A 72,089-nucleotide genomic window follows, 5' to 3' on the forward strand; every position below is an offset into this window, starting at 1 on the left:
ACGATCAAGTCAGTGTTCGTACGAGGTGATAGTCAAATTGAGTAAGATGATGCGTATCTTGGGGGAGAGAGCTGACTTTTTTCCCTTATATACTGTGCGGGCCCATTAAATGGCCTAGCCTACTGGCCAAGAAACTTTTGTGAGCTGTCCTGGTCCACGTGGAGGGAGCAGATCGCTCCGGACATCGGGTCGGGATTTCGGGTGCTGCCCAATGATACCGACCCGACCGGTTTGCTGGGCGTGGTGACTTGAGCCGTAGTGGCAAGTCGCGCCTGAGGGGCCGACCCGTCGAGTTTCCTTATCCTGGTGATTCGGGCATGGGTCGGAGGCGGTGTCCCCGACTCGCCGGGTGATCGGGCTAGACCTGTGTGGGTCCGTAACAGTATTCTTTTAAATATTTTATCTTTATTAACTTTTTAAATATTGTATAACTAATATATATATGGAGAAAAAAAAAACATTTTTTATGGAGTATTTAAGAATTTGTCCTACTTTGTAAAGAATCTTTGAACAAATATACATATTTAAAATTATAAAATACAGCACTAAATTACTCATAAAACATGTTTCTTTTAATTAAATTATTAAGGCCTCTCTCTCACATTTTTCCTTTCCATACACACACTTGTACCTTTTTACTTTGAGCATGGCAGCATTGAGAAAACAGTCTTTTACTTTGCCTTTAACCTCAAGGAACTCTATATAATTAAAGGTATGAAAGATTGGTGGTGGGTGGTGGAAACCTAACACATTGAGGACCACCAAGAACTAGGAAGTGAGGAACCACTCCAAATTTAATTATTCATAATAAAGCATACATTGTCATCACATGCAAATGCAGATATATCGAGCCATTTTGCCTTTCATTTCAATCTTATTCTCTTTCACCTTTCTCTTGAATTTGTGATATTTTTTTACTATAGTAAGTTGCATTAGGGGAAGGAAGGTGGATGAGTCAGTCAATTGGAAATTCTGCTGATGAATAAGGTCATAGTTACTTGCTGAATTCTCAATCTATCTATAATCTATGTACTTAGGTTGTTAGGTTTATGCTATGTTTGTCCAAAGGGATATTAAGCTGATGGTAGTTAGCCTTTTGTGAACTTTTTTTTTTTCTTTTGTCACTGGGGTTCCTTTTTTTCCCTTTTCTTTCTTTCCTTTTCACATCAATATTTGCACTATAAGAAGTTTGGCTTTAGATCAATATTTGCACTGAGTCTAATATAGTTATTATAGCTTTTATAAGAGTTTTGGTATTTTTTTTTTCTCGTCCCATCAGCTAATTTGTTAGTTGTGTTACATCAATTAAAGTCTAATATAAATCATAATTGTAATTTATCATGCATTTATTAGTTAGGTCACTTTCAAATTAAATGTTGTCAATTTTATGTTATGTTTAAGATATCCAATTATAAGCGTTAAAAGCTATTTTCATAACATCACATCATCTAAAAATATACCGTTAATTATTTTATAAGATTTTGGATTTTTATCAATATAATATTATTTGACTTTTATAATTGAGTTACACGAGTTTATTAATTCTAGTGATTCCAGCATGAAATTATGTCAGTGACAAAGCTAGATATATCCTCCAGTACTAATCATAAAATCCATCCCCTTGGATATATTGTGTGTGAAACTTGTAGTGTAGTTAACTTTATTTCTCTTTGTCCAACTCCAAGCAATGCTGCCTAACTTTCTTTTGACTAATAATAATATCAGGTAGGCTAACTCCAACAACTGGCTTTTAAGCTTTGGATGCCCCTTTTTTGTAATCTCTATCGTTAAAAGTGATCTCAATCCATATGCTATCTAGAATAATAAAGTAAAAGCAAAGTTGCACTGCACTGTGGGGATAAATAAACAAGACTTGAATTGAGATGGGACCAAAATCATTAACAACTGTCCTTGACCAACATGAAAAATTCTTGATAAAAAACTAACAAATTAAAATTAGTTTACGTTTCAACACATTTATTTTTAAAAAACTTAAATTTTGTATTTAAAACAACCTTAACAAATACTTTAAGAACACCTATTTGCAATACCCTTATTTTGTTTACGTTGTTGGTCAATAAAATTTAGAAAAAAAATGGCAAATTATTACATAGTATAACATATGATCAATTTTTTTTACATATTTGTGACCATTTTTATTTGTTGCTTGTATATATTGAGAAACGCTCTGGGACTGAATTAAATTGCTTTGGACAGTAACGGGCTATGATACTACACACTGGACTCGTTAGCAAATATAAATTTCAAGCCCATCCCAATTCCTATTTTGTTAAGCCCATCCCAATTCCTAAAACTAAAAAAAAAGCATGTTGACATTTCTTTTACAAAAAAAGCCATGTCGACATTATCCGACTTTATCAAAAGCGAGAACTTAATTCCCAAAAAAAAAAAGCAAGAACTTAATGATTGATGAAACATGTTACATAGGCATAAGGCACACTACATGATAAACTAGATCACCTAGCTTTGTTGACCCAAGAAAAAAGGGTCACCTTAATGGCTAATGCTTTTGGTTTGACATGCGAGACATGAAGCATATGAGGTTCGTAATAAGCTTAATGATTAGTAATTTGTTTGCTCTGCGTTAAGCTATGGAATAATGAAGCTAAAGCTAGTTAAGGATTCATAAAATCCGAACCTCTTGTGAGCTAAATAGAAGAAACAAGAAATGGTATATGTATATGGGAGTTTCCTTCCACATCTTAAAGCAAAAGTCTTGCCTGCAGAAATGGCATTCACATTCTTAAATATTAAAGCAGCACTTGAAAGAATAAATGAACTTGTAAACTATGGACTTTTGATATTTAAACCTTGGCAGTTGGCAGACATATTATGTAACTGAAAAAATAAGAGTAGAAAGAAAAATTTACTTTCAGTTGATGATTACAGCATAAGAGACCTTCTCTTGCGCCTCCTTGCTTTCTCCAAAATTCGCTGGGTTTCTTCTTGTTCTTCTTTGGTCAAATTAGCAAATAGGTCTGCTCCATTTCCAGGAAACACATCTTTAGTGCAGTTATTGTTTCTATTAAAATAACGATTCTATATTGTATTACTATTATTACTAAACTGAGGATTCAGAAAAGTATTGCCAGAATTTTGATAGAAATCATATTAACACTAGGAAAGAATTTCGTGAATGGAAAAATAATGTTTAATAACTTATATTGAAGTGAGTAAAACAGGTGAAGGAATGAAATTAACAAATTAACAGAGGAAATGTCCTCAAATAGTCTCAATACAATGTAATATTGCTCAATAAATAAATTGTATAAGTATGAGATAAATGAAATAGGCAAATGAGGCAAGTGTGGTGAAAATTCAACAATCATCCATAGCATCAAGGGCCTATTGGAAAGGTAACTGTCCTAGGACATAAATGCCAACATTGGGAGCCACAAACTTATATGGAAAAGGAGACAAAAAAACAAAATGTCCAATTTTCAGTTTACTAAAAAGTTGATAACAATTAGGACAAGGACAAAAAAACGCTTCTCTCTATTGGTTCAGTGTTTGTATTATTTCATTATTTGTTCTAAGAAACTTACCAAATACACTCCCAGTATCTCGGCAAGAAAAGAAAAGCTCAGGGAAAAAGAATTATTAGTCAGAGGGAAAATTTAAACAAGATAAACAGAGGGAAGATTGTACCAATTGGCCGAGGACGAGGGCCTAGCACATACTCCTCCAATTTTGTATTGGGCTTCCTCACTCGTGTGCTTCTCCTCACACCCTCATTCTCTTGGCTAACTGCTGCTTGACCCTCACTAGTAACTAACTTTCTGTTAGTGATTTCCCTTTTTGTTCCTTCTGTGTTGATGTCAGCTAAGACATTCTTTTTGCTCAATGCATTAGCTACAGTTATATACATTAGAAACCAAACAATATGGTAACCTACTCAACTAACTATTAATAGAATAACTAACTTTTAATGTCTGATACTAGGATATAAAAGATTTCATTATTATTTTTGCCAAGTACCTTCCTTTTCTTCAGCCAAGCAGGAGAAACCTTCCTCAAACTCTTCATCAGATTCAATGACAATTGGACTGTCTCTTCCACCCCTTACACACTGTCATTCAACCATGGAAAAAATTCATAAATCATATATAAGATTTCTCAAATTAATTAGGAGAAACATTTTGAATGAAAATGAAGTGAAAGCTGTCACAGTCAAGTGCAGGAAGCAAGACTACCAAAACTAATTTGAGTTAGAAAGTGCGCAGCTTTCTCTGATCAAGAAACCATGATTGGGATGATAGACAAATTTTGAAGATACCTCATTAATGGATGGTTCCTTTTGCTTGTAGTTCTTGGACATTCTGTCTGAAAAGGTGACTTTCACTTGTTTTACTGTCTTCAAACCTCCCATTTCTACCCCTGGAGCTACAGTATCTTCTAAGCTCATAATACCTTTACTGAAGTCATGAAAAATCTTCTGAGCGTTCACAACAAAAGCATTTTCAAAGTGCAGAATTACCAGCAGCAAATAAAAGCATTAATGATATGTGGAAAATCGAAAAGAAAAATAGTATAAAAGAATCATAACACCTGAATAAACACAGACATTTATCAGCTAATATGTAAAAGTGGATAAATAACAGTAATAACATTCATGATTCAAATCTCTTCACATTTGTTGTGAAAACTGAAAAGCATACATGTTCCTGTAAGCAAAGCTTAACAAAGGCTTTCATTAACTAATATAAATAAAGGTATGGAACTTCCTGATTGGGAAGACACATTGGTGTTATACTATTATAGTTATAGGCAAGAGTTGTGCTTACTTAGCAGGAGGCTGATGCATTTCTGGTCTGGCAAACTGACTGCAAATATTCTGCCAGCTAGAATATATCAGATTTTTTCCCCCTGAAACTATGCTGCTCACAGAGGGACCAGGAAAAAAAAAAAAAAAACAAGAGCAAGGTAATCCCTTCACAGTAGGATTTTTTTCCAGAAAAAGGTACAAAATAATCTTCTTTTTACCATAGGAACTATCAAGAAATTCTGTTGAGTTCATAAAGCACCTTTGAAGATTGATTAGACTGTATCAGATCCTTGTCGTTAAGATTTCTAATAGTACGAGAGATTTCCTGCTCATAAGTGAAAGTTTCAGAGTAGAGGTGAGAAAAATGAAAGAACATGCAAGCGAGATGAGGCCGTGACAGAAAACAAATGAAAGGAATTTTAGAGGTTAGCATGCAAAACCCAAAAACTCCCAAATGGGAAACAATATACAATTGACAGTCTGGTATAAGGAAAATTATATAACACTATAAGAAAGTTGAGTTGCGATACTTATAAAGTGATAATGACATGTAGAATTCAATATTATGGCAATTAAATGAAACAGAAATGTTACGGGACTGCAGGACACGTTTAACAACTGGAGAATAGGGATGGCATAGTCTATTATTCCACAAAGTATAACTATGTTTTCCAGTATCCATCATATCTACAGGACCAAATTATTTACAGAATCAGGACTAGGTCCAAAAACTAGTATGAATATTCATTTCACAGAACTCCAACCAGTACTAAAACTAGAAGAAAGCTGAATCTTTAGATGTGGCAGCGGAAAATTGTGAGAAGTTGCACAACCCGTGTGACCTAGTTGTGCCTTAATGAGCCATTGCAGATGGGCGATGGTCAAGGTCTCCCGTTCAATAATATTGAGGGTATGCATATGAAGAGGGATAGGCTGTAGGGTGAACTTCTGACAGAAATTGACGCTGTGAGAGTGGAAGAGGAGCCATGTAACCACCAGGGTGTTGGAGACCGAATTGCTGATATGTACGTGAAGGTTGAAAGATTAGATCATAACCACGATCGCATGCGGCAGCCTCATGACCATGCCTGCCACATACTTGACAGATAACAACTCTAGACCCACCAAATTGTCCGCCACTACAGTCTTGAGGTCCAGAATTTCCAATTCTGCCTCCATGAGCAGGAGCTACTGGTGCTTGATACCCACCAGAACAAGCAAAGCCAGCAGCATGCAAATCAGGTGGATTCATGGAAGGATTAAAAGAGCGTGGTTGCCGAAAAGACTGGTTAAGTGCAACATTACCTGAAAATGCATCATTGGCGTTATCCTTGTGACGCTCATCGAACCATGCTTCGAGGATAAGCAGAAGTGATTCGAGTTTAGGTATAGTCAATCCACTGAATTGGTTATCGGCAGTCGTTACTAAGAGGACAAAATTATTATACTCTCGAGGAAGCCCGTTCAAGATAATTTTGATGTGTTCTTCGGTCGTGATCGGTCTTTTGGCGAAGGCTAATGCGGCCACCAGGGATTTGATGTCGAGAAGGTACTCGCTCACTGTGCGAGAACCCTTTTTGATGTCCCGCAACTCTGAAAGATACTGATGAGCTCTTGCTCCAGCCCGGGAATAAAAAAAATGGTGGATTTCATCCCACAGCTGCTTTGATTGATTGCAGCTAAAAAAATGCACAAGCATTGGCTCAGATATTGACGATAGAAGCCATGTTAGCAGGAGCTGGTCCTTTTGTTGCCATACAAGAAATTCAGGATTCAGAATACCACGAACTTCGTCTTCTTGAGACATGAACTTCGGTGGAAGTTGGGAATCGCTAGCAATGTGTTGCTGCATATTATGGCCACGAATCGCAGGCAACACTTGCTGTTTCCAAAGAAGATAGTTCTCCTTGTTGAGTTTCAATGAAATCGGGTGAGAAGAAATGACAAGATTTGAGTACGCAGTGGACGGAGATGCAGCGGGGGAAGGATTGGCCATGGAAAGAAGCTCAAGATTCCGTGAAAGATTCTGAGCAGAGGAGAGGAGATGAAGGAAAATGCAGGGGAAAGAGAAAGTCAAAGAAAATAGACGAATGGAAAATACCCAGAAAGTTTCTACTGAAATGAGAGTTATAAAGCTCGGATGAGTGGAATCACAACAGCTTCGTAACGAACTAGTAAGTTAGTAACTACTCTACAGCTGTAAAAATCAATCCATAACTGTCTACCGGATTCACAACAAACTCAGAAGTCAGAACCTATAACAGGAACTGCAACAGACTAACCGTTTTCTCCAAATAAAAATCATTTGTAAAGGCAGCATTTGGTTGACAACCATCACGGGGACTTCATTTTATTATTAGAGTCAAAAAGCTTATGAACATGGGATGGCGCCATTGGCATTATATTTTTAAAAAAAAATGTCAAAAGGGTTTCCAACTGAGGGTTTAATTTAAGGACACATTACACTTTAGAAATAAATATCTGTAACTAACATTGACCAAAATGCTAAAAATTTAATAATATGCTTGCATGGATAGTCATTATTATTTGGTCATTGCCATATCATACATGCCTGCATTTCAGTGGCGGAGTTATGGAGATCAATTTGTAGACTTCGGAGAGAAGCTTCAATTAGCTGAGGCAAGGTTGAAACAACCGAATATACTTCCTGTAACTTCTCTTGGTCTGTAGTACCCTTGCTCATTCGTTCCAATAAAGATTTCAAGCTCTCTTCAATTCTTGCCTTAGTTTCTTCTTGTCCGTTGGTCTGATTTAAATCACAGTCAGTCTGCTAAACTTTGATATCCACTGATGTTTAAAATCAGGCAAGTCACGATCTAAATCAGATTCTTACTATTAATTGGAGTGAGTTATCCTGAGCAATCAACTTCTGCTTTATGCATCCCACTGAATTGAAAATGCATAGTTAAAATAATATGCTATGTCATAAAATAACAACCTTCCGTGAATACAATTCCCAAAAAGCTGTTACAAAATATTTTCAATGCATTTGAATATGAATCACTTACTCTCTAGGGTAACTTCCTTTGTTTCTTTGTTTATTTGCATTACGTCGCACTGAACAGAATCCAAGATCATTGCAAACCTCCTCAATGAAGTTTCCATCATGCCAATTCGGTGTTCAAGTCCATCGTTTAATTGACCTGCAGCACAAACAGTATATTTATCAGCTTAATTCACATGCACATGCACATGTAAAAGATAACATCAAACTACAACCTACTTATATATGTCAAATGTGAAAGCTAAAAGGTGTAACCGTAAAAGCTTTTGAAACAAATCTCACACTACTATGAACTAATACCCTTACTTCTATGCTCTGGAGGATTCTGTTTGACCTTCAGATTGGATGAAGATTTTGAGTTCAGTGTTTGACTCTCTTCTCGTGAATATGTAAGATGGGGGAAGCTAGAAATATTCCTCAAAGAGTTCTCCTGCTCTTGAGAACCAACTCTCTAGAAGGATGAAAAGTACATAATAGACGCAGAAACAGTATCAGGCATTGCATATATTTATGTCTATAGAGTAATTTTTACAGTCAAGTTTATTTGTTTTTGTGAGGGGAGGGGGGGGGGGGGTTACCAACTTTAGCTAACTTGTGTAACTGGAAAATGACATTCTTTATGAGAAATTGGAAATCCTGCATAATCTAAGGTTGCAATAGTCAACCTGATAATTCGTCACAGCCTCGTCAAGAGAGTTTTGGGAGAAGTGAGACAACATTCCAGGCTGAGATGAGAGTCCCTGAGAAAATGATAGCTGAGATTGCTGTGACGCTTGCACACCACTTGGCACAGTGTTTGGTCTCCTAGCCCTACAAATTTTTCATCTTTTTTTTATTGCACAACAAATAAGCAAAAGCCACAAGAAATTATCAACACTGTTGAACCGTATCACTACTGGTTCCACAAAATTATCAACACTGATGAACCTTCTTAGTACTGGTTCTTAGTACTTAGTCAGATTCAGACACAGCAAACTCAAAACGTCAGATAAGCATGAGAATTTTGGGTTCTTCTCAGTCCTAAAATCACTTATAGTAAAGCCTTCAAGTACAAGCCATTTTACTCTTAACTAGGAATTATACATCCACATTTGATCAGAGGATCCAAACAGAGCGATAAAGAAAATTGAATGTAGGAAATGCCACTGAGTCAGAAACTCAACAAAGAAAGGGGGAAAAAAGTCTTCAATCAATGAATCAAACAAAAATTGGAATAACATCAGTTCCACCAACAATTTAATATCAAATTTCCTCAACAAATAAAGGGCTAAATGTAGTATATAAGTCATTTTAACCAGGTTTATAGATCCTATAACTTTTCAGAGGAATTCAAACAGATCATTATAAATAATTAATAGAAAGTAACTCAGGCTTGAGTTCAGCGACACAAAAGAAAAAGAGGTCTAAATCTACAATTTTATGTGATTTTTTTTCAACAAATGAAAAGAAGAGATAATTGAAGTATAAGACATTTCAGCTAAGTTTCAAGATCTGATGGCTGTTCGGAGAATCCAAACAGAGATTTAGAGGTAATTGATAACAGGATCTGCAACGAAATCAAAATTTCAGCCAAAAAACAGAATCAAACGTACAACTGGCTGAATGACCTTCAAATCTACAATGCTATCTGAATTTTCTCAGCAGAACTGAAGCTAAGTAGTTAAACCATAAACGAAGTCATTGTATATATAAGCACTAACACGAATCGCAATTTAGGAAGCAATCAGAAAATCAACAAAATGATAAACACAGAAAAATCCTTAATGTAGCAGTTAATAAGAAAATTTTCTCAGCAACAAAATAATCGGATAAATAAATGAATGAACTAGTTGAACATGTGTGAGAGTAAACCAAATCGTAATCGTAAACAAAAAAAAGAGAGGAGAATGCTAAGTGCGTGAAATGACGAAAGGATTGAAGCTGAAGAAACCTTGAGTTGTGAAGGATTGGAGGAGGAGGAAAGACGGGAATGGAGGACAGATCGGAGACCTTGTTTATGCTTATCCTTCTTCTCATCCTCTCGATCTGGATCTGCAGAAGCGTTTGGATGTTGCGATTGCGAATCGGTAATCGTTGTAAGGCTTTTTGCGATTTGGAGAAGAGAGAGGAATGATGAGTTGCAGCTTGCAGTAGCAGTAGAAAGCAGCTCGCAAAATGAGAAGATTGGCGGGAAATGAGTATTTATATCATGCACGTTGGATTTCGGGGTTGTTAACATTTAAATATTTTATCTAAAATGACTTATTAATTATGAAGATAATAAACAACAATCCAAAAATATCTAATAATTTTTTGAACATTAATTAGTTAGAGTTGAGGTAAAACAATTTTAAATTCCAAAAAAGTAAGATGTTTCATATAAATTTCTTTTTTTTTTTGGTTTGCAAGAAGGTTTTTTTTTTTTTGGACAATCCCATGATGGGCTACAAGGAGACAACCCAGAAAATAATTCAGGAAAATAAGAAAATTATATTGTCATGGCCCAACACACATTTAGCCCAATGATACCATCCAAATAGAAACATGACTTAGGTCCAATTAGGCCTAGTAACAAATAGGATACAGTAAAATTTGAATTCTACACTAATTTTATTTTCGGATTTAAATTTTCTATAAAATTTAACTCTATAATCTCTCAACTTTCATTATAATCGCACCCTTAAACTCTACGCCCAACTCTATCTCCAACAAATTAATTTCTTTTTTTCAATTAAATACAATATTTAATCATTCTATATTTCATAAATATATTAATAAAATAGAAAATATAAAATTAATTTTATATTAAAATTAAAAAAAAACTAAATTATAATAAAATTTAAGTTAAAATTACAATATATATATATATATATATATATATATATATATATGAATTTGATATCTATCATCCTCGTTATACATATATAATAATTTTTAATTATATATTATAATATATCAAAAGAACATGTAAATCGGATAGAGTTAAACTTAAATTTATATCAATCTTAAGCATAACTCAACTCATTTTATTCTCAATTCGACCTAATTTAAATTAGATTATCAATTCCTATCTAAATGAGTTAGGTTGAATTGGATACCCATATCATTAGGTTATAATTCTATATATATATATATATATATATATATAACTAATTAGTGACATATTTTGTGTCATTGTATGTATGGTTGAATTTCTTCCTCCAACAGAAGAGAGGAAAGAATCTCTGAGAGGCCAGTTTGTGTTCTTTCTTCCCAAATCACAACATTTATTAGCTCCAAAGCTGAGGAGGAAAATTCAGAGAGGTGTTATGTGGCTGAAGATTCATATGATCATATTCCAAAGAATATTCTAATATGGATAAGGATCTAGTAGACTAATACCCTTTCTAAGAGAGGGTCATACTCATACTTCATTACTTCTATTTATATGGTCATGTACCTCTCTACCTGCAGTTTCCATGCATGTATAATAAAGGCCCACAAAACGTAGATTTTTGCAATCTTGTCTTCATCATTGCCAGCATATTTATCATAATTAAACGTGCATTATTATACAATAAAAATGTCTATATAGTCAAATTTCATTAATTATTAATAACTCTTTTTCAAATACAGATACCCATCTCTGTGATTCTAATTTTGATATATTTACGTATTAAAATATTTTACACAATTGTCTATTCATATTTATTTTGTTTAGTAATTATTTATGCTATTAATAGAAAAAATAGTTATTTTTATTGCAATGACGATGTTACGTGATTACAACTATAAATTAGCAAATCTCACAACATATGTAATTATGTATTAGGAACTAAGAAGCCATCTTTATAACTGATTAAATGTTTCAAAATACAATCATTGAAACTCCAAATCATCTCTATAACTAGGTAATATAACGTATGTCCCGCTGTATCGATAGATTTATATAGTTTTGGTCTCTCTCACCATAACAACTGATAATGAATCATAATACTATTTTTTCCTTATCATTGTATTTGAATAAGTCTTTGCTTTAACGTTGGAGTTTCCTATAAGACATCGTGTGAAAGGGTTCCTATGAAAATCCGAAAGATAGAAGCCAAAATAGAGTGAGCGACAACTTCGGAGCTTCTCTAATAATGTCAAAAAATTAAGGTGGAAACTCATGTATAGTTAACTTCATGTGAAGTTGATAACTGATAGCAGTTAGATAATTTGACTGATTAGCTACATTTTTTATTTAACGACTCTCAACTATCAACTTCATTTTAAATCGATTGCATCTGAGTTTTCACTAAAAATTAAACCAAAGTCACAAGAGTGATGACCACTCTCTGACTCTCACCGTAGAAATAATATTAAGTTGTCTCATTGTCCTCACTTTCTGTTCACTAACCTTAAATGTTGTAAGTATTTCTTCCTCAAAATATCTGATCTTAAATTTGAGTTCTGACAACTGTCATGAAAAAATCAAGGTTAAGAAAAGGATATTCAAAGAATACTTCCAGAGCTTTTGAACAAAAAACAAAAATACTTCAAACTTGCAAGACTTCTGTCACAAAATTTTGTACAATAAATTGACTTCTAGTTCAGTTTGATAATTTTGAAAATATATCTCACAAAAATTCTACTTGACCAATTGAGTTGGTAAACTTTCTAGTTTCTACATACATTTTTATTTTTAATATTGGATTAACAATGGTGCTTTTTTAATTGTAATCTACTGTGATATTTTCCTAAAATGCGGGATGATTTAATTTACGGAATACAAATCGGATCGTCCGATTTTTAAGAGATACAGAAATCGGACCGTCTCCCATTTGTGTACTCCAAATTTTTTTAATTTTTTAGTAACTCCCATAGTTTTAAAAAACACCAAAAATTACCATATTAAGATATAACACTCATCTTACTTCTATATCCAAATTTTTTAGCCAGTTTTTACATTGTATTTTTATTTAAGTTCCAAAGATAAATCTTGGGGTCCACACTCTTTCTGTGAAACTTCCTGTGTGCAGCTGTAACCTGTAAGAGAGGCAAAGGGTGCAACAACATAGAAGAGACAATGAAGTGAAGACAAAACTGGTCCACAAGTTACTTGAACTGTTCATGTCTTCATACAACTACCTAGTTTCCATTCCTTTCCTTTTTTCACATTTCTTTACTTATTTTTTTATATATAATAAGCATTGTCGTCTTTACTTTGTTGCATCCCTCAAAACAAGGATAATCTTTTTTAGCATAATACATACATTATTATATTACTATGATTGGTGTCTATGGTCCAACTTCCAATGAAGATTTCCCAACTTTTTATCATTATATGTCATTTTCATGTTGGTTCTTCTAGCTCTAGGAGAGGCTGAGAGAGAGTACCCTTTACCTTTTCCAATGACTTGCTGATGAAAAGGATTCACCTTTTCACGCACTTTTTGTTCCTATATATGAAGAATTTCATGAAACATGGGAGCAGGACAAACACAGAGTTTTGTGTCCCTATTATGTGCATGTTGTAGATATATAAAGATGCAGATTTTACAGTCTTATTGTTTTTAGTATCTCTTCTTGAGTGGGAATTCTATTCAAGCAGTGGAGTTTGGATTACTTTGTTTAGGAGAGAGTAAAGCAATTTTGATTTTTCTGTGTTCCAGAGAGATCATTTTTGGTGGGTTTGAGAGATTTTGATGACTAAGTTTCAGGGTTTATTGAGATGGAGGGTGTAATAGGGAGAGAATTCCAAATTTTTGGAACAGAAAGTTGAGTTTTTTTTTCCTTGGGAGAAAAGGCCTTTTAAGAGAGTCTACAAGCATGGCTGTGGTGAGTCCTATGAGTCCTGCTATGGCTACAACTCCACACCAGGTCTATCCCACCACGCCTCTTCGCGGAAGCGAGGTTCCATTGATCATGAGTGGCCTGAGAGAAGCTGCAGAGGCATCTAGTCCAAATGTGGTTGATGACATTATCCATGTTGCTGTGGCAAAAGATGTGAAAGATAGCAGGTTGAATCTGATTTGGGCAATACAGAATTCTGGAGGAAAGAGGATTTGCATCCTTTATGTTCATGTGCCAGCAGCTACAATCCCCATAAGTAAAAGTTTACAACATTTGTATCATCCAATTTCTTGATCCTTTTCTTTGATTTGTTTTCCTTAACCTCCTCATTTTGTTATATTGTTGTTGAGAAATGAAAATGGTGTTTAACTTAACAATATGTTTGTCTCTAGTGGGTGCTAATTTTCCAGAAAGTGCAGCCGGAGAGCATCGAGTTCAAGAACATCGAGAAAATGAAGAGCAAGGCATGCGTAATATTCTGAATGACTATCTTCTTATCTGCAGAAGAATGGGGGTAAGTATTTTCAAATTTCTCTCATTGCATAGGTAGTATGGTTTGTGAAACTCTTTGATCTTTGGCTAATTATGATACAGGTAGAGGCAGAGAAACTGCATATTGTTGATAAGGATTGCATTGAAAAAGGGATTGTAGAACTTATCTGCAAGCATAATATCAAGAAGCTTGTGATGGGAGCAGCTTCTGATAAGTACCATTCTAGGTAAGAAGAAGATTACTTGTAGTATTCTCCAATCTCAATAAGTTGATATTAATGTTTTGAACTTTTGATTAACCTCAACTTGCAGGAGAATGACAGAGCTCAGGTCTAGGAAAGCCATTTATGTGAGAGAAAATGCTCCTGCTTATTGTCATATACAGTTCATCTGCAAAGGATACCTCATATACACAAGGTATAAGGAATGCAGTTTTGATTTGAACACTATGCTTAATATTTACTCATCTCAAAAAGCTTGTTTATGGATTTGATTATCTTGGTACTGATGTAAGCAACTCATCAACTCAGGAATCTCAGTTTGGATGGAGGTAATGTAGAGGTCAGGTCTCCTTTGGCACCTCAAACGCCTAGCCGTTCGCCTTCACTTGGACAACAATTATATCGCCGAGTAAGATCTGTTAATGAAAGAAATGGAGGGAGAATGTCACTTGCTTCTCCAATCAGGTTTCTCATGCAACCAAACAGGTTTGGTAGAGAAGGAACTTCTAATGGCTCAGATGTACTGTCTAGGCCAGCAAGTCCTTTGGTTTCATCAAGAAGTTCTGTTAATTTCATTAGTGAGCCAAGTGAGAATGCATCAGCCTTGAATTCGAGTAGTCCTAATGCGATTCAAGCATCTCCTAGCAGGCTGGTATACAAATACTTTTATCTCTCACAGTTTTTGTGATTGCTGTTGGATATGTTCATGTTTCTCTTAAACTTCTTTTCAATTGATGAAGAATGTTTTTCGCTTTCCAGCTAATTCGCATCAACGAATAGATTCTGTAATGTATGATTGTTTGAGCTTTAGGCTGATGTTTTGAATTTTTTCTTTATGGTTTGCTAGCAGGATAGTGAAATGGATGAGACTCTCTATGATCAACTCCAACAGGCCATGGCTGAAGCTGAGAATGCAAGGCAGGATGCTTATCAAGAGAGTATTAGGCGTGGGAATGCTGAAAGGAATGCCATTGAAGCGATTCGCAGGGTAACTTCCCTCTTTTGAGTGCTTCTTATTCATTATGCAATCTGTAAAATGTGCAGCAATTAAATTATTATATCTAGTGTGCTAAAATTGCAGTTTGATTCTCTATCTAATCGCGATCGATGCTTGAAACACCTTTTGACAGGCTAAAGCAGCTGAAATGAAGTATGAAAAGGAGGTGAAATTGAGGAAAGAATTAGAGGAAGCAATAAAAAGAGAAAAGGAAGAAATAGATTGCATGAAAAGCCAAAGAGAGAAGCTTAATGAAGAACTCCAACATGCCTTGCACAAGAATTCATTGCTAGAAAGTAAAATTGCATCAACTCAACTTATGTTAGAGGAGTTAGATCAGAAGAACAAATCTGCTATGGACACATTAGAAAAGTACAAGCAAGAGCGCGAGGATTTGCAAACACAGCGCGATAATGCCTTGAAAGAAGCTGAGGAGTTGAGGAGAGAAAAACAAGGAGAGGCCTCAACCTCACATGTATTTCAACTCTTCTCAGAATTTTCTTTTGCTGAGATTAAAGAAGCTACCAATAACTTCAGTCCATCCCAAAAGATTGGAGAAGGTGGATATGGAAGTATATATAAAGGTATCCTTCGCCAAACCGAGGTAGCTGTGAAAATGTTAAGCCCTGACAGCAAGCAAGGACCTAAAGAGTTTCAACAGGAGGTAGGATAGCTCACTTTTTTTGTGATATTTTCAAAGTGAAAACTCACGTGCAGCTGTCTTCATGTAAAGCTGATAGTCATCTTCGTGCGAGTAGCCAACTAAATTGAAATGCTTAAATTGTTGTATGCCTAGCAACTAAACAAATTTAATAGTGAAACAAGAATATATTGACCATACTTCTGGGTTTGTTTCAGGTTGAGGTACTAAGCAAGTTAAGGCATCCCAATCTGATCACACTAATAGGAACCTGCCCAGAATCTTGGACTCTTGTCTATGAGTATTTATCCAATGGAAGCCTAGAAGATCGTCTCAGCTGCGAGGATAACACACCTCCATTATCATGGCAAACTAGAATTCGCATTGCTGCAGAAGTGTGCTCTACTCTAGTGTGTCTCCATTCTAATAAACCTCACAGCATAGTTCATGGTGATTTAAAACCAGCCAACATTCTCCTTGATGCTAACCTTGTTAGCAAGCTAAGTGACTTTGGAATCTCAAGATTACTATCGTGTCGCGAGGATTCTACTACACAGTTTTGGATAACTGATCCAAAGGGAACTTTTGCATATATGGACCCTGAATTCTTTGCTTCAGGGGAACTTACACCAAAGTCAGATGTTTATTCTTTTGGAATCATATTACTAAAACTGTTGACTGGTAAACCAGCTGTGGGAATAGCAAAGGTAGTTGAATCTGCTTTAGTTGCTGGAAAGTTGAATTCTCTCTTGGATCCCTTGGCCGGAGACTGGCCATTAGCACTGGCCGAAAAGCTTGCTCGCTTGGCTTTGAGGTGTTGCGAAATGGAGCGAAGGAACCGGCCGGATCTTCATCTGGAAGTATGGAGAATACTTGAACCTATGAAGGCTTCTTTGAGTGGAGAAAACACATTAGGACTTGGTTCTCAAGAGCTTTGCCAACCCCCTCCTTATTTCATTTGTCCAATTTTCAAGGTAACTTTTTCTTTCCATCATTTTTTAGTTGGTAGAACCTCACGTGCAGTTGTTTTCAGGTGAAGTTGATAGCTAAGAACTGTTAGATGATTTGACATGTTTGACTAAATTGACAACTACACGTGAGTTTTTACCTTTTTAGTTTATGCATCTTAAAATAAACACTTTAGAAATGATATTTTTGGATCTCTTTATTTGTTGTAATTAGTTTGATATATATGTGAATCATAGAGCTTTAGATAAAGAACATTTGTCTAAGAAATCTCTCCCTCATTAATCATTGTTTCTACTTCACAGGAAGTCATGCGAGATCCTCACATGGCAGCAGATGGTCATACTTATGAAGCCGAGGCCATACGAGGATGGCTGGACAGCGGCCGCGACACTTCGCCGGTGACAAATTCTAAGCTTGTAATGCACAATCTTGTTCCTAACCATGCTCTCCGCTATGCAATCCAAGACTGGCTTGAAAGCTGAAAGTACCTGAACAAGCTTTGTCAAGTTTACTCTGCTCATTTTTTGATTAAATTGTAAGGATCTATCTTGATCCTTATACCAAGTTTTTAGGGGAGGTTTTCTAAGGTAGAAACTCAAGTGCAGTTAATTTCATGTGAAGTTGATAGTGGAGAATCGTTAAATGATTTGACAGGTTTGACTAAATTGTCATTTAATAGCTCTGGACTATCAATTTTATTCGAAGTTAACTGCACCTGAATTTTTTACCTTTATCTAATTGCATGTTCTGTCAGCACTCTTTGGTGTTACATATAACTTTACTTTTGTATAGTTTTTATATCAATGTAATTTCATTATGGTAAACAAATATGTAGCATATATTGCTATACTTATATTAGCAGAACCATAATTTGTTAACTTTTTGTTAATATTGAAGCAAATAGCAACTATTTTGTCACACTTTTTTTTTTGTGTGGCGAGATTTTATTAGTACGAATTTGACTAATCCATCTCAATTTGTCAAGTGACTAAGAACGATATATATACTTGTACTATGCTTTTAACAATTTCAAAGCTGCATTCAAAAGCTCCAAACGCCAAGGGAAGAAGCACTAATATGAGTGAAAAAGAAACAAAAGTGAAAAAAAGGCAAATCAGGTTGCAAGCTTTTGAGTATTGACGCATAGATCCACTATTTTGGTATTATAATAATATAAAACCACCATGAACAGTGCACCATCATTTTTGGTCGGAAAGGCACTTTCTAAATAGATTCTTATATATTAAAAATTTGAATTAAATTCTTATACTTTCAAAAGAAAAAGAAATAATATAATTTAATAAAATTATAAATGATCCATTAGTTATAACTTGGTTTAAAAGAAATCTATAGGCTCAGAATTTAAATAAAGTCAAATAACCAACCTCAAATCATCGCAAGAATCTCTCTACAAATCTCTCTAAACAAATTCAAATTGGTTGCAAAAACGCAGTTACCTGATTAGTCAAAACTCCTTAAAACAGTTACAAAAATACTGATAAATTCCCTAAACACAATAACTTTATAAATTTAAGTGACTCATTGAATCAAATCAAAGGTACGTTATTCACTCTTAATATTACTCTTACTTCCTACATCTTTTTTAACTTGAGTGTTGAAGTACCTTTGTACGTGTTCACCATAACCATTTCTTTGAAGATTCGACGTATATCTCATCTTATTTGAAGAGAAATAAGTTCAAATATCGAAGAACGAGTTATACCTTTTTTTTTGGTCGGTGGATTAGACAACCCCTAATCCTAGGTACACAATACACCGACACACTCTTCACATATTTTATCATATTTTTTCTCAAATACATTCTCTAGAATTTAAACCCTAGACTTTAAGACAAAGAGGAGAGAAAAATGCCATTAAAACCAAGGCTCATTGGCAAGAACGAGTTATACCTTAACGCCGGTTACTCCACACAGGAACAATAGAGATTTTCTTTTTCTGCTGACACTGAGGTTAATGGGCTAAGGATCTCATTAGCATATTGGGCTAAAAATTCCTATTTGGGCCCCACCTATTATTCCGATTTCCAAGTGTGATCTCTGCCACGTGCCGGTTAATGCAATTTGTGATTAAAGTAATAAAACAGAGGTTATGATGCTGTCTTAACAGTACGGTACATACGGAACGCAATAACCGGTATCCGGTAAAATGTACGCAACCTTTTCCGACGCGCGATGTGTGAACTCGAAGAAAGTGGCAAGTGGAATGGACCACACAAATTGTAAAGAAAGCATAATTAATTATTTAATTACTGTATATTACTAATATTCTATTCTTCGTCCACTAAAAATGAATTAGATGTTACAATTATTGTTTGTCAACAACATATATGTTTGAAGATTGTGACAGTAGAAGTGAAAAGCTTCTATTCTTTATCTCAAATATTATCTATTCTTATAAAAAAATTTCTTTAATAATTAATTCGTGTAACGTAGTCTTTATCAAGTTGTTAAATGTTTTGTCACAAGTATTTGTTTATTAAAACTGGAAAACTTTAGAGAATAATATGATATATTATTAAAATGAAATTTTAATGTGTAAAAAAAGGAAATAATATTAAGTAAATTCAATAATCAGATATCATAACTAGATCTAGTGATCTATAGATATAATGTAACTAAGTTAGTTTAGATTTAATTATTTTGTTAGTTTCTATAATTTTATCAAATTTTTAATTAGGTTTTTATAATTTTTTTAATTAAATTTTTATATTATTTTTAATTTTATAATTATGTCTTTTTTATATTAAGAGTAAAGTATCGTTTTTGTCTCCAACGTTTGGAGTAAGTCTCAAAGTTATCCCTAACGTTTGAATCGTCCTATTTAAGTCCCTAACGTTTTAAATTTGACTCAATGTTATCCTGCTGTTAAAAATCTGTTAACGGAATTGACGGCAGGACAAAATTGAGACGCTTTTGAAACGTTAGAGACTTAAATAAGACGAAAACATTGGGGACAAAAATGATACATAGAAATAAATTTTAATTTTATCCTTTACTAATATCAATCTTTTACAGTACATAGTTATTCAATTATTTTTTAATCACATTTAAGTAAATTACACTTAATCAGATTACTTTGATTCTAAATAAATTTATTTTTTTATAATTTTACTCTTAAAGATTTTTACTCATCATGAAATGTTTGTAAAATGACTAAAATCATATTACTTTATCGTTTTTGTCCCCAACGTGTTCGTCATATTTAAGTCCCCAACGTTTCAAAATCGTCTTAATTTTGTCCCGACGTCAATTCTGTTAACAGACTCGTAACGGCAGGACAACATTGAGTCAATTTTAAAACATCAGGGACTTAAACTTACCCCAAACGTTAAGGATAAAAACGATACTTTACTCTTATATTAAAAATATTAAAATTAACATAATATTTTTACTAAAATATATGCTGCCAAAGGTTTAATTAAATTTTTTATTATAAATATTTTTAATTTATAAAAAAATTCAGTTAATTTTAATATTTTTTATACTAAAAAAATTAATTATAAAATTAAAATAATATAAAAATTTAATTAAAAATTCAAAAAATAACCGATATTAGAAGAATAATTAAACCTTTAGTTTACCTAAAGTAGATAGAGATAGAAGTGTTAGTAATAATGAATTAATGAGTTAGTTAGATTTGAGCCGTACAAGAAAAGCATAGCAGTTAATAACTAAGTCAATGTGTGAAGAAGTGAATATTAACCACGCGCAGTCAACATTACCACGCGCTCTATCTACTTCTTTGGACCTTGCTCACTCCTTTTCCCACAAACGACAAAAAAAAAAACTATATATGAAAGCAAACAAAAATTATTAGTAAATAAAATCATTAATTTATTACTTTACAAGATCCTTACGGATTTTTCTAATACACTAATAATAAAGATTAATATTAGAGCATCAACTGATTTTGTTATTTTAAACAAGCAATCAGTAATATATTGTTAAATTGTTAGAATAAAAAAAATTACTGAAAAAAATAATAATAAATTTAGTTAAAAAAAAAACTTAAACTAAAAATGTTTTATTGCTATAATTAATTAATAACTAATCTTCTATTTTCTTATAATATTGCTGTAATCATAATTTAATCATATGATTAAAAAAAATATAGATATAATAACAGCACCGCCACTTTCAGGTCTCGTTTGGCCATTTCCTTTTTGTACCTTCCTCCTCCATTTTCTCTCCATTCTCCACTTTTCTTTTATTATTATTATTTTGGTATCTTTCTAACACCCTCTTTGGTTTTTCTGCTTAAAAAAGCTTTCCAATCTAGAATCTCTCAATTCTCAGTTTGAGTTCTCATCAGCATGGTTCTTCCACATGGTGTGTTCCTTCTCTTCTTCATGCTCTCTTCTGCAACTTTGGCTTTGGCTGGAGACATAGTTCACCATGATGATGTTGCTCCAAGAAGACCTGGTTGTGAGAACAACTTTGTTCTGGTAACATTCAATCACTCTTTCATGCCATCAATAATCACAGTATAGTGCCTTTTGATCTTGGACTTTGATGATGCTTCTGCTTGTGCTTGGAAACTCTTGCAAAAAATGGAGCTGATTTGGAAAAAGGGGAAAATGAAGAATGAAAAAAAAGATTCTTTTTTCTTTTTTAAGTTAATTTTTCAAGTGATGAACTTTTTGGTATTTGATTTGAGGTTTGAGGTTGGGAAGATGAACTTTTTCTGCCTAATTGAAACTCTCTTGAGCTTAAGAAAAAAAAAAATTGAAATGATCAGAAAACACTAATAATATTAACTGAAATGATGATGATGAACTTGCTTGTTGCATATAATGTTTCTTTTTTTCTTATTACCTTGTTATCGTTGCATAGATGATGCTTTTGATTGTTCTAGCTTACTTTGGAAAGTGTGATTATTTCATTTTATTTTTTATAACAAAGATATGCATGATATCTTTGATTCCATTGTTATTTCCCTATCTTTCTCTTCCAATGAATTTCATCATGCCAAGTTACTAAAAGTTAGCATCTTTGGCACTTGTAGTTGTTTCAGGTGTACTTATTTTCTAGATACATCTCAAATACCATTTTTTAAAAAAATTAATTATATATATATATATATATATATATATATATATATATATATATATCATTCTCCCAGTGCTTTTAGCCTTTATTTGTTCCAAACCTCCTTTATATTTTTTATGATTTTTTTCATCTTCAAGAAAGGGAAGGTTATGAAACTGTTGAGTTAACAATCCTAACCTTTCTTTTCTTTTCTGCTCTTCTTTTTATTTTTATTTTTTTTAATTTATTTAAAAGAAGGAAAAAACAACTGTCAAGTTAATTTGAAAACTTGTGGTTTTGGTCTCCCAAATCTAGTTTACACAAGTTGAATTTTATGATTGAAGTTTATTTAAACTCCTCAAAGTCTAGGTGAAGTCTCAAGTGAGATTACCCTGGTGTACAGCTAGATATACTTGTTTATGGTTTTTTGCTTTAACAGCATTGACCAATTTCTTGTCTCTGTTAGGTCAAAGTCCCCACTTGGATTGATGGTGTTGAAAACAGTGAGTATGTAGGTGTTGGTGCAAGATTCGGCCCTACGTTGGAGTCAAAAGAGAAACGTGCCAACCACACTAGAGTTGTCATGGCTGACCCTCCTGATTGTTGTTCCAAGCCTAAGAATAAGGTATTTGTCCTAATTTTGAGCTATGGAAACTTGCCAAGTGAAATTTCACCTGCATGTGAAACACAATTGTCTGTAGAGAAAAATCTAATTTATTTTTGGAATGTAATCTTCATTTCTTTGCACTATTGTTAGCTCACTAGCGAGATCATTGTGGTGCAACGAGGAAAATGTAGTTTCACAACCAAGGCAAATATAGCTGAGGAAGCTGGTGCTTCAGCCATCCTCATTATAAATTATAGGACAGGTAATTCTGTGCATTTTTTAGTCTAAGTCGGTTTTGTTTCTCATTTCTCCAAAAGTTATTTTACTCCTACAAGTGATCTTGGAGATCATAGTTGAAGATAGTGCTAGATAATTTTTAGATAAACAAGATTTTGCAGTAAGCAGTTGCAATCAGTATTCCTTCACCTTTCTTTTTCTTTCTGTATAAATAAGAATTTAGTTTATGTTTGTTTTAACTTTTAAGCAACTATTGTGTGTCCATGCTGTACAGAACTTTTCAAGATGGTTTGTGAAGAGAATGAAACCGATGTTGATATTGGTATACCCGCTGTCATGCTTCCACAATATGCTGGATTAAACATAGAAAAACATATAAAAAACAACTCCACAGGTATGTTTTTCTTTTTACACTCCTCTTATTTGGTTGTTAGTTAGACAGTGTTTCTTTGGCATAGGAAAATATTATTTTCGAAATGAGTACTTTATATTTCGATCCCTGAATTGTTCTTATTGTCTTACTTGATATGCTTTGCCCTCCTGCATGTACCATTCCTGCTTTCAAGTGTCCGTGCAGTTATACTCTCCGCTGCGTCCATTGGTTGATGTTGCGGAAGTATTTCTATGGCTTATGGCCGTTGGAACCATTTTATGTGCTTCTTATTGGTCTGCTTGGACTGCTAGAGAAGCAGCTATTGAGCAAGAGAAGCTTTTAAAGGTTATTGCCTTTTTCATGCTTATAGAGTGAAGAAAGAAAGATTACACAGATGATGAGGACAACATATCCTCCTTGGCAACAATGACACTTAAAAGTTGCTGAAAAGGAGAACTCATCAAAACAATAAATCCCACGTTATATACTATCTATGATTAGTCTCTCTAAAGAAGTAGTTTTATTCTTTTTCAACATTGACCAATTTTCCATTTCTTTGTAAATGAATATTTCTCCTAATATTTGGAAATTCATTATCCTAGTTTCTAATATAAGGATTTACATGCAGGATGCTTCGGATGAATACCTTAGCACACAGAATGTTGGTTCAAGTGGTTATGTGGAAATCAGTACCGTGGCTGCAATTTTATTTGTTGTGATTGCTTCTTGTTTCTTGGTTATGCTTTACAAGTTAATGTCATTCTGGTTTGTTGAAGTTCTGGTGGTTCTATTCTGCATTGGGGGAGTAGAGGTGAGTTATTCTTCTTCCAGGCACGGTTCTTGTTGATTTGAGTTCATCTTGATCCATGTAGCCACCTCTAACTGAAAAAGACAAGGCTTGGTTCTTGTTGTTTTGAAATTCATTTTGATTCATGTAACCAACCCTACTTGAAGGGACAAGGCTTAGTTGTCGTTGTTTAACCATCTTTGCACCAATAGTTACTTAGAGCGAATTCACAATGTACAGTTGATTTCGTTGTTATATAGCTGCTTAATCTATATATATTTTATGTGCTTTCAGGGACTGCAAACTTGTTTGGTGGCTCTTTTATCATGGTTAGTTTTTTTTCTCCTTATTTCCTATATAGTTTTTTTAATGACCATTTGCCATCAAAGACATACTGAATGAAGGTGTTTAGCTGGGACCCTTTTTTGATGAATCATTTGCAAACATTTCTTTCGTTATAAATTTATGGTTGACCTGTTATGTTATAAGTCTTGTGCCTTTTATTATCAACATCTATAAAAAGAAGCATGAAGTCCTTTATATGAAAAGCTAAGGAACTTAATTTCAAAGAACCATATATTGAATTTAATGTAGCTACTGGTGAATATTGCTCAAACATGAATATTACATTATTTTCGTGCAAGGCCTTTTTTCTTTTTACTTTAATGCTATCTTGGATAAATTGATGTTATTAGAGAAGATATTACTTCAGCTCAAGGCTTCTAGCAGTGCAGAGTGCATGGTTTATTCTATTGGAACTTGGAATTGACAGTAAAATGTTTATAGTTTCAGATGGTTTCAACATGCTGCACAAACATTTGTGAAAATTCCCTTCTTTGGAGCCGTCTCATATCTGACATTTGCCGTTACCCCCTTTTGCATAGTGTTCGCTGTGATATGGGCAGTTTATCGTCGTGCTTCGTTTGCTTGGATCGGTCAAGACATTCTTGTAAGATTAACTTACTGCTTTCACCCCCTTTTTTACCATACCATGTCTTCTACTGTTTATTATTTGGCCTGAGCTACCTAGCATATCTTAGTAAAACTATAAAATGTTACTTCTCATCTGAATGTAATATGATACTCATTGCATTTATTTTGAGAATGTTCTTGGTCACTGAGATAGGATATAGCCACTACTAGTTTTTGTGTCCATGTTACTTGTAGTTTCAGGTTCATGTTGATGTTGTGTATTTTCTCTTATCATGTTTTATTTTTCATGATATTAGTTCTCTGTTAATGTTTGATTCAAATAGAAATTGATTTTCTGCTGTTAGGAGTTCTTATTAGTTTTGCACTTCCTTCTTTAAGCCTAAAGCTTCGAATTAAACTTTCAAGATAGAAATGAGTGAATTGATCAAATATTTACCTCTTCAGCCGCCTTCCTGTCATGCAGGGTATCACACTGATAATTACAGTTCTTCAGATTGTACGGATACCGAATCTCAAGGTAACAATTCGTTGTCAAATTCTTCATTATCTATGATATTATATTGTTGGCTGTTTTTTGGGATACTACTGAACTATTAACATACCACTTTTCTTCTTTTCCTCCTTGTCTCTGTATCAGGTTGGAACTGTTCTTCTCAGCTGCGCCTTCCTATACGACATCTTTTGGGTGTTCGTTTCTAAACGGTGGTTCCATGAGAGCGTCATGATAGTGGTGAGTGTTCTAAAGAAATGCTTTCCCTTTCTTTACAAAGCTTGAGTTCAGCCTCAAAAATTATTCTTATCTCAACTTTAAATTATTGCAACATATTTTATTCTATACAGGTAGCTCGAGGTGATAAGAGTGGAGAAGATGGTATCCCAATGCTGCTAAAGATACCACGTTTGTTCGATCCTTGGGGTGGTTACAGCATCATCGGTTTTGGGGACATTATCTTACCAGGGCTTCTAGTAGCATTTTCACTAAGGTTTAATCGGAATTCATTGATAGATAACATAATATGCCCTATAAGTTAACAGATTGAGACTTTAGAGAATATTTAGTATCATATGTTACAGTTAATGGATGATTATTCTGTTGATATCTTTACAGGTATGATTGGTTGGCAAAGAAGAGCCTTCGTGCTGGGTACTTCTTGTGGGCAATGACTGCCTATGGCTTGGGTATATGCTTGATCTGATGCTAGCTCATTGATAAGATCTTTCAACAGAGAAAATAATTTACCTTAAAAATCTTTGGACCTAGTTAAATCAGTAGTATTTGGATCCTTACATAGTAAGGAAACTTGTTTGAAGTTGAATATTATTTCTGTTGCAATGTATTAAGACATAATAAGTTGGTATGTGCTGTATTGTAATCTATAATTTATAAGTGAGGTATATTAATAATTATGCAATTTCTTAACACCTTGATTTAATTAGATCAAGAACTACATTTGTCTTCTTTATGTTCTTATCTTGGCATGCAGAGATGATTTTACATAATCCTTGACTTTCGGTTGATTTGGTCCGCAGGTCTCCTCATCACATACGTGGCTTTGAACTTGATGGATGGACATGTCCAACCAGCTTTGCTTTATATAGTCCCCTTCACACTTGGTAAGTAAAATTATTTGTTTCGGTCGGTTATTAACATTCAAGTACAAATGCTCATTATATCAAGCAGGGATATGATGGTTACTTTGCTCATTTGCTGTTGCAAAGTTTCATCTTTCAGTATCAGTTCTTGTTTGGATTTACAGTAAGAAAATAGTTAAATACTTGAATTCGTCGCAGTATGGACCGGTATTGCTGCTGTGCTAGTACCAAATTCATGTGGACAAATAAGTGAAATGCTTTTATAGTAGTACAGTTCTAGATAGACCACAATAATGTGGACTGGTCCATGTATCTGACATTTAGTTAGGTAATCAAATTGATTGCTATTGCTTTGTCAACTCGATCGACATAACAAACGGTTACAGCATAGCATGTGACAATCCGGGTCCGGTTTCTAAAACCTAACTTCTTGAATCATAAATGCAGGAACCTTTTTGTCATTGGGAAAGAAGAGAGGTGAACTCAAGATTTTATGGACAAGGGGAGAACCAGAGAGACCTTGCCCTCACATGCAAGAAGAGGATCAACAATCACTTAACCAGCATTGATCCCTCTCATCAGATTTGTATCTTAGGTCTATTAGTACATAGGAGAGTGATAACAACTGATAGGAGATTTATGTTACATTTTGTAACTTCTCTTTGTAACAAAAATTACAACCAAAATATATATTATTAGAGATGTCAACCAACTATTTTAATGGTGTATGCATGGAAATGTGGAACTGTATTATGTAAGATTATTATATATCTAGGTGGCATGCATGGACTTCTTCAATCAAAAGGAGGGAAGACATGGTAAAGGATGATAACACTAAGAGGCTCTACCATTTCTACTTTAGCAATAATTTTGTATATTATTATTACTATTATGCATAACAAGTTTGAACTCTTAAGTTAGCTAGCTGAATTTGATTTACATATAATGGTTTCTCATATAGATGATGTGTTTGATATGGGATGAAAATGTTTCATATGAAGCTATTCCATGAAATATTTTCCCTTAAATTTGTTTGTTTAGTTGCATATTTTAATGCACAATCTTCTCAATGAACATTACAATGAGCATGTAACAATTTAAAAATCATGGGGTGTAACTTTATTGTTATATTGATGTGAACAAGCTTGAAACTTACAACTAAAGGTCGTAACAACATTCAATTAAAATCAATCCCACACATAAATGGGGACACCTTGTTCTTGCCACAGAGAAGGAGAAAAAAATTTGTATTCCATACAACAAAAATGGTAGCATACAAACAAGGAAATTTTTTTCCATTATTTGTTACCTAAAAGTACAAGGGACTGGCCCCAGAGAATTAAATGGCACCAGGGTCAAGCACCAAAAATGAACTGTAAAGAATAGACTAAAACAAAAACAAGGTTGGGAAAAAAGAAAAAGAAAAACCACTGACATGCAACACTTTCTTTTTTGGTGCTTGTCAGAATCTCTCAAAATTGTTCTAGCCATATCAGCCATCTGAGGTGCACTTGAAAGGATTCATTTCCATTCTGAGTCCAGTCCTGAAAATAAGACATATTTCCTCAGTTATGAACAACAGCACTATCAATGGTTTGAAATAGTTCAAGTTTTTAGAGCATATGTTCAGAAAAATACAAGGAAGCAATCAGTTTCACTAGTCTTGGTTACCAAATTCTTTAACATATGTAAGTTCCTTTAATGTTTGTCTCACAAGTGAGAAAGCAAGCATCTATCTACCTGTCGCGAATATCTATCCTCAGATTAATAAAGGGCATTATAAACTAGAAAATCAAATTGTAGAAAAATATTAACATAATTTTAGAAAATAGCAGAACAAAAGAAAATAAATTTTGAATCCCATCATGAACACTAATACACCAAAATGCAGATGGTGCAGGAAGACACAAGTGAGAAAAGGCCAGCTTTTGAAAGGAGAAGTTGAATGGGAAATTGAACAGCCAAAATATATATCATGCAGCAAATTCCTAGTGGTGCTAAATAAATAATGAAAAAAAAATCAAATGTAAATTAAAAAAAGGGATTTTCGCACTCATAAGTAATATAAGTGCAACTAGAAAAGCACACTATAGGTAAGGGAAAATATTGAGACGCATTAGGAGAAAGCGTACACGCATGTCGCCTTAGATAACCATTCCCATTGGTAGCAGAAAACGTTGATGTCCTCTCTCTCCCAGATGTTAAAAAATCTTGCATCCTCTCTGTCCAGTCAGAATTTATTCTGCGAGCAAAATCTGCCACCTCCCTGCATCATCAAAGGTTACCATGCACATGAGCTGGGAGAAAACATGCATCTTTGGAAACATACTAGCATAATCACCACACAAATCTTTTACTCAAAATGAGCCAGGGGAAACATGGAAGGAAAATGGGGTGTTGAAAACATAGGCACTACTACTAAGGCTTAGCTCAAGTGGTGCTTAAGTCAAATGGGAAAAAAAAAAAGGAAGAAACATGAGGGTACAGTTCAATAATTCTGGTGTCTTTTCCTCTAAAAGAAAAGCAAGTCACCTGTAACTGAAACTATGCTAAAAGAGTAAAGGTAATGTAAGAACACAAATGTACCTGTCAATTTTTTCCCTAATTGCAGGCTCAATCCCATCATCATCCAAATCTCCATCATCAAAGTCAATCTTAGGAGAAAAGGAGCCATCCTCTTCGTACAGTAAATTTGATGTCTCGCCAATTATATTTCCATCAGAACTTTGGTCACCGGTATCATGCCCATTTAACTCCTATTACAAGGAAAAAGGCAATAACCACTTAGCATTTTGGTAACAAAACAAAAGATTTTTCAACTGAAATCAAAATAACACCAAATAAATGGACTAAACAGCATACAGACAGAAAATTTACAACCACCTTCTTATCCAGTGCAGTATCTTCCTTCAAAGAAGAGTTCTTCTGTTGGTCTTTTTTCTTCCGGTTCTTCTTTTTACTCTTTGAAGTTTTAACCGCCTTTGCATCTGTGACAAAATTATTCACCAGCAGTTTGGAACAAATATAATGGTAGATACAGAACCATGAAGTAAAAACACAGTGACAAGGAAAGCTCACTTACCTCTATCATTTCCATTAATGAAAGTTAAAAGGTCATCAACTGAACGTTCATCTACACGCTCTTCTTCAATTTCGACATTCTGAAACATGTATAGGGCCAACCTCTATTAAAGTCAAAACTAACATACTGTTTAAGATACACAAAACAACTCAACAAAATATCTGCACCAGTTCTAGCTCAGTGAAAAGTGAAAACTCTACCAGCACACAACTCTGTTCCATGTAACACACATGCACACATACACACACACACACACACACACAGAGACACAACTGCAACGGTTTCTGTACACCATTGGCAACAGCAATCTACACAGTTCTCATCAAGAAGCAGATCATCTTTTAGCAGAGATGGTTCTCGACAAGGTATATAGCCTCCAAAATGAAATGATCTAAAATCTGATCCTTGCCACTCTTTACCCTTCTAAATAAACTAAGTTAAATTTCAACACAAGGTAAGTGCAACCCTGCATTTTCCGTTCTTTAAGCCCGATGGGCTCTTCCGTAAGGGGGGTGTTAAGATTATAAAACCCTTCATTTACCTTTAGATAACAATTTAAAAACTTTTAAAAGGCATGGTTCTTAAAACAATAAACCGGAATTACCCATTCAAGGAATATGGACTACAATCAACAATGGGATATATAAAATCTGATGAAAACAAAGTAAGACAATTTGGTGGCACCTTTAACCTTTCACGCTCTTTTAGTTCTTTCCTCTTTTTTGCATATAAACGATTCAAAAGTCTGATCCTTGGGTCATCAGTTATGTTTTTCAAGGGCTCCAACTTCTCTTCCTGCACCAAGAGAATGTATAAGAAATGAAAATTGAAAATCAAAGAAGACATAATCGGCATATAGAGTTCTCACAAGCACCAGACACCTCTGTAAGATCATCAGGCAGATGAAATATTTCACGTATCTCCTCCGGTGTTCTTCCTTCAATTTTTCGAGCAAGTGCACGACTGATGAGATCAACCAATGGCCTTAACTGAAGGCTGTCTGCAGCAGATACCAACTCACAAAGCCTATTTGTGCCCATCCTAACGAACTTCTCGTCATGAGATTTCCGTTCCTATGTAACATGAATAATCCAAAAGTCAAATAACCTTGACATTCATTATTCATATTAGAATCAGTTTTCTAGATAAGTATATAATAACAAGGAAAGTGCATTAAAGAAAGCAGTAATACCTTGTTTGAGCGGCCAGGTACTTGATGAAAGCGACAATAATCAAGAATTAAGCTCAACGTAGAAGGGGTGACTTGTTGAGGAAGAGATATTGCAGAATTCTTTGACGAACCCATGCCTTTTGTTATTATTTCTTGACATATCAGTGGGCAAAACATTGCGATTTCTTGTTCGACTTGTTGGATTGAACCATCAGAAGTCTGAAGCCAAATATATGACTTCATCATCTGTGAATGCAAATAAACAGCAGAAGGCTCTGAGTTTCACTTTAAACAATCACGGAAAGCAATTTCTCAGGTTAAACTATACCGGTAATAGATATTGGAATATGAACATTCTACACTAACTTAATTCGGGGATCCTGGGAAGTAAAACATAGATCACAAGCTTGATCTTCATTAATTTCAAAATCTCTGTTTCTGACTTTTGAGACAAGGAGGGAATTCAATTTTGCAAGGGAACAACATTAAGCATATAAATGGCACGGAATGTGTCCTGGTCCACAAGAAAACTAGACCTATTTAACTTATTTAAATGAAGGAATAAAGTAAAATATGAAACGTTTTGTGAATACGGTCAAAGGATTAATTTAAGCAATACTGCCAAAAGCAAAAAAGGAAGTAAACAAGCAATACAACAAAAATGAAATTTCTATTTTAAAAATAAAAAGAAATCAATTATACACATAATTATCATACCTCAGGTTTAATAACGGCCATGTCAATTTCTGACATCTTGAAAGGATTTGAAAAGCAAAATACGAGGATTCTAGAAGTTTCTTGTCTTTGTGCACTGCAAAATTAATTTTCAAGCCCAAGCAACCACATGATGTCCAGCTTCAGAGAACAACTGCAATCAGGACTATTATTACTCCAGCAACATTGTTCAAATACACATGGTCTATGAGAGAATTTTCAGAGCTACACAACTCTCTATATGACAATACTTCAACCAGTATGCAAAATAGGTGTTAGCTTGCCAAAGAGCAGAATGAAGAATGAATTTGGACCTCTCAAATTCAAATTAAAAGCTGCAAAGGTAAAGAAAATAAGTCAATATGCAAAGCAAATGCAAGGGCGTTAAATTTGCAAATAAGCACAACAACAAAATTAATGATGGCCAAAATGCAAGCATATTGTACAACTACAACTATTTTGGCAACCAAGTGGGTGTTCCATTAAATTGTCTCCAACTTAATGTACTGCTAATTTATGCAAAAAGAAAATTGTCTCTGCATTCCCTATGTACAGACACATCAAACGCACACGGTTTCTTTATAAAAGAAAATTCAGACAAAACTAAAAGTTATTAGTTCATTAAATACTATATTATGCGTTATATATATATATATATATATATATATATATATATGCTCTCACCGGAAATATTATTGGAACTTCCATTCCTGTGGGAAAAAGTAAAAAATAAATATCAATTGAAACGCCTTGAACATCATTTGCTAATGTACTATCAAGGCACTTCCGAGGGCCCAAGGCTGAATAAGTTATGTTGCGCAATTCCACAAAATTTGCAAAAGCAACCTCCTAATTAAAGTTTCCACTTCCCCAAATCTCACTAGCAAACTAGCCCTAAATTTACTTTAACAATTGGCTATTACTTTCCTTAAGAATTCTAACAATAGTAGATTAAAAGCACATGTTTTTTTCTTTTCCACCTTCTCCTTAACCATATTTTACTCATACTCAAATAACAAACAAGATTCAATTCATACAAGGCATTATCTGATTAAAATCACACCCTAATGACAAAAACTAATAAAAAGAAAAAAAAAAATATGAAAACTACTAAAATCACTCATACACATATTGCCACAGTTTATTTCTGAAGCCAAAACCAGTTGAGAACTTTATCATTTCTATGGCCTCGTATCTACCACACAGATTTCCAACTAGCTAAACAACAAAACAAAAAACAATAGATAATAATAAAGCATGGTAGCACAAAAATTAATTAGCATACATGGAGAAATAAAAACGAGATTTTGAATAGAGCCTACAATTCATCAACTCAAACAAACACAAAACAAATGAACCATTCAAGTGTAACAATCAAATCGATGGGGGTTTATCCATTTAAACGAAACGCGTACCTGTTAAAACCCAAAGATGGAGATGTTTCAGAGTAGTAACAAAAAAACCGAAATTTGATGCAGATAAAAGAGGAAATGGAAGGTGGAAGATTTTTCTGTGACGGAAAAATTTTCACTTTCGAGTAGTTTTGTTTGTGCAGTTGGTGTTGTTTGTTTTCTGTGTGTCAAAGTGAAAATGGTGAATAGAGGATGATACAAAGCGAACGGTGTTCGCTAAAACGACGTCGTATATTACCGAAACCCGATTAGGTTTGGTTTTCATTGTTTTGGGCCTAAGGCCCAATAACTGAGCAAAGATTTTGGGCTTGACCAAAAATAGATAAATTCACCTTTATTTTAGGCCCAAAAAGGGATACATCTTGTTGATTGTTTCTATTTTATTTTTGTTTATATATAAGTTTTCAATATTTTTTTTTCATGATTTTTTAAAGAGAGAATTGATATATTTTGAAAACAAAAAAAATTCATGTTTTAACTATTTTTGTTTATTCTTCAAAAAATCCAAAATATATAAAATACTGAATATAAAAATAGAAATCAATTAGGTATGTTTGGTTTAAACTTTGATAAAACTTTCTAAAGAATTAATTTACAATTTTTTTTAAAAAGGTAGATGAATTCATTTGTATTTGGTTTCATTACTTTAAAAGATTTTTTTTCTTTTGGGTACATGTACGATGATAACATTATACATACTATTCAAATTCTTCGTCACTAAACCCACTACAAACAATACATAACATATCTTTATTTGATAAACTTACAATGTAAAATTTAACATCCTTAAAATTATAGAAATATTATTCTAGTTATTTTAATATTAATTATAGTCATTATTTAGGGATAAATACGATTTTGGTCCCTAACGTTAAGGGTCAGAATTGAACTCGTCCCTCTTGTAATTTTGGATTTAAAATCGTCCTTAACGTGTTTTTTTATATTAAAATTGTCCTTTTTTAAAAAAATTTTAATTTTATTCCAAAAATACCCCTTATTTTAATAATAAAAAAATTACAAAATAAAAAAAAAATAAAAGAACACGTTGGGGGGGAGAGGAAACGCGTTTTTGGGGAGTGGGGGGCTGAAAGGAAATGCGAAGGGGGGAGGGGAGGGAGAGGGGGAAGGGGAAGGGGGGGGGGAGAGGGGACGGCGCCGGCGAAGCTTGGAGCTGCCGTCGCCGTCGCCGGAAGAAAGAAGAAAGGAGAGGGGTTGCGACGGGGGAGAAGAGAAGAGGGGAAAGAGAGAGGGAGCGCCGGGAAGAGGGGGAGGAGGAGGGTGAAGGGAAAAGGGGGAGGGGGACGGTGAGCCACTGCCATTGGAGATCACGAGCCTCGCCGCCTCATGCCTCGCCGCCTCCGCCTCATGCCTCTGCCTCGCCGCCTCTGCCTCTGCCTCGCCGCCTCTGCCTCGCCGCCTCGCCGCCTCTGCTTTTGCTTCTGCTTTTTGTTTTCTGCTTTTGGTGTTGTTTGATTTTGTTAAATTTGTGTTTGAATTTTGTTAAATTTGTGCTTCTGGTGTTGTTGATTTTCTGTTTATGTTTCTCTGTGTGGAGGTGGAGATAGAGGTGAGGGGTGGGGGTGGTGGAAGGGAAGACGGGGAGGAGGAGGGGGAAGCAGGGAGGCAGTGAAGGGAAGGGGGAAGCAGGGGAGGCAGTGAGGGGGAGGGGACACGGGGTGGGGGGAAGGGGGAGGCAGTGAGGGTGAGGGGACACGGGGTGAGGGTGAGGGTGAGGGTGAGGGTGAGGGTGGGGGTGGGGGTGGGGTTGGGGGGAAGGGGAAGGCGGGGAGGGGGAGGGGGAGGGGGAGGCGGAGGGGGACGGCGGCAGCGTTGGTGGTGGTGTTGGTGGTGGTGATGGTGATGATGATGTTGATAATGGTGGTGGAGTGGCAGTTGGTGGTGGTGGTGGTGAAGGAGGTAATTATGTTGGTAGTGGTGAGGGTATTTTTGTCCAAAAAAAATTAAAAGGACGATTTTAATATAAAAAAACACGTTAAGGACGATTTTAAATCCAAAATTACAAGAGGGACGATTTCGATTCTGACCCTTAACGTCAGGGACCAAAATCGTAAACTATCAACTAACATGTAGTTTGTGGATAGAGACCGTCCTAATTTTTACTTTTTAAGGTACGGAAATGTAAAATTCATTAAAAAAAAACTTTGTTGTTTAAACTTTAAATAAACTTATTAAGGACTTGGTTTGTGCATGAGGGATTTTAAGGTGAAAAATCGGAAAAGTTCTGTATCTATGTAAAAATTATATGGATGTTATTCAAGTACCTTTCACTACACGTGTTTTCCTCCACCCACACACTTGTTTGTTTTATACGCGCCTCATATAACGTATATAACGTAATCCTTCTTTTGCGTGATCAACCTTTCTCAACGTAAACCTTTCCATATAACGTAATCCAAGTACCTTCTTCTTCTTCTTCAATCTAATTAAATTCGTTGTTCTCCTCTATTCGCGTTTTTCTTCTCTGCATTATAGATCTGGATTGACTTCAACGTAATTAGCTTCGTCGTTCTTCTTCTTCTTCGTTTTCTTCTTCGATCTGCACTTCTGAATTAAAACAATGAATGAATCATCTTCAAATTAGTTGAATGAGTGCGATTTGGATAATTCTTCTAAAACGCATCAATAATTTGATGAGGTTTGGATTATAGAATTTTGAATCGAATTCAATGGAATGCAATTGCTAATTTTATTTGAAGTGAATTGAATGGACTGATGTGATCTATATCTGAATTGAATTGAATTGAATTGATAATATGTAACTGTGAGTAAGTGTGAGTAACTGTTTGGTTCGGTAAGTAATATAGAGTTGTTTCACCATGTGCATGTGTTCGGTTCGGTATGCAGAAAGGAGTCTAAAAAAATAGACAAATATATTGTGTTTTGTTCTCTAAGCACTATATAATTGTTTCACCGTAATTAAGATTTTGGTTCACCATAATTAAGATTTCGGTTCACCGTATAGACCAGCTGTGTTGTGGATGAAAAATTTGTCCCAAATGTGGGAATGATTTTCAAGACACTAGAAGAAGCTGGAAAGTTCTACAAAAATTATTCCAAACTTGCCGGTTTTTCTACGAAAATAAGGAACACGACTCGGGATGGAGACAAGATTAAGAATCAACTAATTGTATGCATCAGAGAGGGGAGGTGGAAATCAAAGATATATCCAACTTTGAAGACAAACCCTTCAGCTGGGTTAAATTGTCCGACCAGAATTTACGTACACATAATGAAGGATGTTAGTCTTTGGACAATTTTCAAAGTTGTTTTGAATCACTCACATCCTTGTTGTCCAGACCAGGCTGAGATGCTCAAACAACACAAGGAGCTTAGCATGTTTGTGCGTCGCACCATCGAAACCTACGAGGAAGCCAGAATCAGATCGAGCAAAACTTACCAATCATTTGTGGCAGCAGCTGGCAGTCACCGTGAACTAGCAGGTTTTATTGAAAAAGACGTCAGGAATTACATCACAAGGGAAGTACGGAATATTTTCGAAGAAGATGATGCCAAAGAATTTGGGAAGTACCTAGTAAGAATGAAAGAGAAGAACTAAATTTTTCAACCTTGAAGGCGATCACTGCATTAAACATGCATTCTGGGCCGATGCAAGAAGCAGGGCTACATTTGAGTATTTCGGAGACGTGGTTTCATTTGACACCATGTATAACACAAACAGGTATTCGGTTCACTCAAATATATTTTGATGTTCAGTGCATGTATATATTTCGGTTCACCACGGTGTGCTTGTTATTTATGCAGGTATAATTTTGTTTTTAGGTTCTTTTGTGGGCGTGAATCACCACGGCCAGTCGACACTTCTAGGATGCGCGCTGATGAAAAATGAGAACATCCAATCATTCAAATGACTATTTGAGTGTTGGCTACATTGCATGGGAGGGAAGGCACCAAAAGGTATTCTTACCGATCAATGTGCATCAATTCAAAGGGCAATTGAGCTGTGCATGCCAACAACAATTCACTGCTGGTGCATCTGGCACATTATGAAAAAGATCCTAAGCAAACTAAACGGCTACAAGGTACACAATGAAATTGAACAAGAGATGAGCCATGTTGTTTGGAACTCGTACGGCCTCGGAGGCAACAAGTGGCTTCCAGGTAATTGATATTTCAATTCGAATTATTTTCATGCTCATATCTTTTTTCCCAAATCATGCACTGTTTTTGGTTCACCACACCTTATCAGTTTGGTTTGTTTTGCAAAGCTGTACGAGGATCAGTATATATGGATTTCAGTTTACTTGGATCACCACTTCTGAGCCGGGATGAGAAGCACACAAAGGAGGTAGAGCATGCATTCATTTTTCAACAAGTTCATCACACGGAATAGCTCCTTGAGACAATTCGTGAAGCAATACGACAATTGCCTAGCAAGCAGAGAGAGAATTCGATACTGCAGATTTTCACACCATGATACCGTGCACAACAAAATCAGCAATAGAGGCACAGTTTCAGCATCTATATACCTATGAGAAGTTAAGGGAAGTTCAAGCTCAATTCAGAGGTAAAGTAAACTGTATCACAAGATCAATGCATTCCATGTTAGGTTTCACAACATATGAAGTCATAGAGTAGGTTTCCAACTCCATATTCAACAAGTTTATCGTCACCTACGATGCAGTATCACGAGATGTAAAGTGCCATTGCTTGCTGTTTGAGTCTAGGGGCATATTGTGCCGCCATTCCCTAAGCGTCCTAAGCTTTGAGCGAGTGGATAACGTGGCACCGAAATACATATTGGAACGTTGGAGCAAGAACATAAAGAAGAGGCATACACACATTAAGAGCAGCCAAGATGAACTTCTACTGGAGCCGAGAAGTAAGAGATTTGACAAATTGGTGTTTCGGTCATACAATATATGCGATTTTGCATCTGAGTCTGAATAGTTGACTGAAATTTTGCACCGAGCATTTGACAAGGTCATGGCGAAGATGGAAGAATATCAAGAGAGAAGCAAAGGAAAAAGTTTGTTAACCTACGAAGAAGCGACATTAAGCAATGTGAATGACCTTCAAAGCCCACCACGTGTCAAAACAAGAGGTCGGCCCAAGAACAAACTTGGATCAAACCTGGAAAAAAATATCTCAAATGCCATGAAGAAAAAGAAAAAGACAGCTCCAAGTGAGGTAAAATTGACTTGCTTTTGATTAGTTGAAAATTCAATAGTTAATTTTGCTAATATACAATTAATTATGTCTTTTGTAGTTGAACCTTTTAGACTTCGGATCATCAATTCAGTCAAGCTCCACTCTTTATAATGCACCAGATATGAATTATCCAAGAGAGGATTGTACAAGTTTTAATTTTATTAATGTAAATTTTTGTTCACCCATGAGCAAATTTCGGTTCACCATGGTTATAGCAGGGTTAATTTTTTATTTTTGTTAGTCTTTAATGAATAGTCACTTTTTTTGTGAAATTCTATATTGATATATGCAGTTTTTTGATTCGTCTAGTGTATTAATTTCAGTGTTCAAGGTTCAGGGTTTAGAGTTTAGAGTTTAGGGTTTAGGGGTTTAGGGTTCAGGGTTTATGGAGAGTTTAGGATTTAGGGTTTAGTGTTTTGGATTTAGGGTTTTAAGATTTTTGGGGTTTAGGTTTTAAGGTTATAAGGTTTTAGGGGTTAGGGTTTAGGGTTTAGGGTTTAGGGTTAAGGGTTCAGGGTTCAGGGTTTAAGGTTTAGGGTTTAGAGTTTAGGGTTTAGGATTTGGGGTTTAGGGGTTAGGGATTCAGGGCTTAGGGTTTTGGGTTTTAAGTGTTTAGAGTTTATGGGTTTAGGGTTCAGGGTTCAGTGTTCATGGTTCAAGGTTCAGGATTTAGGGTTCAAAGTTTGGGTTTAGGGTTTAGGGTTTAGGGTTTAGTGTTTAGAACTTAGAGTTTAGGGTTTAGAGCTTAGGGTTCAGAGGTCCAGGGTTTATGGGTTCAGGGTTCATTGTTTAGGGTTTATGGTTCAAGGTTCAGGGTTTAGAGTTCAGGGTTTAGCTCTCCGAATTTCTGTACAGTGTGTTTGCGACTTTCGGTTCACCGTGTTCTTTTGGTGTTCGTAATGTGTTGGTAAATACACTGACTGCAATCACTGAGAACCTGGAATAAAACAGCAGCCAAACAGTTCCAACAAATATATAAATTAACATCTCAGATGAGTAATCCATCTTGAATCAAATATAAATATTAACATTTGATACATATATACATTGATATTAAGAATAGATATATACATTAACATTGACATATATACATTTGAAAGAAGCATTGTTTGCTTTTTTTAACAAGTTAAACAAAATATTGTTAATTACAACCAGTATGTGCTATTTGCTATCTAAATCCCCATATGTGAATTTACAATAAGGGCTGGAGAGGATAACAGATGGCTTGGAGAGTCTTATTGCTTCAGATTCCCAAATCACTTGGTCTCTGATTTTGTTCATTTCATGCAACAGAAGATTTGGACCATATTGGTATCTAAAGCCATCAATCTCATCCTATATTTCAATTGAAAAGAATTAGTTACATAAGAAATGAACCCAAATGAAATAAGAACAATATCATTCAAAACCCTAATTATACTGTAAAAATGCAATCACAATAACCCTAAACCCTGAACACATTAAATATTAAGTAAATCAAAATCACATTAAATAACAACAAATTTCATTCAAAGCCCTAGTTATACTGTAAAAATGCAATCACAGTAACCCTAAACCCTGAACAAATTAAAAGGAGGCCACCGAATCGAAAAACATTCACTTGGTGAATCAAAATTATAAAGGCCACCGAACTGAACATTGTTTATGTGGTGAATAAATGGTGATCAAATTTCAATCAATAAGAATAGTATTTCTGCATGGAAAAGAACTATTGAACAGAGTAACAACCAACTTCAAAGCCCTAGTTACAATATCAACTGAACTGAATGAAATAAGAAAAGAAAGAAGTTTATTAATTAGAAAGTACTTACTTGTGTCCAAGCTTTATATTTATATCTCTTCCCACTTTTGATTTTTCGTGGATCAATTGTTTCAAGCCATTTTATCACGTATATTCCACAATCATAGTTAAGCAAGAATTGAGTATAATACGATCAATAGTATACAAAATAAAACACATTAAAAATAGCACTATAGAAGAGAAAGATTCTTACTCTGTACGTTGACCATTCAATTGGATATACTCTACTTCCTCTCCCAGTCCATCCTCCATTAAGGGTTTCGCCCCAGCGTACACCCTCATCTGGGAAATTATTAAACCCTGAAAGAGACAAAAAAAATAAATAAAGAGAACCAACAACAGTGAACCAAACTCCTTTCATGTATAGAATAATTTGAATAATTTACAACAAAATAACTTACCACAAATTTGTTCAGTTTCACTCTTGATTCAGGTATATCTTTTTTTGGCTTATTGATAGGGTCAAGGACATAGAATTTCTTTTTGTTGATATCAGCAATCCACAACCACCAATGCGCTCCATTACAAATTGGGATAAATAGCTGAAGTTTCGGAAAATTATAGAATATTTCAGTCGAAACAATAGCAAACAAGAGAATTATCAAAGAATTTTTAAAAATTACAACTTACAAATGGATGCGATGCAAGTTTCCTTTTGTCAAGAAACTGGTGGTGGTGGGCATACTGCTCAATATCAAACCTGTAGGCCTTGTTTGTCTTCTTATCAGTGTACTCCACGCCATGTGTTCCCAACATAAAATTCTGCAAAATGAACATCAGCTAAATTACATTTCCACCAAACCGAACACAATTCATATGCCCACCAAGAAAAAGGTTTTCTTCATGCAAAAGAACTCAATAGAACACATAAGAATCAGGTGAACCAATATTAGCATTCTGACTGAATCGAACAGGAATCAGTAGTGAATAAGAAATTTAGCTTACACAATATCCAGCGGCACAATGTATATTTGTTCCTGATACCGCCGAACTTTGATTTGGTTGAGAATCATGCTATGTATACTGACAACCTACACGAAGAAAAGTTATGAGATATACTGTATAAGAGTGTTTAAAAAAATTATTATTGTTAACGCAATTGGGAAAGAATTTACTGAGGCATGCACTTGTTCTCTGGGCATTAGAGACATGAAATATTCTCTTAACCCCCTTGACGTGCGAAAAATTACCGATTAAGAATTTATAATGAAAATCAACGTTGTGAGTACAATTCTTAACCGATGAAAATTTCGCATATTAATTTAAAAAGAGTTGTCACAATTTAAGAATAAAATACTGGGAGTAAAATTTCCAGGTCGTCTCCCAACGAGTTGCTAAGAGAGTGCAAATTATTGATCAGGGGTTTTCCGAAAATTTTTAGAGTTGAGGAATGGAAAGTAATTGATTATAAATCAAAGCAATGAAAATTAACAATAGATTTTATGTAATTGAAATAAAAGCCTTGGCTAGGAGAAGATTAATCGGAAGTTCTATCCTTGTTGGATTTTCCGAGATTAATAGTAATAGGTTGTTGTTTCTACTTAGTTAACCCTTACCGAATAAAGAAAAGTCAAGTAGTTAAGCTAACTCCAATTCACAAGTCCTAATCCTCTCCCTTGGGAAGGATTAGCATTAGTGACTAGAGAGCCAGCCAACAACTTCCAATTACCTATTAATCCTTGAGTCTTCCAACTCAAGGGTCTCCTATTAATCAACTCCAAAGTCAAGTTGGTAGTCTACTCCATTGACATGGATGCCATTTTCACATTCATGTAAAGGGAGTAGAAATAAGACATGATAATTAGATTGGAATTGAGATAATCAGGCAAATAAAGAAATTAAATAGAAAATACTTTTGCATTAATAAATTCCAAAATTAAAGATATCCATATGTAACTCTGAACAAGGTAAATGGGAAATAAAAGAGTAAGGGAATAGGAAACAAACTAGAATGATAAAAACTTCAACGGAGGTAGTAACTCTTCTCAATATCCAACTCAAAAGCATAAAACTAGAAATATCTGAATATGAAGAACCCCAGAGGAAGTAGTAATATTTTTCCAAGATTCAAAAACTAAAACTAAAACTAATGAATGAGAATGTGAATCTGTGAACGTGCCCTGAGTCTCTATTGTTCCCTGGCTCTAGTCTGTATTTCTGGGCCAAAAACTGGGCCAAACTCAGCCCAAAATCACTCCCAGCATTTTCTGCAAATTCTGCACGTGGCGCATGTCACGTGTACGCGTCAAGTACGCGTATGCGTCGATGGTCTTATGCGCGTGGCACGCGTATGCGTCAAGTGCGCGTCCGCGTCGTTATGGGATGTGCCAAGTTGCGCGTACGCGTCAGGTACGCGTGCGCCTCGATTCTCGCTGGTCAGGTCCTTAGTTTCTTGTGTTCCTTCCATTTTTGCAAGCTTCCTTTCCATCCTCTAAGACATTCCTGCCCTATAAAGCCTGAAAATACTTAACACACGGATTAAGGCATTGAATGGTATAAACGGGAATTAAAAATACATAATTTAAGGGCTTAGGAAGCAAGTTTTCAACCATGGAAAAAAATTAGGAAGGATTTGTAAAACCATGCAAATTGTATGAATAAGTATGCAAAGAATTGATAAAGACTACTCAATTTAGCACAAGATAAACCATAAAATAGTGGTTTATCAATCTCCCCTCACTTAAACATTAGCATGTCCTCATGCTAAGCTCAAGGAGATCAGAAGAATGAATGCGGGAAAGTAAGACTCATGTAATGCAACCTATGTTAATGAATGTAACTATATGCTAAGATGTTTTCTACCTACTTGGTTAAAAGTAAACAAGTTCTCTAAGATAAACATAAATCAGATTCCACTAATTCAAATAACACAATAATAGGCAAGTAAACTTGTAAGAAGATAGCTCATGAAAGCCAGGAACATAGAATCAAGCATTGAACCCTCACTGGAAAAGTATATGCACTCTAATCACTCAGGTGTTTAGGGTTAATCCACTCTAGTCTCCTCTAGTCATGCTTTCTAAAACTTTGCTCTTCATCTAACAAATCAACAAATATCTAGTGTACAAATGCAAACATTATGAGGTCTTTTCAAGGTTGTAATGGGGCTAAGGTAAGGGGGAAGATATATGTATGGCCAAGTGAGCCTTGAATTGAATCCTTGACAATCCTAAGTTCTCACCTAACACATATACACACTCTATATAATTCTAATTTCATGCCTAACTACTCAAAATCTCACTTTTGTATTTTTCTCATACTCATGTATCAAACTTTCTTTAATTTCATCACATATGCATTGATCCTTTTATTGCAACACTTAACATTGGGGTAATTTTTGTCCCCTATTTATCTATTTATTTATTAATTTTTTTAAATAGAAAATATGAAAGCATAGTAAATTAATGCATATGGCTTTTCATGATTTTACATGAGTAGCACCTAATTTCTTAATTCATTTGTCAATAAAAATAATACTCATTCTCATCAACCAAAGTTCCCACATTTTTCCACACTGAATTGACACACAATCTCTATCTTAAGATAACCAAAGATTTAATTAGGGTAATTAATTATTTTTCTGCTTAAGGCTAGTGATGTGGTAAAATAAAGAACAAATGGGGGTAAAAAATGCTCAAAAGTGGCAAACAAAGGTAGATGAAATGGTAGCTATTTGGGATAAGTGAGCTAATAACAAATGATGGCCTCAATCATATGTATGCATGAATATACACTAAACAATGGACATATAAAATGGAACAAACCATAGATTGCAATCATAGAGAAGAAAACACACAAGAATAAAAAATCATGGTTAAATAATGTAACCATATAATTTAAGCTCAAAATCTCACAGGTTGTGTGTTCCTAGCTATAACCCATATTCCAAATTACAATCTTAAAAAAATTTTAACACAAATTTTCAGTTTGAATTAGTGAAATACTCTAAAATAAGGTCTTGAGGAGAAACTCATTATTTCAGCCAAGCAGAATATACATGCAAGCAATTATTATCATGCAGTCTATCCTATCTAATAAAAGAAAAATGACATATTGGTGTTAAGAGAGAGAAATTATCTCTGGAAGTCAGGTACTGACCTCTCCACACTTAAAGTGTGGCACAGTCCTCCGTGCCATTAGTAAGGAGCAAGGTGGGGCTAGTAGCATCACCTCCACTGTCGGGCTCATCATGGCTCCCAGTGTTGGTAGGTGAAGTAGAGTCTGGGGTATCCTTCTCTTCTGGAGGTGGGTGAGTACTAACAATGAACTCCTTTAGATAGGTGTACCGGCGCTTGTTGCGGTGCTCCAGTCGTTCCATCTGCCAGTCTTGCCGGTATAACCTCTGAAGGATCTGAAGGAACATCTGAGTAGTGAATGGTGGAAGAGGTGTGGGTGATGGCGGGGTGGAAGTGGGATGAGTGTCTACAGACGGGCCGGGATGTCGGCTAGCAAAGGGTACTGGGGGTCTGATGTACTTCCCATTCGGGACATACTGATCAGCCACTGGGATCATGGCTTTGGTGTCCCCAGCCCTATAAGAGACTCCTGCTGCAGAGACAAAATCCGAAACCAATGCGGGAAAGGGTAAGTTACCCGCAATCTGTACGTGTCTCATGGCCTGCCGGATGTGCCTTGGTAAATTGAGAGGCTGCTCCGTAAGGATGCACCAGATAAGAACAACCATGTCTGCAGTGAAGGTGGACTCGTGAGTGCTCAGAAATACATAGTGGGACATAATCTGTGCCCACATGCGAGCTTCCAAGGTAAGTGCGGGAGCAGAGATGCTCTTAGGTCGAGTCCGATGCTGTCCATAGATCCAAGTGCTGCCAGGTTGTGCTATAACTCCCAAGACGCTATCCCAGTCAAACTGGTATGTCTGGCGCTTGAGAGAGGCCTCTTGATAGGCGTCCAACCCCTCTGGGTCAGGTGAAAGATCCAATACTCTCTGAATGGCTCCCTCAGAGACAGGGACTTACTTTTAACAAACATAGACAGACTGCAGTGTTGGCAAGTGAAAGTGGGAGTAGAATTCAACTACCCATGATAGATTGGCCACCCGCGGCTGCCTCCTCAAGAATCTCCACTGTCTTCTCTCGATGCGGGGCTCCACAAAATCAACGAGGTGTGTTAGAAGAATGAGTAGGTGTTCATTGTTGTAGTTTCGCTCAGCCAGGATAGGAAACATCTACTCACAGTAATGGTTAGTGAACCGTGCAGAGTCTCTAGCAGGAAACGCCTTTTTCTGCCACATCCACTTTGATGATTCTCTTTATCCGCTTGGTGGGCAGCTTGATGCTTGTAGAAGGTTGTACCTTAGCCAAGGTTCTTTTAGTGCCTTGCCGTGCCGGTGTCTTGTCAATAGCCTTCTCCTTTTCTTTCTTCGTACCCATCCTAAGGAAGAAGGAAAGAGGAAGAATGTTAAATATAGATAGCTAAAACCGGAAGGAAGGAATTCTAAGTAAAAACAAATGCCAAAGGAAATAAACAATGTCCTGAGTGCATGGTAGCTACAGCATGCAGGTAAGACATCAAGGAAGATCATAAAGGTGAGATAAGCCTCAATGTAGTCCCTGAAGTTGCACTCGAGCCTCATAGTAGTCCCTGAACTTAAAAGTTCCTCAGAGTCATCCCCGAACTTGCACTCCGGGACTCAAAGTGGTCCTTCCGGCAATTTCAGCACACGTGGCGCAACCGGAAAGCTTAGCTGGCAGCGTTGGTGACACATGGGACTCACAACGGCTAGCTGATGTGGCAGAGTAAACTCTTCCAACTCAATTTGGTCCCTCAGGTGAAGTTAAAACCATAATCCCCTTTTTTGAAGGCCACATTGTTCACTCTGATGTCTCCTCGTCGGTGTTGTATTCTTCTGTTCTCCCTCTCTGAGGCACGAAGGTTATGGCTAGCACGAGTAATGCAGCTGGGAGCTCGAACAATTCACGATCGTTTGGAAGCATCATGAGGAGAATGAACAGAAACAGAGAAGCTCGTTTGCCAAAAATGAAAAAAATAATCATGGGAAGCTTGGTTTCTCTGAAAGAGGTAAGCCAAAAATGAAAAAAAATGTGGTTCCTCTGTTTTTTGATATTGTTGTTAATCTAATATTCACAAAAGTTCAGGCCGTTTTTTTCGATTGTAATTGGTGGGTATGAACGCCTCTGTTCTGTTCTCTGTGCTAGGGTTTGATCACTACTGGCTTTCGTAGTGGTTTGGCCAAGAAAATTGTAGAGTAGGAGTGTTTCTTGTGTTTTGATGATATGAAAACATGTTCTTTATGTGTTAGGATTTACTGCTCTTAGTGGAGGAGTTTCCAAACTGTTAATGTATTTCAGGACAATGACTCTAATCAATGAATTTGTTAAACAGAATTTGCATGATCACAGTAGAAGTAAAGATCTTTTGGGAGTTGAAATTTTTTGTAACTCTGATAATGGATTCTGAATTTGACTGATTTACCTAATTGCCTTTCTTTGTATTGGGTTGGTTTAGTTAAACTGAATGTAATATGTAACGTTGTTTAGTTAAACTGAGTGTGTGATCATAAAGGATTCTTGCATATATAAGTTAGAGTAATATAAAGTAAGTTTTGCAATTGCTAACGAAGTTAACTTAGCTATTGGAATAGTCAAATTGTTTGATGAATTTGGTCTGGACTAGTAGATTAGTTGTGAAAAAGGGTATGTAAATTTGAATGGTTTGATCCACCAAGATTGAAGTTAGTGTCTAGAGAACTGCTATCCTTAGTTACACCAAAATAATGTTCTTGATTTCACACTTTCTTATGTTCACATGACACAAATCATTAGCAACATGATCAAAATAAAGGTGAAATATTATAACAGTTAACAATTAACAAAGTTAGGCACTCTATTCAATACCCCGGTCCACAATAACATTTTCTAATAAAAATTTTGAAAAAGAAAACTACAAAATAATGGAAGACTTAACTTATATTGTTAATTTGAATATAGTGATAATATAGCACAGTGAAATATTAGAGGGAGAAGGAGAAGTAGAAAAGCAAGGGAGTGGTGCTTTTGTTGTCAACTGTCAAGTAATGAAAAGGAGAGAGTGAGAGTGATGATGAAAATGGTAGAAGAAGGTTAGGACTGAATCAATGCTATGATATGAAGAAGATAACAGATGCCATTTAATGAGCTTTCATTAACTACTATTTACCATTACTATTTCTAGATGGTTTTTCTTGTTTCATCTTGTATATTATTTTATTGTTTTTTAACCTCTCTAGTTAGTGATTACTTTAGCTCCAAATTTGGTAGATTTTCTTTATTTCTGTGTGCCTTTTTTTGTTGGTAGTAAGTTGTAGTTGTATATATATATTTCCCTCAGTTGCAAAAGAAAAAAAAGGGTCTTGGTCTTGGGTTTTGTGGGGAACTACACGGAGAGTGAAGTTTGGTGCCTGTCCTTGTGATTTATTTGCCAGTTTGATTTAAGACACATATTGCTGATTATATATACTGAATTAATCCTGGACTGATTATATGATGTTAATACACTGGGCTGCTGTCTATATATACAGAATTAATCCTGGACTGATTATATGCTACATAATGTTTTGTCAATCTATTGTTACTCATTTATCCTGTTCTGCATAATGTTCTGTAACAGTGCTGTGTAGGGACTAGTTTGATGTCACTTACATAAGTCTAGGGACTAGTTTGATGTCACTTGAACAAGTCTAGGGACTATTTTGATGTCACTTATATAACTGTAGGGACAGTTTTGCTACCCGGAAACAACTATCTGACCCCTTCTTTGGTATCTGAAACAGGGCCTTATAAATGCAGTTAAGGAGGTTTTTCCAGATGTCCATCACAGATTATGTGTTTGGCATATGTGGAAGAACTTCAATAAGCAATGCAAGGATCTCCAGCTTAGAGGGCTACTTTGGGATTGTGCAAGGTGTACTAGCCAAGATGGCTTCCTTGATATCATAAAAAAGATTGAAAGGGTTAATAAGGAAGCCTGGGAGTATTTGAACAAGTGGCCCTATGCAAGGTGCAACACAGGAAACTACTACAAGGCTTACAAATTTCATGAAGTTTGTGCCCAACCCTGGATTCAAGGCACCCAAACACAAAAAATGAAGATTAGGATGATTATGTTTAGGAAAAGCAGGCTGTTTTTTGTATCTATTTTGCTGATGTTGTTTACAATGCCTAAAACATTGTCCCAGTGTTGGAGATTTTAGTATTTGAATTTTATGAAGTCAATATGTCAACAACTTTGATATACTTGGTGTTTTGGCTCTATAATGTCTTTTTTGAATCAAACATTACCAATATGAATTATGAATTATGACTTTATTGAATTGAGTTTTCTCAGCCTTTTGTTTATATCTTATCCTCTATTACAGACTTAAGAGTAGTTCAAATCCTGTCCATTTCTATTTCATTGAAAAGAAGTCCAGGAACAAAAGTATGCATATAATAAAACACTTTAATTTTCATTTCTTTCAAACAAAAGGATAGGAACAAGTACATGAACAAGGAATACATATAACATGCGTGTCATTTGTTTTTTGCTAGATACAGTTGATCCTGCTGTCTATCCAACTTTAATACAAGAACACCAATTACAATCAGCAGCATGAACACAAACATCAAAATTCTCCCCATTTTTAGAACCCTAATTTCAGCTTCTAATTTACCAAATTTCCAAGCCATCTTCATCTTCCATTCTTCATCATCAACTAAATGTCTTGTTCTATCATCACATGGCATGGCATCTTCCAAAACTTTATCAACCCACATAAACAATCCACACCATTTCTTACCCACAGTCTGCACATCAAAGAAAATTCAATCAGCAAAATTTATATCCATAAATACAGCAATCAACAACGATAATACTTACATTGTAGTTCGGGCAACCCAGGAACGGTCTCCCTGGATTAGAATCCGTCCCTGACCACCACAGCACCGGTCTCGACTCGCAGGCACACCATTCTGGCAAACGAGCTTCTCTGTTTCTGTTCATTCTCCTCATGATATGCTTCCAAACAATCGTGGGTTGTTCGAGCTCCCAGCTGCATTGCTCGTGCTAGCCATAACCTTCGGGCTTCAGAAAGGGAGAACAAAAAAACACAGCACCGACGAGGAGACAGCAGAGTGAACAATGTGGCCTTCAAAAAAAGGGATTAGGGTTTTAACTTCACCTGAGGGACCAAATTGAGTCGGAAGAGTTTACTCTGCCACATCAGCTAGCCGTTGTGAGTCACACGTGTTACCAACGCTGTCAGCTAAGCTTTCCGGTTGCGCCACGTGTGCTGAAATTGTTGGATGGACCACTTTGAGTCCCGGAGTGCAAGTTCAGGGATGACTCTGAAGAACTTTTAAGTTCAGGGACTACTACGAGGCTCGAGTGCAACTTCAAGGACTACATTGAGGCTTATCTCAATTGTGAATGATATACTCAATACATGTGGATGGCAAGAGTTGTGAAAAAGAGGCATTGAAGTAGGAAGAGTGTGATAGAAAAGAGTTTAAAATGCCATGTTGGCTTTTTCACAAACACTTGGTGTTCAAGTTAAAATAGGAATAAAGATAAGTAATCCAAGTGTATATGAGATCCATAATAAAATATCAATTATCAAATTACTCCTCATAATATCCACAAGCTCAAATGTAATAAAATAAATGCCCAAATAAATCTCCGACACCAATATAGAAATGCATATTGATTAACTTGAATTTAAATATTTAAATATTATTAGTGTGTGCTATATATTCGTCAAATGTAATATAAATATAACAAAGGTAAAAAATATATTGCTTTAGATATATAAAAAAAAAACTAAAAAAAATTCAATAAGGTATTGCTTTAGATATTAAAAAAAGATAACTACAAATAAACTTAAATAAGTGTTGCTTTAGGTATACAAAGAAAACAACTTAAAAAAACTTGAACAAGTGTTGCTTTAGGTATATAAAAAAAACAACTAAAAAAATTTTATATAAGTGTTATTTTATGTATTAAAAAATACAACTCGTAAAATTAATAATTAGGGATGACCGTCATTCTTCTAACCTTTTCAATAGATTATTTTTATTATATTGAATGATGAAAGCATATTTTCTATACCATCTAATTTATATGATAATCACATCTTATATTACTGTATTTTAGTTTAGATTTTCAATAATCAAAATATATTATTACATATCACATTTTTTTATTTTTTATACCTTAATTGCTTTTTTTTTTACTTGGTTTATTCCATGTTTTGATTTTTCTTTTAAAACTTATTACATTACAAAGACAATATTTAAAATGTTCATGTAAATCTTGAACTAAATCACATGATTCTATTTTTATTGTATTTAATTATTTATAGTTGACTCATTCATAAAGATATATCAATTTGTTCATTCTAATTTCTAAATTTCAAAAAAAAATATACTATTTTTGAGAGATATATATACGATTTCTCATTGCTATTACATATTACATCATGTTTAGTTTTCATAATAAAATTTTAATTAGCTATTTATTTTCACATTTTATAATATATATTTTTAATTTTAATAATTAATATTCATTTAATACGATCATTTCTTTATCATGAATTTAATTCTTTAATTTTATTTCTATTGATCAATTCTCTTTTTCATTAGGTTTTTTTTCGTGGATGATGTTATTTAACCACCTACTACTATGAGGACTTAATCCTCATCTAACTTTCATGTCCAAATAATTTTATTTTTATGTTTATTTATTTTTTTCACTATTTTCTTATTTATAATTTTTTCTCTAAAATTAATTGTAATTCACCTTATTATTTTCTTAGTTATGAATTTTTTTTCTAAAATTAATTGTAATTTTCCTTTAACATCTTAGATAAACATAGTTTTTTTTTTTGACAGAGATAAACATAGTTGTTTGACCGCTTAGTAGAAGTCAGGGACGGACATAAGGGGGCGAGTGGTGGCTTCGCCCCCCAACTTTTTTTAATAGTAATAAGTTATTAGGTATAATTTAAATTTTTTTAAAAAAATATTTAGTATTTAGTCTAATATAAATAAAAGTTCAGTCTAATTTAAATATTAATAATTTTTAGTATCTAAAAAATAAGTAATAATATTAAAAAAAATCTAAAAAAGATATTATTACTAATATTTTTTAATTAAATAAAAGTTTTTAAATCTCATAAAGTGAATTCTTTTTATTTTTGTGGCCTTTTTTTTATTCGTTTGGTATTAATTCTCTCTGTTTCAACTGCTACAATTACAAGATCTTTTTCAACTATGAATATTGTGAAAAATAACTTAAAAAACAAAATAAAAGATGAATTTCTTGCTAATTGTCTTTTAATTATATTGAAAAGAAAATTGTTGAAAATTTTGACACAAATTCTATTATCGGTGAATTTTATGATACGAAGAATCGACCACTTCGTTAGTAAAAAATATACACATATTTTTTTTTACTTAAAATATATTTTCTATCCGTATATTTTTATAATACATCTTATATTATATAATTTTTTTTATATAATTTTTAATATTATATGTGTTATTACCCCCTATAATATTATTTTTGGATCCGTCTCTCGTAGAAGTTCAGATTTTTTGTTTGTAATATATATGTTCAATTTATATATTAATCAGAACTGTATCATAATGTTGACTAATTTTTATTTGAATGAAAATAATTTATTAAATCTGGTAATGCAGCATCCATTTATTCATGTTTTTTATGGGCACGGTACCATTCTTATTTTCTTGTAGTTTTTTTTTTCTTTTATTTATATAAGGCAAGATGTTAATAAACTATTATGCATGCATTATGTAATTTTTAAATTCCAAGCACGAATTCATTCACTAGTATTTTTTATTTTATAAAATTGGTATATATATAATTGTAAATTTAAATTCATATATTAATTAGAAAAATAAAAAATTATTAATTTTTTATATTTTTAATTAATATATAAATGTACTAGTAGTATATTTATCATTACTCGTTTTTTATTTATTTTCTATACGTATTTTCAATAAATTAGTAATTTTGTTCCTATATTTGATGATGAATTGTTTCTTTTTCTATGTAAATTCTTACATATTGTAGTTAATTTAATTTTTATGAAATTATATATAATAATATAAAGTTTGAAATTAATTTTTACATTGTAATTTTTTATGAAAACATTTTAACGTCATAGAATTGTGATGGTATGAGTTGAGAATTAGGAAGAATTTATTCTAGTTATTTTTTATATTTTATGGAATTGGTATATACAAATTTAAATTCATATATTAATTAAAAAAAATAAAAAATTAGAATTAATTTTAATTTTATTTTTATTGAATTTTAATTTTTTTTGACATAGTAATCACCATTAATAAAAAGTGCATTGGACAGGATTTGAAATTTTGAATGGTGTCCTTTGTAATAAACTTAACCAGGTGTTGAGGTCCAATTTGACTGCATAAAACTTTTAGCAAATAAAATAAAAACCAATTAAATAAAATAATGAAAATAATGTCAACTTTTTATTTCTCTCCTTTCACCGCCTCATTCTTCTTTATCCATCCGTTCAACTTTCTCATTCACAAACACAAAGGTAACGTTTGTTTTTGGAAGCTGTCCACTCTTTTATGAAGGACAATGATAAATACGGAATTTAGAAGAGTGGACACGGATAATTTTATAAATTTTGTTTTCTTTTTTTTATACTGTTATTCCTTTTTATTTTTTCTATTGCGTTGTTCAAAGATATTTTATATGCAAAAACTAATTGTTTTTTCATGTAAAAATGGATTTTTTTTAAAATTAATTTTTAATTAAAATTAATTTGGCTTATTAACTTAAACAAAATTTTTTATTAATCAAACCCAAATTTATGTTTTTTGTTAATCTTAACTATATGTATTCCTACATATTAATAATAAATTTTAAAATAAAATAATTATATTTATAAATTTTATTTTAATATAAATACTAATATATTTTTTTATTAAAATTTTTTGCCTCTTCAAATATCTTTTTTAAGTTCCGTCTATACTTCTACGTACTCTCATTTTTTTATTAAATTAATTTGTATTGATGTAGAAAATTTGGAATCACAGGACTATTTTAGTCATTTCATATAATATTTTAGTCTTGTTCATGTGTATCCAAACATAATACTAGACATTACATTAGTGTCTTGTCCATCGTATCCAAATACAATACACAAAAAATAATTTTTAGTGTCTCCGTCCTATTGTCTCTGTTTCAGTATCATATTCTGTCCTGTCTCTAAAAACAAACGCAGCCAAAATGCCCGTTCTCTATACCATCCTTTTCCTTCTTCATTCTTCTCTATTTCCACCATTCCCTTCATTCCTACTTTCCTTCTCTTGCCTCTCTAGGTTAGGGTTTTCCATTCCCCTTTTAAGTTCTGTCTTTTTCCGTTGTCTTTTTGCATTTTGTATGCAAAGTCTTATAAAATTCTTTAATAGTTCTCTAACTTTTTTCTACATCTCCATTTCTTTTTCCAAAAAAAAAATTAATGCTTTTTTTGTATTTTTCTTTTCAAGTTCTATCCTTTTTCCCGTTTTTTGTTAATGTAGCTGTATTCTTTTGGTGATTGTTCACTCCCTCAGCTTTCTTCTATCTGGTTTTACTTCCAGCAAACACTAGGGAGGTAGGAGGCAGACGTACTGCGAGGTTGCCGGCACTAGGAAAAGAAGGTACAAGCTTCTCGCTCTTCCAATGTTGATTTTTATGTGTACTCTATCAAGGTGTCATTTTTAACTATTCTATGAAGTAAAGTGATTCGTCCGTTGGCTATAATTCGGCTCAGGTAAAACTAAAACTATAAATCGGAATCAATCTGGTTAAAACTAAATACATACGTGTAGGAGTACGTGGAGAGTACGTATTTTGTTCTCCTAACAAACTTATCCTATACAATCAAATAACTACGTGCCAACCCAAATGGCACAGGAGTACGTATTTTTATAACTCTTTATATTTTTGTGTTGTATTGTTCGTTATTTGAAAATTAAGTTGAGATTGTTATTTTATTTATTCTTTGAAGTAATTTTAGAATGCATATTATGATGAACATTTCTATTTACGATGAGAATAATACCATTGAATAATACAATCATACCTGAGAATCTCATTGAATATTTTACCTTATATGTATTTCATGAATTATGAACATATTTCTTTTGTGGTATTTTATTCCTTTGATAGGTGATGGCGTCTTTGAAGTAACCCCTCCTGGTTCTTTTGATTGGAAAGTGTTAAAGCCAAAATTTGACTGCATTCCTTTTGCTCGAAATCGATCTAAAAACCGATGCAGTCGTAGTAAGAATTCGTATAACCTAGTATTATATTATAGTGATACATATTTTTATATTTTACCTTTAATTTTGGCTTTTACATATGTTTTTTAGTTTTTAGCTATGTATGGATACTGCATTATCTGATATTGTGGAGCTATTACCTGTGCCATTTGGGTTGGCACGTAGTTATTTGATTGTATAGGATAAGTTTGTTAGGAGAGCAAAATACGTACTCTCCACGTACTCCTGCACGTGTTTATTTAGTTTTAACCAGATTGATTCCGATTTATAGTTTTAGTTTTACCTGAGCCGAATTATAGCCAACGGACGGATCAGAGCGTATAACGAGAGGTTGGTATTTAATTCTAATTAATTGATTTTTAATGTTATTGAATATTAATTGAAATTGATAAATTAAGTAAAATGTAATTGAACCAATTATCAAACTGCCCTAATCATTGATTCATTAACAAATTGAAAATAATAGGAAAGTGGTTACAATAAAAATAAAAATTAATTGAGAAACAATAAATAAAAGATTCATGAAGGCCTTTTTAATTCATATATTTTTTAAACCATTTTCACCTGACTGACATCACCCACGTAACTAGACATCAGCAGTTTTTAGTAAGTTAGCAGTCATATACAAAATATATAAACGGACTAGTTTTTTTTTTTTTGGTCGGTATAAACGGACTAGTTTACTTATAGACTCTCTGAACCAACTCTACGGACCTTTCCCTCGGGTAACAAAATAGGCCGAACCTACCATCTACCAACTCCCCCCTCCCTCTCAAAAAGTGGGTTGAGCTAAGATTTGGAACCAACTAAAACTCATTCTATTATTTGGTTTTTTGTTAACAAAAGAGTGGTCTGTACTACAAGAGCACACACAAAAATTAAGAAGTATGATTTTCAAACACACTTCTTCGACGTTTTTCTTTTTTTTTGTTATTTTTTTTAATTATTTTATTTTTATATTTTTATTCATTTTATTTTCACTCCCATATATATATATATATATGCTCTAAACTATGTCACTTAACTTGTACTTAAATTTAACATGGTTCTTTTATAAACTCTTTTTATTTTTGTGTTGTATTGTTCGTTATTTGAAAATTAAGTTGAGATTGTTATTTTATTTATTCTTTGAAGTAATTTTAGAATGCATATTATGATGAACATTTTTATTTACGATGAGAATAATACCATTGAATAATACAATCATACCTGAGAATCTCATTGAATATTTTACCTTATATGTATTTCATGAATTATGAACATATTTTTTTTGTGGTATTTTATTCCTTTGATAGGTGATGGCGTCTTTGAAGTAACCCCTCCTGGTTCTTTTGATTGGGAAGTGTTAAAGCCAAAATTTGACTGCATTCCTTTTGCTCAAAATCGATCTAAAAATCGATGCAGTCGTAGTAAGAATTCGTATAACCTAGTATTATATTATAGTGATATATATCTTTATATTTTACCTTTAATTTTGGCTTTTACATATGTTTTTTAGTTTTTAGCTATGATTGTTGTTCATACCCTGGCCCAAAAATTAAGGTCCAGGATCCAAGCAAAAAGGACAGTACCAGCCTTCATCCCCAAAAGTCGGTACTGAACACGACCTGCTCCAAAGAAGTCGGATACGAGGGTCAGCTGGCAGATAACACTCATTCGAGTGAGTAACTGCCCCTAGAAACTCTCTAACCACTTCATAGAGCCATATCTTAACCTCCCTAAGATATGGGAACGGTTAAACACCTAAAAAGGTGGCACTACTTCAGCGGTGGTTATTGGTTCACCACTATAAATACACTGACACCATTCAGATATCACCAAGTTCCAATATATACTCTCTAACCTGCTCACACTCTTGCTAACTTAGGCATTGGAGTGTCTTTGCAGGTACCACCCCCCATTCTTTCTCACGTACAAGTCGGACGGAGGAATACCGAGTACCAGGTCCACTCGACAGCTACCTCCTTCACACGTTTGGGCCAACCAACGCCATCCGGCCCATTAATCTCCGGTTACCCACCGTAACATTGGCGCCGTTGCCGGGGACCCGAGAGATCAACCAGTGATGGCGGATAGATATCCTGAAGAGGGTCATGTGGAGACAGATTCTGAACAAGAGAATCTGAACACTGGAAACAATGAGGCAAACCAGACCCTTCACTAGGAAGCCAATGATCAACACAGGGAAGGCACCTCCGGAATCAAAAACCCGAAGGTAAATTCCTCGGAGGGGCGCGAATCAGAAAAAGAAGGACCATCCCACGCAATTGAGCTCATGGGACTAGTCCACAGTCGCCTCGAGCAGCTAGAACAGGAACGGGAACGACAAAAGGAAACCAAAAAGAACCTAAAAGAGGAGATGGAGCGACGAAAAGAGTTAGAAAGAAAACTCTTAAAGTTAGAATCCTCCCTCAAAGGTCAGAACTCCCACGACGGTAGAGAAGATTCGCCCTTAGGGGAGAAAGATCCTTTTAGCGAGGACATAATGAGGGCAAAAGTTCCGAGAAACTTTAGAAGCCCCGATATGGACCTCTACGACGGAACCACTGATCCAAAGCATCATCTGGGCAACTTTAAAAGTCGGATGTATCTGGCTGACGCTTCTGACGCTACGCGATGCAAAGCTTTTCCGACAACCTTGTCAAAAGCAGCGATGAAGTGGTTCGACAACCTCCCTCCGAGGTCAATTACCAGTTTTGAAGACCTCTCAAGAAAGTTCTTGATGAGGTTCTCCATCCAGAAAGACAAAGTAAAACATGCACCAAGTCTCCTGGGAATAAAACAGGAGGTCGGGGAGTCCTTACGGGCCTATATGGAAAAGTTCAACAAAGCATGTTTGGAGATTCAAGACCTGCCCACCGAAGCAGTCATCATGGGGCTAGTCAACGGTCTTAGAGAAGGTCCCTTCTCACAGTCCATATCAAAAAGACACCCCGCCTCTTTAAGTGATGTACAGGAAAGAGCTGAAAAGTACATCAATATGGAAGAAAATGCTAGGCTAAGAGACCCGAGTTGGCAACCTGGTCACCCTCCCTCAACGAAAGAGAGGGAGAGGGAAGCTAAAAAGAAGGAAGAGCTCGGCCTCGATAGGCCAAGAAAATATCACTCTTATACTCCACTGAAAGTTCCTGTAGTGGATGTATACAGAGAAATTTGCAATACCGAAAGGCTGCCTCCTCCCAGGCCCATTAAAAATAAAAGAGGAGGGAGCCGCGATGATTACTGTGAGTACCATAAAATATATGGGCACTCCACAAACGACTGTTATGACCTTAAAAATGTGATAGAAAAACTGGCCAGAGAAGGTCGGCTTGACAGATATCTCATAGAAAGGTCGGACAGTCATGGAAAAAGAAAGCGAGATGATATGGATAGAAGAGACCCACCACCACAAACTCCAGAGAGACATATCCATATGATCTCAGGAGGGTTTGCAGGAGGGGGACTCACAAAATCCTCTCGTAAAAGACATCTCAAAAGAGTTTACCAGATCGAAGAGGGGTCCTCCGACCTTCCAACCATTTCATTCACAAAGGAAGATGGGCGAGGAATAATCCCTGGGCACGACGACCCAGTGGTGATCACCATGATCCTGGCAAATGCCCATCTACACAGAACACTAGTAGACCAAGGAAGCTCGGCGGACATCCTCTTCAAGCCCGCTTTCGACAAACTAGGGTTAGATGAGAAAGAGTTAAGAGCCTACCCCGACACCTTGTACGGATTGGGCGACACGCCAATAAAGCCACTAGGATTTTTGCCCCTCTACACCACCTTTGGAAAGGGGGAGAAATCAAAGACTCTGAGTATAGACTTCATAGTCATCGACGTGGGGTCGGCCTATAATGCTTTAATCGGCAGAGCTACCCTTAATCGACTCGGAGCGGTGGTATCGACGCCCCACCTCTGCATGAAATTCCCGACCTCAGCAGGGATAGCAACGGTGAGGGGAGACCAGAAGCTGGCAAGGAAATGCTACAATAAAAGCCTAAACCTGAGAGGAAAAGGCAAAGAAGCTCACACAATAGAGCTCGGTGGAGCAAGGATTAAAGAAGAGCTGCGACCCCAGCCCGGGGGAAAAACCGAGGAGATTCAGGTCGGCAAAGAGGAAGGAAAAAACACTCACATAGGAGCCAACCTAGGGGAAACCCTAAGACAAGGGTTGACTAAACTCCTAAGTGATAACTCCGATCTCTTCGCCTGGAAGGCCTCCGACATGCCTGAGATAGATCCCGAGCTCATGTCCCACAAGCTTTCGGTCTACTCGGGATCTCGACCTGTACAACAACGAAGACGCAAGCTCGGCCCAGAGCGAGCTCTAATAGTAGAGGAGCAAGTACAAGCGCTCCTAGAAGCCGGTTTCATCAGAGAAGTCAAGTATCCAACATGGCTAGCCAATGTAGTGCTAGTCAAAAAACAAAATGGTAAATGGAGAATGTGCGTCGACTATACCGACTTAAATAAGGCATGTCCCAAGGACCCTTATCCACTACCAAGCATTGATGCCCTAGTAGACTCTAGCTCGGGGTATCAATACTTGTCGTTCATGGACGCCTACTCAGGGTATAACCAAATCCCGATGTATGAACCAGACCAGGAAAAAACATCATTCATCACGCCCAGAGCTAACTTTTGCCACGTGGTCATGCCATTTGGATTGAAAAATGTAGGGGCCACATATCAAAGGCTGATGAATAAGGTGTTTGCCCCTCACTTAGGGAGCTTAATGGAAGTGTACGTCGACGATATGCTGGTAAAGACCAAGAAAGAAGTCGACCTCTTGTCTGACCTTTCACAAGTCTTTGACACCATAAGGTTGCACGGGATGAGACTAAATCCTGCAAAGTGCGCCTTCGCGGTGGAGGCAGGAAAATTTCTAGGATTCATGCTAACACAAAGAGGGATTGAAGCCAATCCCGACAAGTGTAGAGCCATCTTAGAAATGAAAAGTCCGACTTGTTTGAGAGAGGTCCAACAGCTGAATGGCCGACTAGCAGCTCTCTCCAGATTTTTGGCAGGGTCAGCACTAAGATCCCTTCCACTGTTCTCCCTGTTGAGAAAGGGACACCAGTTTGAATGGACTCCCGAATGCGAGGAGACGTTCCAGGAGTTCATTAAGTTTTTGAGCCAACCTCCTATTTTGACCTGACCTGTAGCCGGAAAAGACCTCGTCCTATACTTATCCGTGGCAGACAAGGCTGTCTCAGCAGCCTTGATAAGAGAAGACAAGGATGGTCAACACCCAATCTATTTCATCAGTAAAGTTCTACAGGGCCCTAAGCTAAGGTATCACAAATTAGAAAAGTTTGCCTACTCCTTAGTAATAGCCTCTCGAAGGCTACGGCCTTACTTTCAAGCTCACACAATAAGAGTCCGCACGAACCAACCCATGAAGCAAATCCTCCAAAAGACGGATGTTGCAGGAAGAATGGTTCAATGGGCAATAGAGCTCTCCGAGTTTGACTTGAAGTACGAAACTCGGACGGCGATTAAAGCCCAGTGCCTCGCCGACTTCATTACAGAATATGCAGGGGATCAAGAAGATAAACCAACTACATGGGAACTCTACGTAGATGGATCCTCCAGTAAAACAGGAAGCGGCGCAGGCATAATATTGGTAGATGAAAGGGGAACCCATATAGAGGTCTCCCTCAAGTTTGAGTTCCCAGCTTCGAATAATCAGGCAGAATATGAAGCCTTGATTGCAGGATTGAAGCTGGCGGAAGAAGTCGGTGCTACAAAGGTAATGGTATACAGTGACTCTCAAGTGGTGACCTCCCAAATAAGTGGAGAATATCAGGCAAAAGACCCAAATATGAAGAGATACTTGGAAAAAACTCTGGAGCACCTTGGGCATTTTGCAGAAACCGAGGTCACGCACATAACTCGGGACCTAAATAGCAGAGCAGACGCCCTATCCAAGTTAGCAAGTACCAAGCCAGGGGGAAATAACAGAAGCCTGATCCAAGAAACTCTCCAGGAACCTTCAGTGGTAAAAATGGAAGACAAACAAGAAGTCTTTGAAGTGGTCGGATTAAACCTCGGATGGATGAACCCCTTGGTCGAATACCTGAAATTCGACATCCTCCCCAAGGAGGAAAAGGAGGCCAAAAAAATCCGAAGGGAAGCGCAACACTATACCTTGGTGAAAAATATTCTCTATAGAAGGGGGATATCAACACCATTGTTAAAGTGTGTGCCGACCTCAAGAGCCACCGAGGTATTAGAGGAGGTACACAGTGGAATCTGCGGGAACCATCTCGGAGCGAGGTCATTAGCCAGAAAGGTGATCCGAGCTGGATTCTACTGGCCAACCTTGCAGAAAGATGCCACAGACTTTGTGAAAAAATGCCAACCGTGTCAAATGCATGCAAATTTCCATGTGGCCCCCCCAGAGGAGCTCATCAGTGTCACCTCCCCATGGCCCTTTGCAAAATAGGGAATGGATTTGTTAGGTCCTTTTCCCCAGGCGCCAGGACAAGTCAAATACCTAATAGTGGGAATAGATTATTTCACAAAGTGGATAGAAGCAGAACCACTGGCCACCATCACTGCACAAAGAAGTCGGAGGTTCCTCTACAAAAATATAATCACAAGGTATGGGATACCTTATTCCATTACCACAGATAACGGAACCCAGTTCACCGACTCCACCTTTAGAAGCCTAGTAGCCAGTATGAACATCAAACACCAGTTCACCTCAGTGGAACACCCACAAGCCAATGGGCAAGCCGAAGCAGCCAACAAAGTCATACTGGCAGGACTGAAGAAAAGATTACAAGATGCGAAAGGAGCTTGGGCTGAAGAGCTCCAACAAGTACTATGGGCTTACAGAACAACCCCCCAATCCGCCACTGGAGAAACACCCTTCCGACTAGTTTATGGCGTAGAAGCCATGATCCCAATAGAGGTCAATGAGCAAAGCCCAAGAGTGATTTTCCACGACGAGATCGGGAATATACAGGGGCACAAAGAGGAGCTCGACTTGCTCCCCGAAATCCGAGAAGAAGCCCAGATAAGAGAAGCAGCGTTGAAGCAAAGGATGACCGCGAGATACAACAAAAAAGTCATTCAAAGGAGTTTCACCCCAGATGACTTGGTCCTAATCAGAAACGATATTGGAGTCAACAAATCAGGGGAAGCTCGCTGCTAATTGGAAAGGACCATACAAGATCAACGAGGTCTTAGGAAAGGGCTATTATAAGGTAACCGACTTCGACGGAAACGAGTTACCAAGATCATGGCATGCTTGTAATATGAAAAGGTACTACAGCTAAAAGCGAACCCTACTCCCTGATGTACTCTTTTCCCAATTTCATGATTTTTTCCCAAAATCAAAGGGTTTTTTCTGAAAAGGGTTTTTAACGAGGCATCATAGTAGGGGTAAGGGAAAATAAATAATCAAAAGCCCTTAGTAGCAATAAGGTACCTCCTCAATTAATAAAGATCTCTTTCATTTTAAATATCTCTTTTAAATTCCCTTTTTATTCCCTTTCTACGAAACGCGCTGATTTAAACTCGACAAAACGTGAAAATCCCATGAACCGACCTAGATGGTCGTCAGGATAAAACGACGAGGTACAAGTCGGCGTAAAGAGGCTATAGAAGTCGATCATGATAAACTCGGGAGCCGTCCGACTCATAAGTCGGAATGCGAAACCGAGTAAAATTAAAATGAATCGCAAAAGTAGCCTAAGTCACGAAAAACTCAATAAAACAAAATTGAGTGCTAGGAATAACAAAAAGAGATAGGAAAAAACTAAGAAAAAGTTGTAAGGCTGCCTTAAGGATCAAAGAGATTCAGAAAAGCAGGCAAGCCCCAAAGAAAAGGTTTTTTCCAGAAAAGATCAAGAGTCAAAAGAACCACGAACAGAAAAGCATGCGCGCATAAGGTAACCCAAAACCCTTATCCAAAAAGGGCATTTATTTAAAACGCTAAATTAAACCCTTATTAAAAAAGGGCATCATAAATTGTTTTGTTTACGGCCTTAAAAGGCCAAAAATTGTTCAAACATCAACAAATAAATATAAAGAGTTTAAAAAAGGGGGGTCCACAGGCCGGACCCCCAATAGCCAACAAAATCACTTCTTTGCAAGAGGAGTAGAAGGATCACCACCACCAGGACCAGGAGTTGGAGAGAAAGTCGAAGGAGCAGCAGAAGAACTCGGAGCGTCCTTTGAGCGAGGAGGGGACTCTATGATCCTCTGCCCCCGAGTCTTCAAATCAGACTCGGACTCCACCACGGGGACAGGAGGATCCACGATGGCACCATCAATAACAGGGTCCAAAGGAGAAAGGTCCAAGTCAGGAGTAATGACTCCGACCTGCTCCTTGAAAACCCTCCAAGCCTCATCAGCACCATCCGCAATAGAGTCCTCCAACTCGGTATAGGTCTTCCGAGCATTCAGCAAGTCATTCTTTACAGACACAAGATCAGCAAATAAACTGTTGTAGCTGGCTTGCGCTGCTTTCCTCAAATCCACCTCCATGTTGCATTGGGCTTGCAACTTCTGCTCCTTCTCCCGGAGGCTGTCCCTCTCCTCCTTCAGCTTGGCGACATTCCCCTCCAACTCCCTCTCATGCTCCTGGTATATGCGAAGCCTGCCCTCCAGCTCCTCGACCCTCGAGGTCGTCCCTAAAGAGCTGATAGGAGTCTTCTCAAATATATCCAAGAGTTTGCCACAAACCCCCGCCGTCTTGAGACTCTCCTCAACCACAGTGGTGAGGTAGTGCCGAACAGAAACATCATCCATACTCATACGAGCATGAGGATAGATGTTCTTTCGGACGAACGCAAGAGCGTCCGCCTCACCAGAAGCGCCAGACTCTAAGGTCTTGCGCTTCTTTGGCTCTGGTTCAGGAGTAGGTCGGACAGAAGGGGGTGGCAGAGAGGAAGCAGAGGAAGAAATTACAATAGGTTGGGAAGGAGTCCCAACGTTCCGAGGAGGAGGAGAAGGAGAGACAATCGCCCTAGCACCACCAGATCTGGCACGAGACTTTGCCTTGGCTTCCTGAACCCTCTGGTAAGACTCTTGAGCGTTTTTCTTTGCCATCTCTGCAAAAACAAATTGGTAGCTAAAAGTCAGACAAGTCGGTAAAAGAAATTGCAAGTCGGAAATAAGTGAGAAACGCAAAAAAGCTACCTAGTTGTGACTGGACAAAGGCCGGCGACCCCTGGAGAAATTTTTTAGTATCCAAGTATGGGGCCCTCCCCCACACTTCTCGGAGGAACCCCACAATGGCCGCCTCCACCTCATCCAGGTCGTCAAGACCATATTTTTCAAGGGGAGGCCTCCAACCAGTATAAAGGAAAGCGGGGGGAAGAATTGTCATCCAGGAAAAAGGGGTGGTGACCCTCTACCGCTTGAACTTTGAAAAAATAGTTTTTGAAATCGTGAAAGGATTCGTCAAAAAGGGTAAAAAGCCTCCGACCTTGTATGGCCCGGAAGGACACCCACTGTTGCTTATTATTTAACCCACTGAAGGGTTTGGTCATGTGGAAGAGATAGAAGAAAATCCTCAGAGAAGTCGGGAACTCTAAAGCCTGGCTGATAAATTGGTAAATTTTCAAAAAACCCCAAGAGTTGGGGTGAAGCTGGGTGGGAGCAACCCAGCAATGACGTAACACAGACATTTCAAACTCTGAAAATGGAAGAAAAACGCCCAAACGGGTGACCATACTCTTATACATAAAAAAGAAATGAGGGGCCGCCTCGTCGGCCCTCCCGAAGCAAACCCGGTCTTCTGGACCCGGGACTACCAACTCGTACTTCGGCTCATCCTCTTCAGAAGTACAAATTCTATGATGAGTACGAAGGTGGGTGATAAACTCGGTATTGACTGAAGGCTCCTCCCCTAGAACCGTGACATCAACCCACTGAGAAAGAACATCTACGGAAGCCATTTTCTTTTCTTAAAAAGGGTGACAAGAAACCTACAAAAAGAAAAGAAAAATCAACACACGGTCTCTAAAGGGAGGGAATACGGAACTAAAGCCTACAAACTAGCCTACCTACAAAATAAAGGCACGCAAATAGAAAGCATGTTACAGAAGGGGAAAAAAGCTAACCTTTAAGTCTGAAATCAAGACTGGAGGAAGTAAAAGCCTTCGAAACGCAAGAATGCAGCACGAACAAATGCAAGGAAAATTTGAAAGATTGCAGAAACGAAACAACGAAAGAGAGGGAAAGTATTTATAAGAACGTTAGGGGCATAATGGAAAAACTGGGGCTATCATTAATGAAGATGCACCGTTACCAAGGCCATTAAAATCCCCACGCACACCCCTAACGGACACGACGCTTGATTAGACGTAACTGACAGAACCGAAAGGTCAAGAAAAATCACGTCGGTTCTTAAACCATCACGTCGGTCCTCTTGCAAATCGGCTACGACACCGAATTGAATACTCGAACCCAAATCCTAAAAGGAAATTGGGCTCGAGTAGGGGCACTGTTCATACCCTGGCCCAAAAATTAAGGTCCAGGATCCAAGCAAAAAGGCCCAACCCAAAGGGTTGGCCCTCACCCAGTACCAGCCTTCATCCCCAGAAGTCGGTACTGAACACGACCTGCTCCAAAGAAGTCGGATACGAGGGTCAGCTGGCAGATAACACTCATTCGAGTGAGTAACTGCCTCTAGAAACTCTCTAACCACTTCATAGAGCCATATCTTAACCTCCCTAAGATATGGGAACGGTTAAACACCTAAAAAGGTGGCACTACTTCAGCGGTGGTTATTGGTTCACCACTATAAATACACTGACACCATTCAGGTATCACCAAGTTCCAATATATACTCTCTAACATGCTCACACTCTTGCTAACTTAGGCATTGGAGTGTCTTTGCAGGTACCACCCCCCATTCTTTCTCACGTACAAGTCGGACGGAGGAATACCGAGTACCAGGTCCACTCGACAGCCACCTCCTTCACACGTTTGGGCCAACCAACGCCATCCGGCCCATTAATCTCCGATTACCCACCGTAACAATTGTGATTTGGGATGATGTGATGATTGTACTTAGTTTTATTTCTTATAGACTTGCTATTTTGATTTGATTGAAATTAGGAATTAAAATTTGAATTTTTGACCTTTTTCATCCAATCATATTATATATACATATATAGAATAAATGCTAGTCAATTTAATAAAATTTCCAAGAAACTTACTTTTTAAATAGGGCATTGAAATTTGAATTGAATTGAGTTGAAATTTTTTATTGAAACTTGCATAATTTATACATTGTGGAATATGGTTTTTGAGTTAAAGAACATACAACTTGTGAGTTTTTGAGTCTTATTGTGTGGCTACATAATTTGACTACTTATTTCATTCTTGTATGTTGCTCTTTTCTATCATTGTAATCTTTGATTTGTTTAAATCTATATATCCATTATTTAATGTATATTTATGCATTTATGTGATTGAGGCCATTATTTCTTTATAGCTCACTTAATCCAAATAGTCTACCATTTCATTTATCTTTGTTTACCACTTTGAGCCTATTAATTTCTCTTTTTGTTCTTGATTGAGCACACCACTAGCTATAAGCAACAAAATAATGAACGTCCCTAATTTGAATATTTGAATAGTTTAAGTTAGTGAGATTGTGTAATTTTAAGTGTGGGAAAAGACAGAAAACATTGGTTGATGAAAATATGTGTTTTAATTTTTGTTGAAAAATATTGAAAATTTGGGTACATGCTCATGTAATATTATGAAAATCATATGCATTGATGTGTTGGTATATATACTATGTTCTTGAAAAAAAAAAGAAATAATAAAAAGAGTTCAAAATTACCCCATTATGAAATTCAATAATAATCAATGCATATATAATGGAATTAAATTTGATGCATGAGTGTGTATATGTAAAAAGATCAAAATATCCTCTTAAGATTATTATTGTTTAATTAAATTATAATGTTAACATTCAAATTTAATTTTAAAAAGATTACGATACACTTTAAGATCATTTTAAAATGACAAAAATGCTAGTTATCCAATCAAGGTTGTTTTATTAATTTAAAGAAGAAATTTGTATTTGATTTTAATAGATCCAAATATATTATTTAGTATTCATTTTAAGACTAATTTACTTTGTCAGTTTTTATAATTTCACTAAATTTGTAGTTAAGTATTTATAGTTTAAAATTTTTTAATTGATTTCTTACACTATTTTAAATTTATCTTGTAATTAGGTCATTTCTATGCCAAATTCAATAAAGTTAAAATCCAATCAATCTAACATAATTATATTAAATTTTGTACCCGATGAGTAATCATGTCAAATGAAATTTTATTCATTGTACCCATTTTAATTGGTTTGGATATCAAATTTAAGATTTTACGAACTGAAACTGACCTGATTACTTTACATATTAAAAAAAAATATAAAATTTATATAATTTTTTACTAATCCTAATCTCACTTCAACCTTCGTTCAGCTTTTTTTTATTCTTTTTTTTTTGTTGTAAAATTTTTTCTTTTCTTTTAGAAATTTAATTCTAATTTGCTAATTAAAGGTGTTCATAGATATGAATAACCCAATTATCCATCCGAAACCAATTCAATCTAATTATATTGGTTTTGAACCAAAGGATAATCGGGTCATATCACCATAAACTTTTGTCAAATTTTTTATCAATCCGATTATATTCATATCAAATACTTAAATACTTTTGTAATCATTTTTAAATACCAAAATACCTTTTGTCTTTATATAAATGAACAACAAGTCAAATAACAAATGATATCATAATTAGTAATAAATTTTAATGTTTAGAGTAATTTTATTGTATTGAACTCTAAACTTAATAGCTCATTGGATTAATGTCAAACTAACAAACTTCATCTCAAATTACTTGTTAATTGAAAAAATAAAATAAAATTGTTAACTTTTTCTAACTATTTGATATTTTATAATATGCTAAATTAATAAAGATCACCTCAGATTAAAATTAATATGATGAATAAACAAAATAAAAAAAGTTAGCAATAATATATTGACAAAAAATATAATTATTTATGCGACTAAATTTATTTATTATAATTTATCAAGTTAATCAAAATATAATTTTAGTTATTATCGCTAATGTTATTATAGCCATGTTATTGGATAACTTTCTATTTTATATTTTAGATATTCATATATTAAAATTAAATTATAAAGTAAAGTTAGAAAAATCAAAATAAAGCGTGATGCATAAATTATGTGTACAATTATATAAATATAAATTTTATGTTGATGCATAAATTATTGAAAGTAAATGTACTATATATAAAGCTAGTGAGTTATAACTCAAATGACATAGTCTCTCCATACTTAATTAAGAGGTTGCGGATTCGAGTCTCTTATCTTTGGTAAAAAAAAAAAAATACCATATATAGAGAGCTTAATTTGTGTTGCTTGGAAGATAAAATACGGAAATAAATTAATTTTCTTAGTATGTATTAATTGCTTAACTTACATAATAATAAAATATGTTAAATTTTTAATAATAATCATAATTATCATTTATTGAAAATATAAATTAAAAATTATAATTAATGTATTTGTAGTTTAAAAAAAATTTAATTTTTTTAATAAATATTAATTGCTTAATGACCCCACTAATATATATATATATGTTTAACCAAATTAGTCACAAAAAAAAAAAACCAAATTAATATAGAATTAAAATAAATTTTTAATGGAGTTTTAAAATAGTTTCCTTCATACCCAAATTTTAAGTATTGTTGCATATGATCCAATTATTGTTAAACAACTGGATGAAATAGATAAAAAAAATTAATATCAAATAACATAAATTGCAACAAGCTAAGTAATTAATTGTTTCAATAACTTAACACTATTAAAACTAATAAATACCACAAACTAGGGTATACAAATAACAAATAAACTATGGTTGGTTGAGTTTATTGAGTTGAAATCAATGCTCATTAACGTTGTTTATAATGGTCTTTTTTAATTCATTAGAGAGTCTCAAAATCAAGTCTATAGTAGTTGTGAACTTGTAATTAGTACCTGATTTTTAAAAATTTTTAAAAATCTAAAAGCAGTAAACAAAACAAAAAAAAGCAAATTCAAAATCAAAAAATTACTACAGAACTCAATAAAAACAGTAAATAATAAGGTCTTGCAAAATTTTTAAAATATATAATAAATAAAATTATTGACATTGTCACCTTAGGTGGTATCTTAGGATTGAATAAATATTTCATATGCAACCAGCTTAGTAAAGTAAAAATTGCATACGAATATAGAGAAGAACAAAAACAGAAAAATTAAAAAGAAATTGAGAATTGAATTTATATAATAATAAGACTCAAAGAATATAATATTACACTTTGTTATTTATACAAACACTATTTCTAATAAAATTATTTTACTGCACTAACAAATTATATAGTTCAACAGGTACAATAAAATTCACTAATAATAACTTTTTATACAAAAAAAAAAATAACAACGAACCTGTATTATCAAATTCTAGCTAATTGAATAAATATCAAGTAACAAGCTACACATTTTAATACGGAAAAAAGTTAGCTAATCATTTGACTAAGTGCTTAATTGTCCACCATTATCGGTAATTTTGATCTGTTATAGTATATACAGTGTCATTTCTTATTTGTAACTTTATTATTTTTGTTGCTGGGCCTTCCTGGCATTATTTCCCTATAGCAAGTTGCTTCAATTTTTCTCATACAAGTCACATTGATAATGTTTTGATCTTTCAAAAAAAAAAATATATAGTGGGGTTGGGGGTACAGCAAAATTACGTTGGAAATTTTTTTATTGTGAGTAGAGCTGGAAGTGAGTCAAACTGAGTCGAATTGGATTAAACTCAAGCTCAACTCACAAAATTTGAGCTTGGCTCATTAACAATCAAGTTTATTTCTTAAGCTCAAGCTCAGCTCACCAAAAGCTCACGAGCAGACTCAAATAATAGAAACATAATCTATAATTCTATATCAATAAATTACAATTTATATATTTTAAAAAATATTTAAAAAGATCAATTTTATATATTGTTTATCTATCAATAAATTATAAATTTTTTATTTATGTCCTACAATAAAATTATATATAAAAAATAAATTTTAAATTTTAAATAATTAAGTATATATATATATATATATATATGATCTTAGTTATTTAAAATTAAAATTTATTTTTTATATATAATTTTATATATATTACTATTTCATATGTATATATAAAATATTAAAAGTTTAGTTTAAATGCATATATATATATATATATATATATATATATATATATATATATAATCGAGTCAACTCACGAGCTAATGAGTTGAGTTTATCTAAGCTCAAACTCGACTCATTTAATTTATGAGCTCAATTCCAGGCTCAAGCATGGCTTACCAGCTTACAAGTTTAGCTTATTGAGCTATTAACGAGTCGAATTCGAGCTGGCTCATAAACTGGCTTGACTCACTTCCAACCCTAATTGTGAGATGCTTAGTTGTGTTTAGTACTAGTTGGTAACCCGTGCGAATGCACGACATTAAATAGATTCCTTTAAGTTAATTTTACTTTTAATTCTTTGATTTTAATCAGAATTTAGAATATCCAATTTAGTGTTGCAATTGATAATTGAAGATTGTCACAAATTTACTATATAAATATAAGATAATTGAAGATATTTGGTGTAACACCCTAACTTTCAGCACGTCATGATCGTACCAAAAGTGAGGTGTTACTAACCTATTTTCCGTATTTACTATTTAATACTGAGCCTTTAGTTCGATTTCGCGTTTCAATTTCTAAGAAAAACCCAAAAATTTTGTTTCTATTAATTAAAATCATATATCAAAGATCTCCAAGCAATACTAGTCACGTAGTTATTAATAATAATAAACATAATACAAAGAATTCAAATATAATTCAGATACAACTCCTATTCCTCTGTATAAAATAAAATCTTAACTAATAAAGGCGAGGGAATTCTAGAAAAGCGACTCAACTCATAAACTTAACTCAAATAAGGCTAATAATCGCCCGCAGCTTCAAACTGAGTCCTCGAACCTGTGCCACTGAAAGGGTGGAAGATTTTGGGGTGAGAACAAACCACACGTTCTCAATAGGGAATGGGAATGCCGTAAAAGTAATGAATTTAATGCAAATAATTAACTTACTTAGTAAAACTATTTTGTTAACCCTTTGGAAATACTTTTATTTCTACTTTAGATAAATAATTACTTTTCTTTAAATTTTTAAACTCAAAACAAATTTTAAATATAAAACTAGTCACATTTTCTGTCTATCAGCCACATAGTTAATCCTCAGTCAAATGCCAACTCGTAGTCACTTTAGTACACTCACAAACAAATAGTGCAAGCAAGAGATTCAATTCAATGTACAAGCAAGTCACAACAAGACAAACAATACAATCACAAAGTAATAAAACAAGCAAGCGCAATCAAATGCAAATGTGCAAACAACATAATGCATGTCTATCTCTAACGCAGGCCATGAGCTTATGTGTCGGTTGCCTACCCGCTCCCGATATTACCCGGGCACAAGTCCCAGATATGGCTTTCCAGATGCATCAATGTGCTTATAAGTCGTACGGCTAGGCCGCATCAGTGTGACTTTCCAAATCAATAAGCGTACATCTGGAAAACAGTTCTCAGTGTGTGGGCGTCCCCACTTTACATTTGGCACTAAGGCCCAAACAATGTCACATCTGCTCTCCTGTGGCAGACGTTTCATTAATTAATATGTTCCTTTAATCTTTGTTCTAGAGCAGAGATCCTTTTAGTTAATATGTTCTTTAAATCCTTGTTCTCTGCTCTCCTGTGGTAGAGATTCCTTTTCTTAATAATCCGAGCTCAAATCATTACTTAAAACAAAATCTCTCCTTAGAAGATTGGATTTAAAACATTATATTTTTCTTAATAAATCTAGTTTAAAAATAGAATATACCTTTTCTCAACTAAATAAATCTCAAATAATTTAATTTTTCAAAACCAAATCTTTTAAAATAACTTTTCAAATAAAACTTCAGATTTTTATAAAATTTCGGCAGCACTTCCCCTAAAACTCGGGGTTAGCCACCCTTTTTCGGGTCCCAACTGAACCATTTTCAACCTCTTTTCAATCGAGAAATCAAATACATATTCAGTCACAAACACAACTCAAACTCATTATTCAGTCATTTCAAACAATCATAAATTATCTACAAATACCCACTAGACTTCCATGGCATTCATAGTTTAAAAACAGTTAATTTCAAAACAAAATCCCCTATATCCGTATGAAATCAAAGTCAACGAAAATTCCGGAAGAGCTTTTTGACCGAGCTGATGAAGAATAAAACGTCAGAAATCATCTGTGCCTTCTAGAACTCCAGTTGGCCGAATTCAAAGGGAAGAGGAGCTACGTCACCGTCAGCTTCCACCAAACAAAAATGACGACAATACGTAGAGAAGGAGGATACGAACACTTTTATCGGATTAGATTTTTTATTGGAGTTACAAATCGCTCGAAGTCAGAAATTCAGGTTCCATGGTTTCTCAATCTCTTTCTCTCACGGCCTTTCTTTCATTTTCTTATGGTTTCAGTCATGAATGAGAAGAAATGAAGAAGATTAAGGATAATAGTGATTTGTGGTGGTTAAGGTTGCGTTAGGTGTCAAGGTTGGATATATACATATTGCATTAAAGCCACGTTTCATGATTAAGGGAATGGTTATATGTATTAAAGGGTTACAAGCCACGTTCCCCTATAATGATGATAATGAATTATTATAAGTGAATAGATATATATATGTTATGTATATATGTAACAAATCTTTCTTTGTTTCTTATATAGATATATAATAAATATATATAGTGGCTTATATGTATAATAATGTCCTTCGGCCATTT

At 35.1% G+C, this 72,089-nt stretch overlaps 5 protein-coding genes across 11 annotated transcripts; 2 read left to right on the plus strand and 3 right to left on the minus strand.

Moving 5' to 3' along the window:
- Positions 1-2,904: 2,904 nt before the first annotated feature.
- On the minus strand, positions 2,905-9,933 carry LOC110268429 (putative recombination initiation defects 3). The gene is made up of 11 exons (XM_088504770.1): positions 9,752-9,933; positions 8,477-8,619; positions 8,112-8,262; positions 7,816-7,950; positions 7,641-7,693; positions 7,359-7,553; positions 5,046-5,111; positions 4,298-4,456; positions 4,000-4,090; positions 3,670-3,873; positions 2,905-2,999 (listed from the first exon to the last, which is right to left on the minus strand). Exons 1-11 carry the CDS (start codon positions 9,825-9,827, stop codon positions 2,905-2,907), a joined length of 1,368 nt encoding a protein of 455 aa, XP_088360896.1. The 5' UTR covers positions 9,828-9,933.
- Positions 9,934-12,230: 2,297 nt separating this feature from the next.
- Positions 12,231-17,892, plus strand: LOC107621436 (U-box domain-containing protein 33). 7 transcript variants are annotated; one of them, XM_088504508.1, is made up of 10 exons: positions 12,231-12,431; positions 12,711-13,860; positions 14,024-14,122; positions 14,203-14,323; positions 14,409-14,513; positions 14,627-14,969; positions 15,168-15,305; positions 15,448-15,978; positions 16,173-16,928; positions 17,226-17,892. In XM_088504508.1, the coding sequence occupies exons 2-10, from the start codon at positions 13,581-13,583 to the stop codon at positions 17,403-17,405; spliced, it is 2,553 nt and encodes an 850-aa protein (XP_088360634.1). In that variant the 5' UTR covers positions 12,231-12,431; positions 12,711-13,580; the 3' UTR covers positions 17,406-17,892. The 7 variants fall into 7 exon arrangements, with proteins under 7 accessions (XP_088360634.1, XP_088360632.1, XP_088360633.1 ...); XM_088504506.1 differs by having other exon boundaries at positions 12,280-12,431; positions 13,997-14,122; XM_021114582.2 differs by lacking the exon at positions 12,231-12,431 and adding an exon at positions 16,988-17,050 and having other exon boundaries at positions 13,448-13,860; positions 13,997-14,118; positions 14,199-14,323; positions 15,165-15,305; positions 17,226-17,363.
- Positions 17,893-21,082: 3,190 nt separating this feature from the next.
- On the plus strand, positions 21,083-27,467 carry LOC107621459 (signal peptide peptidase-like 4). Its single transcript, XM_088504510.1, has 14 exons — positions 21,083-21,388; positions 22,438-22,596; positions 22,729-22,840; positions 23,090-23,209; positions 23,382-23,533; positions 23,817-23,999; positions 24,270-24,304; positions 24,762-24,924; positions 25,372-25,425; positions 25,546-25,638; positions 25,749-25,891; positions 26,017-26,087; positions 26,439-26,522; positions 26,949-27,467. The coding sequence occupies exons 1-14, from the start codon at positions 21,257-21,259 to the stop codon at positions 27,068-27,070; spliced, it is 1,623 nt and encodes a 540-aa protein (XP_088360636.1). The 5' UTR covers positions 21,083-21,256; the 3' UTR covers positions 27,071-27,467.
- Positions 27,468-27,739: 272 nt separating this feature from the next.
- On the minus strand, positions 27,740-33,067 carry LOC107621449 (SKP1-like protein 21). The gene is made up of 10 exons (XM_016323474.3): positions 32,884-33,067; positions 31,472-31,803; positions 30,776-31,000; positions 30,465-30,656; positions 30,268-30,378; positions 29,584-29,662; positions 29,385-29,488; positions 29,088-29,257; positions 28,634-28,767; positions 27,740-28,045 (listed from the first exon to the last, which is right to left on the minus strand). Coding segments are annotated over exons 2-10 (1,053 nt in total). The 5' UTR covers positions 31,508-31,803; positions 32,884-33,067; the 3' UTR covers positions 27,740-28,043.
- Positions 33,068-62,271: 29,204 nt separating this feature from the next.
- On the minus strand, positions 62,272-63,243 carry LOC148572783 (uncharacterized). The gene has a single exon (XM_088504612.1). The coding sequence runs from the start codon at positions 63,241-63,243 to the stop codon at positions 62,272-62,274; it is 972 nt and encodes a 323-aa protein (XP_088360738.1).
- Between the last annotated feature and the right edge of the window lie 8,846 nt (positions 63,244-72,089).

This window comes from Arachis ipaensis, chromosome B2 (assembly GCF_059453495.1).
Source record: "Arachis ipaensis isolate K30076 ecotype BB chromosome B2, ASM5945349v1, whole genome shotgun sequence".
NCBI lineage: Eukaryota > Viridiplantae > Streptophyta > Magnoliopsida > Fabales > Fabaceae > Arachis > Arachis ipaensis.

Coding starts and splice junctions, on each gene's coding strand:
- LOC110268429 (XM_088504770.1), bottom strand. CDS start 9,827: ATGAGAAGAAGGATAAGCATAAACAAGGTCTCCGATCTGTCCTCCATT. Junction 8,620..9,751: donor TCCTCCTCCTCCAATCCTTC/ACAACTCAAGGT, acceptor AAATTTGTAGGG/CTAGGAGACCAAACACTGTG. Junction 3,000..3,669: donor CCCTCGTCCTCGGCCAATTG/GTACAATCTTCC, acceptor GAAATGGAGCAG/ACCTATTTGCTAATTTGACC.
- LOC148572783 (XM_088504612.1), bottom strand. CDS start 63,243: ATGGCAAAGAAAAACGCTCAAGAGTCTTACCAGAGGGTTCAGGAAGCC.
- LOC107621459 (XM_088504510.1), top strand. CDS start 21,257: ATGGTTCTTCCACATGGTGTGTTCCTTCTCTTCTTCATGCTCTCTTCT. Junction 24,000..24,269: donor TCTGCATTGGGGGAGTAGAG/GTGAGTTATTCT, acceptor ATGTGCTTTCAG/GGACTGCAAACTTGTTTGGT. Junction 24,305..24,761: donor TTGGTGGCTCTTTTATCATG/GTTAGTTTTTTT, acceptor AAATGTTTATAG/TTTCAGATGGTTTCAACATG.
- LOC107621449 (XM_016323474.3), bottom strand. CDS start 31,507: ATGTCAGAAATTGACATGGCCGTTATTAAACCTGAG. Junction 30,657..30,775: donor TACCTGGCCGCTCAAACAAG/GTATTACTGCTT, acceptor CATGTTACATAG/GAACGGAAATCTCATGACGA. Junction 28,768..29,087: donor ATTAGGGAAAAAATTGACAG/GTACATTTGTGT, acceptor TTGATGATGCAG/GGAGGTGGCAGATTTTGCTC.
- LOC107621436 (XM_021114579.2), top strand. CDS start 13,581: ATGGCTGTGGTGAGTCCTATGAGTCCTGCTATGGCTACAACTCCACAC. Junction 14,324..14,408: donor TCTGATAAGTACCATTCTAG/GTAAGAAGAAGA, acceptor CTCAACTTGCAG/GAGAATGACAGAGCTCAGGT. Junction 14,514..14,626: donor GGATACCTCATATACACAAG/GTATAAGGAATG, acceptor TCATCAACTCAG/GAATCTCAGTTTGGATGGAG.